The sequence below is a fragment of the Sapajus apella genome, unplaced genomic scaffold (genome assembly GCF_009761245.1).
Source record: "Sapajus apella isolate SASKATOON/1434 unplaced genomic scaffold, GSC_monkey_1.0 scaffold53, whole genome shotgun sequence".
NCBI classification, from domain to species: Eukaryota; Metazoa; Chordata; class Mammalia; order Primates; family Cebidae; genus Sapajus; species Sapajus apella.
Genome location: NW_022436993.1, coordinates 5,010,236 through 5,071,339, shown reverse-complemented (window position 1 = coordinate 5,071,339; position 61,104 = coordinate 5,010,236). Strand labels below are relative to the sequence as shown.

The 61,104-nt window shown below is 40.3% G+C and overlaps 2 long non-coding RNA genes across 2 annotated transcripts; both read left to right on the top strand.

Moving 5' to 3' along the window:
- The first annotated feature begins 839 nt into the window (after positions 1 to 839).
- LOC116527094 lies at positions 840 to 21,026 on the top strand. Its single transcript, XR_004258384.1, has 3 exons — positions 840 to 850; positions 1,015 to 1,019; positions 20,899 to 21,026. It is a non-coding gene; the product is annotated as an uncharacterized LOC116527094 (long non-coding RNA).
- A 7,009-nt stretch (positions 21,027 to 28,035) lies between these two features.
- Positions 28,036 to 53,885, top strand: LOC116527093. The gene is made up of 5 exons (XR_004258383.1): positions 28,036 to 28,293; positions 42,945 to 43,123; positions 46,650 to 46,723; positions 47,182 to 47,740; positions 52,982 to 53,885. It is a non-coding gene; the product is annotated as an uncharacterized LOC116527093 (long non-coding RNA).
- The last annotated feature ends 7,219 nt before the right edge of the window (positions 53,886 to 61,104 follow it).

Below are 61,104 nucleotides of genomic sequence, written 5' to 3'. Positions count from 1 at the left end.
GTGAAAGAGCTTGAACATTGAGTATTACAATATGATGGAAAGAGCATAGACTTTGAAGTCAGACATAGCTTCACATTTTTTTTCCCCCAACCAAATGAATGACTTTAGGCAAATTGCTAACCTCACTGAATCTTGAGAAAAAACAAATGGAGATACTGGTACATTTTTTCCCCCAGGGTGTTAGTATCCAGCAGAAAAACCTGAACTATTATAGATACTTAATGTGTGTTTTAAGTTTCAATAGAGTGATTTTGAATTACAGAGTAAGGAAGAGCTTCCCTATGTTGAAGGATTTAGGATGACTGCTGATAAGAAAATAGCTAGCATGCCCATTTGTTCTGAGTGTCCATTGAGTGAAAATGAATGAAACAAAGCTTGGAAGTGTTAGCTTTTGTGTTATTGAATAGTCAGAGATGAGAAGAGTATAAAATGTGCAAATTGTAAAGTCCAGGCGAGCATAAAGGCATTAGAAAGGGAAAGATGAGTATGGGCTTTTAGTAAACTGGAAACTATTAGTCTCAGAAGGCTGATTAAAACGTGGATAAGCAAGTGTGATAGGAAACTGAAAATATCTATTACCTTTCTCTTGTGAACTGAAATCCTCTTCCCCAGCCAGGATCAGAGCCAGCCAAACCATATAATCTTTCTGTTTTCCTTTTCCTGGTTCAATTTCTGCTGGACTCTGACTCTCAGCCAACGTAATTCAAAAGGTCCCTGCATTCAGTAGCAGGTTTGGCCGCCAACTTCTATCTCCACATCTTCAAAATCAAGGTAGAATTTTACACTGCCAAGTGCACCAGGCAAAAAGCAGAATGACTCTTTGATTTCTTTCTTTTTTTTCTTTAAGACAGTATCTCATTCTGTTGCACAGGCTTGAATACAGTGGCATGATCATGGCTCACTGCAGCCTCAACCTCCTGGGCTCAAGCAATCCTCCCACCTCAGCCTCCCGAGTAGCTGGGACTACAGGCATATGCCACCATGCCTGGCTAAATTTTATTTATTTATTTGGAGATGAGGTCTTTCTATATTGCCCAGGCTTGTCTCAAACTCTTGAGCTCAAGCGATCCTCCCTTCTTAGCCTCCCAACCTGTTGGGATGACAGATGTGAGCCACCATGCCCAGCCCCTTTGATTTCTTAGAAGAAACAGTATGTATGTAGCTCCCCATGTGTGCAAAGAGGTTTGTGGTGTGCTTTATAAAATGCAGAGAACTCTAAGTCAGTGCTTAATCTCAAGGTAAAAAAGGCTCAGAATCTGTAATAATTTAAGGGACTATGGATATGTAAAAGGAGATGGCCCTGAGCATCACATGGCAACATTTATCCCTTAAGGATTGTTGAGGAAAAAGCAGTTACTCTGTGAGATGAAGCTGAGACAGTAGTGGGTGGGGTTGTTAAGAGTAAATGAATAAGTGTACACAAAAGCACTTAGAACACTGTCCTGCACACGGGGTGTGTTCAGTAAATGTGAGCAATTATTGGCTTCAAGCAGTGCTACCTAATCTGCCTAGCGATAAAAATCACCTGGGAGGGCTTGTTAAATTTGAAGGTTTCCAGACCTCTCTCTGAAGATTCTATTTGGGTTGGCCTAAAAAAGTGTGGGGGAGGTGAAATGTTTATGTTCAGCAAGTATCCTGGAATTCTTCACATTTCTCTAGCTTAGAAAATACCACCTGAAAACAATGGTTCTCAGATTTTCGGTATTTCAGAGACCTCTGGGTGCCCTGCTGATAGGGGTCTGGAAAATAGTGAATCATCTACATATTAACAAAAGTTCAAGATAGTTCTGAAGCTGGGAGAGTTGCAAAGGGGCTTTATCCCATTTCTTTAAAAGGTCCCTTAAAGAGATCCACTGGAGTCTTATTTTGTTTTGTTTTCAAGACAGAGTCTTGCTCTGTCACCAAGGCTGGAGCACAGTGGTGTGATCTTGGCTCATTGCAACCTCCACCTCCTGGGTTCAAGCAATTCTCCTGCCTCAGCCTCCCGAGTAGCTGGAATTACAGGAGTGTGCCACCAAGCCCAGCTAATTTTTGTATTGTTAGTGGAGAAACGGTTTCGACATGTTGCCCAAGCTGGTCTTGAACTCCTGACCTCATGATGCACCTGCCTCGGCCTCCCAAAGTGCTGGGATTACAGGCGTGAGCCACCACACCCAACCTCCACTGCCTTTTTATACACTATTTCCAAACTTTGGCTTTTGGTCCAAATATCAAAATTTTGGATGGAAAAGGAGACAGGTAGGTATCTTCAAATTCAGATTCCCAGGCTTGTCCTGCTGAGACCTTTAATCAGTAGATTTGGGGTGGGGCCTGAGCATCTGCATAGTTTAAATTTTTCAGGATATTATGTTAAGCATCCTGCTTTGGGAACCCTTTGACTGTACCACGAGGAAGACAGCTGGGTTGTATTAAGATACCTTGGGAAAGAATGTGTCCATTCAGAACAGGATTGGTCCCTGGAGAAATACAGAGGGATAGTTGAGAGTGGCAGGAGGCAGCCAAATGCCTAAGCAGAGAGGAGTGGGTCCCGGCAAAAACCCACTTCCAAGCCGAAGACAGTTTGAAGCCCAAAAGCCAAGCTATAAGTTAAACTGGGATAGACAACTTTTCTTCCTGTTTGATGTGCTTTCCTCTGATTGACCCTACCCTTCACCTATTTTACACATACCTACCCTTTCCTAGCTGGTTTTCTATACTGTTGTGTCCATCTTTTCATGGTGTCTTTGCTTTAACCTTTTTTGTATATGCACAAACCAATCAGCATGCACTTTCCATTCTGAGTGCATAAAAGACCCCCGACCCAGGCAGTCTTGGGTTACTGCATCCTCCACCTCCAGGTTTCAAGTGATTCTTTTGCCTCAGCCTCCCAAGTAGCTAGGGTTACAGGTGCCCACCACCACACCCGGCTAATTTTTGTATTTTTAGTAGAATGGGTTTTCACCATGTTGGTCAGGCTGGTCTCGAACTCCTGACCGCAGGTGATCCTCCTGCCTTGGCCTCCCAAAGTGCTAGGATTACAGGCATGAGCCACCATGCCCAGTTCCAACTAATTTTTTAATTTTTAATATTCTTGTAGAGATAGGGTCTTACAATGTTGCTAAGGCTGGTCTCAAACTCCTGGGTTCAAGTGATCCTCCCTGCTCAATTTCCCAAAGTGTTGGGATTACAGGTGAGAGCTACCATGCTTGGCCCCAAAACATTTCTTGGGGGTTATTTGTATCAAGAAATAAGCTGGCTGGGTGCTATGGCTCATGCCTGTAATCCCAGCACTTTGGGAGGCTGAGTTGGGAGGATTGCTTAAGGCAGGAGTTTGAGACCAGAGACCAGCCTGAGAAGCATAGTTGAGACCCTATCTCTAAAAAAAAAATGAAATTTTAGCCAGATGTGGTAGTTCATACCTATAGTTCCAGTTACTCGGGAGGCTGAGGCAGGAGGATATCCCTTGGTCCCAGGAGTTGGAGGCCGCAGTAAATTATAATCACATCACTGCACTCCAGTCTGGGCAACAAAGTGAGAATATGTTTCCAAAAAAAAAAAAAAAGCAAGCATTAATATCTCATATACAGCTTCTGACATGACATAAAATATACACATCATGTCATGAAAGAAGTTACATTTGTAGATGTAGAACAATTCTCAAAGTACCATCACAACAGGAAGGAGATGGTGGTAGGGATGGTTGGCCCTAGACATAAGCAGTAAGAAGATACACTGATATAGTGAATTTAAAAGCAGTAATCAAACTCACAACAAATTTGTGTGTTTAAAAATCATCATATGCTAGCAATCCTAAATAATCTTGATAAAATACGCCTCCCTAAAAACCCCAGTTCTTAACTGTTGCTGTGATAACTGGGTTTACTGTTGAATAAGCTTCAAATGAGCACATTTTAATTTCTTATTCTTTATTTTTATTTTTACTTATTTATTTTTAGAGACAAGGTCTTGCTCTCTGGTCCAGGCTGGGCTACAGCCTTAAACTCCTGGGTTCAAGTGATCCTCCCATGTCAACCTCCCGAGTAGCTGGGACTACAGGTCTGAGTCACCACACCTGGCTAATTAAATTTTTTTTTTTTTTTTGTAGAGATAGGGTTTTGATATGTTATCCAGGCTGGGTTGGAACTCCTTGCCTCAAGTGACATGTTGGGATTACAGGCATGAGGCACTGTGTTCAACCTAATTACTTATCCTTTAATAAACATTGCATCCTAGCTGGAAATTAACCTGGTACAGTTGCAGGTATACAGCCAGTCATACAGTGGACTCTTCTATGTGTATTCATTCACAGAAGATGCTCATGAAGGTGCAGCATTTTTGGAGGCTTTTTCCAAGTGCTGTGGCACTGCATATTCTTGCGTTTCACAGTAGTCTTGGAATTAATAATGGCAGTATGGGATTGCAAAGATAAGAAACAGTCTGAATTACTTTATTTATGTATTTATTGGCCTTTAATAGTCATAGAAAGAAAGAAAAAATAAATAAAAAGAATAAATAAATTATTTATTTATTTAGAGATGAAGTTTCACTCTTGTCACCCAGGCTGTAGTGCAGCAGTGCCACATCGGCTCACTGCAACCTCCACTTCCCTGGTTCAAGCGATTCTCCTGCCTCAGCCTCCAGAGTAGCTGGGATGACAGGCACTACCACTCCCGGCTAATTTTTTGTAGAGACGGGTTTGGCCAGGCTGGTCTTGAACTCCTGACCTCAGGTGATCAGTCTGTCTCGGCTTGCCAACGTGCTGGGATTACAGGCGTGAGTCATGGCTCCTCAACCCCCTGAATTACTTTAATCTGTCATTCTAAGTGGCCTCTTGGAGTTTCTATTTGTGTTTAAAATCCAAAAGAGTGAAAAAAAAGAGAGACATATAATATTTTTGTTTGGTAAATGCAGATTTTATTTCATACATGAAATATTTTATTGGATTTGAATAGTATATTTTAAATTGAAATTTATTCTTTAATTTTAATAAATTGCTTTGAAATAAAGAACAAATGAAATAATTATTATTGTGAATTATTTCATGACTATTGCTTTTTGGAGTATAGATGAATGAGGTGTTAAAAATGATGCACTCTGATTGTCAAATATGCTAGGAATATTAGGTGCACTGCTGATCCCTTAAAAGATCACCGTTGGCTTCAATTAAAAGAGAACACATTAATTAAGATAGAGAGAAAATAGATTTTATAACCAACTTTTCATCTCCCTCCACTCCCGTAATAATTCAGGAAAAATTGAGTAACTTATTAAAATCTCTGAATATGTTTTATTCCCTCTGAGGGAACTTCAAGGAACAGAGGAGTTTGTTCCTTGAATGTTTCACATTTCAAAATTTATATCTGTTCAATGGCAATTTGAGGAAAAGTTGTCTTTTATTTTTTATTAAAAAATTGTTTTTCGACACAGGGTCTCATTCTGTTGCCCAGGCTGGAGTGTAGTGGTACAATCACAGCTTGCTGCAGCTTTGACCTCCTGGTCTCAAGGGATCCTCCTGCCTCAGCCTCCTGAATAATTGGGACTACAGGTGTGCACCACCATGCCCAGTTAATGTTTTAAATTTATTTTTTAATTTTTTGTACAGATGGGAGAGGGTCTCACTTTGTGACCCAGGCTGGTCTCAAACTCCTGGCTTTCAAGCAATCCTCCCACCTTGGGCTCCCAGAGCGCTGGGATTATAGGCATGAGCTTGGCCTAGACAAATTGCCTTTTAAACATGGTAAACATGTTCATGGGTATTTAAAATTTATTGATTATCTATCATCTTGTGACAAAAAGTTCCTAATAATTTTTAAAATAAGGAAACAATGTTTTGCATTTAGTGTTATAACTTAGGAAGTAGCCTTAGATACTGTCATCAGGTTTAAACAGTCAAATGTTTTGGGGTTATGTATGCGTGGCAGCACTTAATGAAAATTGCCATAGTGAAAGTGCTTTTCGAAATTTGTTCAGTAAGTTACTTGTGAATTATTGGATCTTCCGGAGACCAAGGGTGTTGTCTCAGATTGGTCAAGTTCTCATTCCCTAGGTGCAGCTTGACCTCTGGGGCACATGCTCTTGCAGTCATTGGCAGGGATCACCTGCACGATTTAGTTTCCTCTTCTCCCCTTCCCTCTCCCTCTCCTCTTTCCCTTCCTCACCCCTCTGCATTTTTGTCCATCTCTTCCTGGTTTTACTTTCATGCCAAAAACTTACAGTTAAATTCCCTTGAGTTACATTTGCAAAATTAATTTGTGTATCATCCAACTCCACAGTATTTGGCAAGTCATGGTATTTTGGCTTCCATCTTCATTTCACTTGCATTAAAACAGATTAAAATAATCCAAGGAATACAGAATGTGGGATTAAGATAAATGCATGCTACACGGTTGGGAATTTGTTATGCGCATTTTTTTTTTTTTTGCAAATAAATCTGACCTTAAAAGGTAATTGCTTTAGGACCTTGAAAAAATCAGGGATAAAGGATTTCTCTTAGGCAGCATACTTTTGATTCTCTAGGGTTAACAAAGAGAAGCGCTTTCAGAACACCAAGGTCAATGATAAGTTAAAGAGTTTTGCTACATTCCCCTTTGTTTTCTACCCAAAACATATTAAGCAATATCTGGATATTACCCTCATTGGTTTTCAGGCATCTACAAATGAGATAGTTCTTTATAAAATCTCTGAATAGCCCTGGACTCATGTTTACTTGGTCAGAGGTATATACAAAGGAATTGGCCTGCAGCACACAGCTGAACTCGGTGGCCATGAGTATCTACTTTATAAGGTGGGGGTGTTCTGCCCTCTACTATCACCCCTGGAATAAAAAGTATAGGTGAGAAGACACTAATCATCACTTCATCCTTCCTGGAGGCATGCTCACTGGGCCGATTTTCTCTAATAACTTTCCTAACTGGAGAGGGTGCATGCACACGTTTTAAATTAAGAGAAGATTCCTACAGGCAAACAACACGTTCTCCCCTTGTTGCAATATTTGTCTTCTGGGAAAGGACATTCAGAGCCTTGTGGTAAGTTGCTTAATAGTGGTCATGGTCTGTCAATCTCATTTTTTCCCTCTAAGAGAGAGGGACAAAATAACTGACTGGTGAATCTCAGGGTCCCTAGGCTTATATGGGGAAATTAGATGGAAGGTCTCCCAGGACAACAATGTTTTATTCTGGAATCAAAAATTGGCTTTCCAGGGCAGGGATTTTGAGGGGAGTCCATGATTCTTAGGGAAGTCCTTGGCTGGGCTCCTTATTCCTTTAAAAGGGGCAACAGTCTTTTTTTTTTTTTTTTTTTTTTGACAGAGTGCCACTCTGTTGCCCAGGCTGGAGTGCAGTGACACAATGTAGGCTCACTGCAACCTCCGTCTCCAAGGTTCAAGTGAATCTCTTGCCTCAGCCTCCTTATTAGCTGGGACTACAGGCACGCACCACCATGTCCAACTATTTTTTTGTGTGTGTGTGTATTTTTAGTAGAGACAGGGTTTCACAATGTTGGCCAGGTTGGTCTCAAACTCCTGACTTCAAATGATCCTCCCAAAGTGCTGGGATTACAAGTATGAACCACTGTGCCTGACCTAGCACAGAGTTTTCTTGTTTGTACATTTTACCATTTTTTTAAAATGCTTCTCTGACTTCTAAAATCATTTTTAGAAATTCTTTTGCAGCATTCCAGAAGCTAAGGCTTGCTCTGCAAATTATATTAAAAGTAGTTCTTAATTCTTATGTGAAATTTATATGCCATTTTCCACTTTCATTTTTCAGAATTTTAAATAAAACAGATAAACACCAAGGACACAAGAGCAGTACAGATGGTCCCGACTTTCAGTGTTCAACTTACAACTTTCTGACTTTAGGATGGTGCAAAAGCAATATGCATTTGGTAGAAACCTTCCTTTTAAAAATTTTGGGCCAAGTGCAGTTTCTCATGCTTTTAATCCCAGTACTTTGGGAGGCTGAGGCTGTAGGAATGCTTGAGCTCAGGAGTTTGAGACCAGCCTGGGCAAACATAGTGAGACCCCATTTCCATAAAAAATTAAAAAATTAGTCAGGTGTGGTGATGCTCATCTGTGGTCCTAGCTACTCAGGAGGCTAAGGTGGGAGGATCGCTTGAAGCCCAGGTGATTGAGGCCGCAGTGAACTATGATTGTACCACTACACTTCAGCCTGAGCAACAGAGTGAGACTGGGTCTCAAAATTTTCTTTTAAAGGAATCTTTCCCTAGGTTAGTGTTACTAGCAATAAGTAATGTGGTATTCTCTTTCAATACTGGACAGCAGCATTGAACTGTAGCTCCCAATCAGCCAAGTAATGAGGGCAGTAAACAACTGATACTCTACAGTGTACTATGTGGCCTTTTTTAGATATTGTGTTTTGCGTTTTTACATCTCCTTATGTCTACAAAATACCCACCTTGTCCCCTGCTTCAGATGAAAAGAGGAAGGCAATTATCATTGAAAAAAAACTCATGATAAGGTGGGACACGGTGGCTCATGCTTGTAATCCCAGCTACTACGGAAGCCGAAATGGAAGGATCACTTGAAGCGTGGAGTTAGAAACCAGCCTGGGAGACACAGCAAGAGCCTGTCTCTAAAAACCCCCCAAAACAAAAACAAACAAAAAAACCTCAAGGTAATTGCCCATCATGAAGCACAGTGTTAGCAAGCTAGTAATGTCCATTGCATGTGAATTAGGACTGTTGCAATCAATAATCTCAATCATCTTTTTTTTTTAATAGAGACGGGGTTTCTCCATGTTGGTTAGGCTGGTCTCAAACTCCCGACCTCAGGTGATCTAATATCTTTTTTAGTCAGAGCCTTGCTCCGTTGCCCAGGCTGGAGTGGAACGGTTTCATCTCCACTTACCACAACCTCCGCCTCCTGGGTTCAAGCGATTCTCCTGCCTCAGCCTCCAGAGTAGCTGAGATTACAGGTGCGCATCACCATGCCCAGCTATTTTTTTTGCATTTTTAGTAGAGACAGGGTTTCATTATGTTGGCCAGGCTGCTCTTGAACTCTTGACCTTGTGATCCACCTGCCGTGGCCTCCCGAAGTGCTGGGATTACAGGCGTGAACCACCACACTCGGCCAATCTCCATCATCTTAAAGGATAAGAAGGGAATGAGTGATTGAAAATGTTTACAGCAAGTCATGGATAGTTCCAACGCTTCAAAAGACATCATAATTTTTATAATAATGTGAAGGTCATTAGTGAGGCAGCAAGTGCTGACTGAAGATGTCAAATTTTTAAAGGAAGAACTGCGTCTTAGTCCATTTTCTGTTGCTTATAAATGAATACATGAAACTTGGAAATTTATAAGAAATGAAATTTATTCTTACAGCCTGGAGTCTGCAAAGTCCAAGTTTGATGGGCTGCACGTTGTAAGGGCCTTCTTGCTGGTGGGGACTCTCTGTAGAGTTCCAAGGTGGTGCAAGGCATCCCGTAGTAAGGAGGCTGAACATGCTTAGATTTCTCTTCCTTTTCTTATAAAGCCACCAGTCCCACTCCCATGATAGCCCATTAATCCATTAACCTGTGAATGAATTAATCCACTTACGAGGGCAGAGCTCTCATGACCCAATCACCTCTTAAAGGTTGATGTGGTTTGGCTGTGTCCCCATCCAAATCTCATCTTGAATTCTCACACATTGTGGGAGAGACCCAGTAGGAGGTGATTAAATCATGGGGGCAGGTCTTTCCCATGCTGTTCTCATGATAGCAAATAAGCCTCATGAGATCCAACATCTTTAAAAAGGGGAGTTTCCCTGCATAAGCTATCTTCTCTTGTCTGCCGTCATGTGAGACATGCCTTCCACCTTCCACCATGATTGTGAGGCCTCCCCAGCATGTGGAATTGTAAATCCATGAAATCTCTTTCTTTCATAAATTGCCCAGTCACAGGTATGTCTGTATCAGCAGCATGAAAATGGACTAATACAAAGGCCCCGCCTTTCAGTATTGCTGCATTGAACATTAAGTTTTGACAAGAGTTTTAGAGGGAACAAACATTCAAACCATGGCAAGCCTCATAGGATGATTGCAAATGATAAATATTTGCCAGAACAAATATTTAACGTCAGTGAAATGAGCTTGTTTTGGAAGTGTGTGCTGAGCATACATACATTCATGAAGAGTTCAAGACAATGCTAGGATTCAAGGCGTTCAAAGATGATCTCACACCACTTTTGGTTAGAAATGTTGCAAGATTCAAATAAAGCTTTCCTGATCTACCATTTAAAGAACCCTAGAGCATTCAAGAATGTGAGCGAATATATGTTTCCCATTTATTATTTCCGTAACAAAGCCTGTATGACATCAAAATCGTGTGAGGACTGGTTTTTGAACTGGTTTTAGTCCACGGGCAAGAGAATATTGTAGGCAAAACAACATTGCATTCAGATTCTTCTGATACTAGCTAATGCTCTGGGGCCCGCACAGCATATGGGTAACATAACATCCTGATGTAAATGTTGTATATTTGCCACCAAACAAAACTGTGCTAATTCAACCAATGGACCAGAGCACAAGAGCTGAGTTCAAAGCATGCTGCTTACACCAGATGTTTGCACAGGCTGTTGAAGTGACTGAATCTAGTCAAATGTTCCTAGAGTTTTGGAAAGGTTCTAACATTCCAAGTGCTATCTAGAACATGGCTGCAGCATGCATAAATTGAATTTGGAAGAAAGCTTGGAAGATATACATGAACACATTCAAAGGCTTTAGCAAAGACTCTGCTCTTGACGGAATAGTAACAGTGTATTAGTGCTTGGGAAACAGCTAGAACTGGACGTTGACGGGAAGGTTGAGCTTGCAGGCCTTGAGGCTGAAGAAGGTGTCAATGAGGAGCTGATCAAACTGGAGTAAGAAAGAAGTAAAGAACTTGAGGCAGAGGAAGAAGTTTTACCCAAGGCATCAAGAAAGTGCACAGCAATGAAGCTGCAGAGGTGTTTGCTACGATTAGCAGTGGTGTACAGATGTTACAAGAAAACACCGCATGTTCTCACTCATAAGTGGGTGTTGAACAACGAGAACACATAGACACAGGGAGAGGAACATCACATTCTGGGGCCTGTTGGGGAGATGGTGGGGACTAGGGGAGGGATATCAGGGGGTGGGGGATTGGAGAGGGCTAACATTGGGAGAAATACCTAATGTAGATGACGGGGGATAGATGCAGCAAACCACCATGGCACGTGTATACTTATGTAACAAACCTGCATGTTCTACACATGTACCCCAGAACTTAAAGTATAATAAATAAATAAATAAAATAAAATAAATGAAAAGAAAGGAAGAGAAATGGGTTTATCGAAAAGACACATGCACTCATGTTCATTGCAGTGCTCTTCACAATAGCAAAGACATGGAATCAACCTTGGCACTCATCAATAGTGGTTTGGATAAAGAAAACGTGGTACATATGCACCATAGAATACCGTGCAGCCTTAAAAAGAATGAAATCTTGTCCTTTGCAGCAACGTGGATGGAGCTGGAGGCCATTATCCTGAGTGAACCAATTCAATAATAGAAAACCAAATAGCAGATGTTTTCACTGATAAGTGGGAACTAAACATTGAATACACATGAATGTAAAGGTGGGAACAATAGACACTGGGGACTGCTAGACAGGGGAGGGAGGGAGGGGAGAGGAGCAGAGGCTGAAAAACTCCCTGTTAGGTACTATCCTCACTGCCTTGGTGACAGAATTGTTGGAATCCCAAGCCTCAGCATCATGCAATATATCCATGTAACAAACCTGCATATGTACCCTTTAATATTTTTTTTTTTTTTGAGACAGGGTCTCACTCTGTCACCCAGGCTGGAGTGCATTGGCATGATCTTGGTTCACTGCAACCTCTGCCTCCCAGGTTCAAGCGATTCTCCTGCCTCAGCCTCTGAGTATCTGGGACTACAGGTGTGCACCACATGCCTAACTAATTTTTTGTATTTTTAATAGAGATGGGGTTTCACCATGTTGGCCAGGCTGGTCTCGAACTCTTGGCCTCAAGCGATCCACCCACCTTGGCCTCCCAAAGTGTTGGGATTACAGGCATGAGCCACTGTGCCTGGCCAGTACCCTTTAATCTGTAATAGAAGTTGAAATCGTAAAACAAACAAAAAAAGAGAAATGGATGCCAATTATGAGAGATTGGCAAGAGTTTCACAGGCAGATGCAGTATGCTCTTGCTTGCTCTAGGGAAATATATAATGAAAAGAAGAAACAAACTCTACAGTCAAAATTCAATATCTTCCTGAACATTATGACTGCGAAACCATCAAGTGTTGACGTCCCAGTGCCTTCTACAGGTCGAGCATTCCTAACCCGAAAGTCCAAAATGAAAACCTTTGAGTGCTGACATGATGCCACCGTGGAAAATCCCACACTTGACTTCCTTTAATAATTTCACAAAATCATAAAAATATGGTATATAATTACCTTCAGTTTATGTGTATTTTGTGCATATAAAACAAATAAATTTTGTGTCTGGACTTGGGTCCCATCTCCAAGATCTCTCATTATGTGTATGAAAATATTCCAAAAATCCAAAAAAAAAAAAATTCTAAAATACTTCTGGTCCCAAGCATTTCAGATAAGGGATACTCAGCATATACCAGCTATTCTCTCTGGAGCCTCATTAGAAGAGTTAGAAATTGACAACTCTGTGGCTGTGACATCCCTTCATTCAGCAATTAATTTCAGTTCAGTGCTTCACACATTCTTCAGGTCCAGTGTACTTTCAGTTGTCTACATGAATGGTGAGGACCTATACAACTGCTCTATTTTTCACAGTTTGGTATTCAGTAAATTACATGAGATATTCAATACTTTATTATAAAATAGGCATGGTGTTAGATGATTTTGTCCGACTGTAGGTTAATATAAGTATTCTGAGCACATTTAAGGTAGGCTAGGCTAAGCTATGATGTTCAAGAGGTTAGGTGCATTTAATGCATTTCTGACTTACGACATTTTTCATTTATGATGGGTTCATCAGGATGGAACCCCATCAGAAATGGAAGAGCATCTGTACTAGAATATGGCTGAGGCTTGCCCAGCTTTTTCTTGTTTTTAATTTAGTGGAATTATATTGATTTCAAAGGCTTTGCACTTGAGCATATTGAAATACCCTTAACTGAAAGAGAAAGATATCTACTTTATTTGAGTAAATGTATGGTAATGTACTGGCTGAAGTCTTCTGCTTGTCAAATACAATAAAAATTACTTACAATGTCTGGTTGTATGAAAGAAATACTTTAAGTGAAAGAGTTTTTACATTTGAAGAGGCTTTTTGTGTGGGCAGAGAAATTGAGCTCATTTTTACTTTTCCTTTTTTGCGATATAGTCTTGCTCTGTTGCCCAGGCAGAGGGCAGTGGTGTAATCGTAGTTCACCGCAGCCTCAACCTTCTAGGCTCCAGTGATCCTCCTTCCTCAGCCTCCTTGAATAGCTGAAACTACAAGTACACATCACCACACCTGGCTTATTTTTAACTTATTTTATAGAGATGGGATCTCACTATGTTGCCCAGGCTGATCTCAAACTCCTGGACTCCAGCTGTCCCCCTGCCTTAGGCTCCCAAATCATTGGGAGTAGTTACAGGACACCTTGCCTGGCCCATTTTTACTTTATTTTTAATTTGGGATTTTCTATAGTGCTTAGATTTTTTTTTTTTTTTCAAAAAAAGACTATATCATTATTCCTGTAAGGGAAGCCCTGCTTTAGATACTGTTAATAAATTATAACATCATTAATAGCAACAATTTGACCACAGGTAGTAAGGAGAATGATTCTAAAATACGAGGTAGTGGTAGACCTTTGAATAGTAATTTTATAAAACTTGAGAAAATTGAAACTAAACATGTCAGTTTAATGAAAGTTTGCGAGCTAATCTTTTTTGTTAGTTTACACATACCTCTTAAATACTTTTGTTTACGTTTTAAAAATTATTTTATTTATTTATTATTAGGTAGGTTCTCACTTTGTTATTCAGGCTAGAGTGTAGTGGTGCAATCATAGCTCACTGTAGCCTTTACTTCTGACCTCAAGCGACCCTCCTGCCTTGCCCCACAAAGTGCTGGGATTACAGGCGTGAGACACCACACCAGGCCTTATTTAGGTTTTAACTTGTTGTCATTTCATTTTAGTTAGAAGCATTTATTCACTTCAGCTTGATGGAATTTATTCCTATTGTTAAGCACGTTGGTTTATTTTTGTGTGGCTCCATAGTAATAATGGAACCACACAAAATCAAACACTTACTTGATTCCAGGCCTTGTGTTTGCTGCATGCTTTATGAGGATTTTCTCATTCAGTCCTTCAACAGCTTCATGCAATAGGAATTAAGACTATCATCTCTGTTTTGTAGATGAAAACACAGGGGTGGAATCCATATTCTGTAATTCAAGAACTTCCACTCTTATCCACTATGCTAAATTTATTTTAAGTAAAATTAAAGAGTCAATAAATAAAATAGGGAATAAAGGTTTTTTGTTATAGAAAATTTCAAGTTAAAGAATTATACTGAAAAAAATAATTATCCTGTGTACCCTCATGTACACATGTCCTATCTTGCATATGTAGATGAATCTCTGTATCCTCTGTCTTCTGCCCCATAACTATTGTAAAGCAAGCCCCAGACATCACATTATTTCATTAAAGTGATTTTGTTCTTTGAGTCAGGATCTTACTCTGTTGCCCAGGCTGGAGGGCACTGGCATTAACATGGCTCACTTGTAGCCTCAAGTGATCCTCCCACCTGAGCCTTCTGAGTCCACTGCTGGGACTACAGGCACCTGCCACCACCCCCAACTATTTTTCTTTCTTTTTAAATAGAAGCAAGTTCTTATTATGTTACCCAGGCTGATTGATCTCAAACTCCCGAACTTTAGTGATCCTGTCACGTTGGTTTCTCAAAGTGCTGGGATTACATTTGTGAGCCACTGGGCCCTGTCACTGATCCACTTTTTTTTGAAACAGAGTCCCACTCTGTCACCCAGGCTGGAGTGTGGTGGTATGATCTCAGCTCACTGCAACCTCTGCCTCTCGGTTCAAGTGGTTTTCCTGTCTCAGCCTCTCAACTAGCTGGGACTACAGACACCCATCATCATGCCTGGCTAATTTTTGTATTTTTAGTAAAGGCTGGGTTTCACCATACTGGCCAGGCTGGTCTTGAACTCCTGACCTCAAATGATTCGCCTGCCTTGGCCTCCCAAATTGTTGGGATTACAGGTGTGAGCCACCGTGCCAGACCTAATTCACTTCTATAGTGCTGCAGATAGAATTGATCCTGTGACTTATTTCCTGAATGCTGTATTTATACATTACTTTTGTGCTTAAATTTGCTGTGCTTTAAGTGGGAATCAAGATGCATGAAGCAAATTCTGTTCTCAGGAAACTTAAAATCTTACTTTGGGAGGCCAAGGTGGGAGGATCACTTGAGGCCAGGAGTTTGAGATTTGCTGGGGCAACATAGTAAGAACCTGTCCCTACAAAAAATATTTAAAAATAATAAATAAAATAAACTTAAAATCTAATGGTAGGGATGAAATATATACATAAATATTCCTAATAATACGATACATGTCAAGGTCATGTATAGATAAGTTTAGAAGAGAATTCAAGTATCTACATTTGTGAATGACTTCTCTCTTAAATGTTTTGAGCTCATAAATGTGTTATTTTAGTGCTTCAATATGCACCTTAAAAGACAGATATTAACCCCAGTTATCAATGATGAAGTTGAGGCTCAGGCAGGAGGTGGCATCTGAATAGGCCCGAGGGCTAGGGAGGATTTGCGGAGCTGGTGAGTTGGGCACCCCAAGTGAGGGGAATAGCTGTGGAATGGCACTGAAAACACCCAGGTCCAGGAAGCAGAGAAACATCCCAGTGCAGGGTCATGGAATAGTGAATGGAAAGGTCAGAGGAATACTTTAAGGCTTCTACTTTGTAAGGAAAGACACTGAGTGGCTGGGTATGTATTGTCATGTGTATGTTGAATGAGGAAAATACATTGGAGACAAACACAAAGGCAGTTGTGTGATTTCTACAAAGGATCTGCTTATCAGTGAAACATCAATAGATCCTGAGTGATGTGAGTGTCTTGGAGAGGTCATGACCTTAGAAAGCTAAATAAAAAATAAAATAAAAAGCATTAAATAAATAAATGCAAGCACAAATCACAAATCTCTGATTTTTGAGACCAGACTGAGCAAGACCTTGTCTCTGCAAAATATTTTTTAAATTAGCTGAGCGTGGTGGCATGTATCTGTAGTCCCAGCTACTCTGGAGGCTGAGATGAGAGAATCTCTTGAGCCCAGGAGTTTGAGGCTGCAGTGGGCTGTGATCACACCGTGGCACTCCAGCCTGGGCAACAGAGAGAGTCCCTGTTTCTTTAAAACAAAAACAAAAACAAAAACAAAAACAAAACAGAAAAGAAAAGAAATAATACATCTTCTTGTGGTCTGAGTCAGCCAATGAGAACACAACCGTGGAAAGATCTTGGAGTCAGAAAAAAGTCATAGAATTCTAGGAGTACAGCATTCATTGTCCTCTACTGTCCTGTGCTAATGCAGACCCAGCCATTCTTTGTATGCCTCAATTTCCAAAAAGTCTTTTAGTGCTATCTTCTCTTAAGAATGCATCTTGATTTTATAATGGAAGTTGGCTCTCAACAGCATTTTTCTTTTGTACTTTAAAGCTTAAGACACAAAGAAAAGCATGCATAAATAATCTGTCAAGTCTAGGGATACCTCTGTATATACTTCCAAGTCTCTTCCTCTCTGTAAATTTTTTGTTAGAAATTTATGGCAGTCAATTATATATCCTTGGCACCTACCGCATCCTTTGGTTTTCATAAGCATGTTTGACTTAAATACTCTCTGCCATCACTTATTCTTCCACCTCCAAACTCATTTGTTTTGAGTTTGCTATTGTATTTTCACTTTTTATTTATTTTCATTTTTGAGATGGCATCTTGCTCTGTCTTCCAGGGTGAAGTGCAGTGCAGTGATCACGTCTTACCGCAGCCTGGAACTCCTGGGCTCAAGTCATTCTCCTGCCTCAGCCTCCTGAGTAGCTGGGACTATAGGCACTCACCATCACACCTGGCTAATTAAAAAAAATTGTTTTGCAGAGACAGGATCTTGCTATGTTGCCCAGGCTGGTCTCAAATTCCTAGCTTCAAGTGATCTTCCTCCTTGGCCTCCAAAAGTGCTGGAATAGTAACAGGAGTGAGCCATGGTGCCTGGCCTCTATTTTCATTGAGAACTCTCTTTTAGGTCTAGTATTATCAGCTGCATCATAAAAAAAGGTCCAGAAAAACAAAAACAACATATTAAAACTTAGGTCAAGGTTTCTTTGATTTTCTTCCTTTTTTTTTTTTTTTTTTTTTTTTTAAGATAGAGTCTTGCTCTGTCACCCAGGCTGGAGTGCAACGGCACAATCTCGGCTCACTGCAACCTCCACCTCCAGGTTTCAAGCGATTCTCCCACCTCAGCCTCCTGAGTCGCTGGGATTACAGGCACCTGCATCATGCTGGACTAATTTTTGTATTTTTGTAGAGATGGGGTTTCACTATGTTGTTGGCCAGGCTGATCTTGAACTTCTGACCTCAGGTGATCTGCCCACCTCGGCATCCCAGATTGCTGGGATTACAGGCGTGAGCCACCATGCTCAGCCTCTTTGATATTTTTATGTGATTGATTTCTTGCTGACCTTCATTGGCCACAGACACATTTACATTTGTTAATGGTTCTGGGGCTAATAATCTCACTTTAAAGAACAACATAAGTTGTTTAGATGACATGTGATTATAGGAAAGGACTGATCAAGCCAGGAAATGAGGATCCCCAATCAATGATTCAGTCACTTACTGTGGCCTAAAGTGAAATCAATTAAGTCCTTCCTGAATAATTTTTTTTTTTTTTTTACATAGTGACAGGGCCTCTCTCTGTTTGTCACCCAGGCTGGAGTACAGTGGTGTGATCACGGTTCACTGTACCCTTGACTTCCCAGGCTCAAGAGATCCTCCTTTATTGATATGGTTTGGCCGTGTCCACACCTGTCTCAACTTAAATTTTTTCTCCGCAAATTCCCATGTTTTATAGGAGCGACCCAGGGGTAGGTAATTGAATTATGGGCGGGGGGGGGCTGGTTTTTCCCGTGCTAGTCTCATGACAGTGAATAAGTCTCAGGAGATCTGACGGGTTTTCTGCTTTAGTCTCTTCCTTATTTTCTCTTGCAACTACTGTGTAAGAAGTGCCTTTCACCTCCCACCATGATTCTGAGGCCTCCCCAGCCATGTGAAACCGTTAAGTCCAATTAAACTTCTTTTGTTCCCAGTTTCGGATATATCTAACAGTAGCATGAAAATGAATTAATACACATATCAACCTCCTTAGTAGTTAGGACTACAGGCATGTGCCGTCATGCCTGGCTAAATTAAAACTTTTTTTGTTGGGATGGGATCTTGCTATGTTGTACAGGCTGGTCTGGAACTCCTGAACTCAAGTAATTCTCCTGCCTCAGCCTCCCAAATGCTGGGATCACAGAGCGAGCCATTGTACCTAGTCTTCCTTGTGTAATTCTTAGTGTAAATCTGGAATAATCCATATCAATCTTATTGAAAAATAAGGAAGAAAATTGGTATGTATTTGAAAGAGACAAAATAATTAGATACCTTTGATTCAGCTGTTATACTTTTAGCAGAAATAATATTTACTTTTAGAATGCTTAATTTTCTTAAAAACCCAAACACAAAGACTTGAAAATCCTTTTCTACATAATCTTTTTATCTTGAAATTTACTGTCTCTTGAGAGAAGAGATGGTTTCCGAATTTTTTCTTGCATCACAATCTGCCAACCACAGAGAAATTAAGTGATGCTTAAGAAACTAAGTATGATCTATATTTATTTTCAGCATAATATTTTACTGATTTTTTTCACCGTCTATAAAATATCTATGCTGACTATGTCTAAAAATCTTTTTAAAGCTGCCTAATTGTGTGATTTCTGGTTGGTACTCTCAATCCATTTGCAAACATTCATCACCATTTAGTTCAAATGGAATGTCCTTGAATTACTTGACCCATCAAAAGGCTTCATCTTCTTTTGGCTGTTTAAGTGATGAATACTGATCTCTGAAATGACTGTTTAATTTTTTCATTAGTCTTTTTACGTAAGAAGGAAAAGCTGTATCTTCAAAATATATGATTTGATCAAGTATTAAGGAGATCACAAGTGTTTCCTACGAGTGCTTACTGTATATATTACGATGATGTAAAATGCATAACTGGCTCACTCAGTTATTTGTGGTGGTAATAGACGATATATTTAACAACCTGAAGGGCATGGGTGCCAACCAAACAGAACAAGGCATTGGTCTTAGTGCTAGAGAAGATTGCTGGATCATGAGGAGGGGGCTCCTGGGAAGGGGGGCAGCGTAGTTGGGGGGGATGGAAGTAAAATATTCAGAAAGCTGTGCTATGTTTCACTATTCTAACAATAGCATGGCTGTGCTAAAAAGACCCCACCACCCGTAAGTTCTGTTGTTTGAAGAACTGTGTCAAGGAAGCCAAGAGTATAAATTTCACCTGGATGCAGACCTGTTAACAGATACAGCAATTTCCAATACATTCTAATAAAGCCGCATGATGATGAAAGAAAAGAGCACAGACTTTGGGGTCAGCAAGGCTGAATTTGGATCCTTTCTTTATTCCTTAATATCTGTGTGATCCTGGGAAAATTTCTTGTGCTCTACTAATGTCAGTTTCCTCCTCTACAAGAGGAGATAGCAATGCCCTCCCTTTAGGGTTGCTGAATGGCTACAGGTGATATGGGTGAAGCTCCTGGAGTAGCACTGAGCCATAGGCAGGAGGGGCTAAGGGCAGCTGCCATCATTCCCTTTCTTTCTGTGAGTCCATTCTCTAAGCGTTGTTCTTTCCTTCTTGGAAAAACTTTTCTTGAGCTCTTTGTTTTCTGCTCCTGCCTTAAATGTTGATGATCCTTGGAATTCCTTTCTGTGAGTGTCTTGTTCTCTTTCTCTCTTTATTCTCTCCAGCAGCCTCATCCACAACCATGACTTCTGCTATAACTTTAGGCATGATTTCCTAATCTGAATCATTGTTCGGATATTTCTCCTGAGCTCCAAATCCGGGTTCTTACTAGTGTTCTCTGCTTGGCTATCGTTCAGCACCCCCAGACTCCACGTGTCTGGAATTGAATTCATGATTTTCCCTAGCACCACACTCTTCCTGCCTCTGCTACCTTAGTTGAAGGTAGCACCATTCATATATGTTCTTAAGCTGGGAAGCTGGGGGTTATCTTTGAACATTAACTATCCCTTTCCTCTTTCCTTTTTCCTCTTTCTCCTCTCCTTCCTTTTCCTTTTCCCTTCCCTCCTTTCTCTGTCTCTTTTTCCTCCCTCCTTCTCTTCCTTCCTCCCTTCCTTCCTTCCTTCCTTCCTTCCTTCCTTTTCTTTCCTTCCTGATCTTGCTGTGTTGCTCAGGCTGGAGTACAGTGGTTTCATCTCAGCTCACTGCAGCCTCAACTTCCTGCGCCCAAGCAATCCTCCCACCTCGGTTTTCTGAGTAGCTGGGACTACAGGTATGTACCACTGCACCCAGATAATTTTTGCATTTTTAATAGAGATGCTGTTGCCCACACTGGTCTTGAACTCCTGGGCTCAAGCAATCCACCTGCGTCAATTTCCCAGAGTGCTGGGATTATAGGCATGAGTCACTATGCCCTGCCAATTACCACTTTTACATCCAAATATGTCATCTCTTCCTGTTAATTTTGCCTGGTAAATATCTTTTTATTCATATGGTCTTACTTCAGGTCTCCAATCTTTCTCCACTATTAACTTGACTTCATTGCTTGTAGCATCAACCCCCTTCAGAATAGCCTATAAAAAGCCTAGAGAGGCTGGGCGCAGCGACTCAGGCCTGTAATCCCAGCACTTTGGGAGGTGGAGGCGGGGGGATCACTTGAGATCAGGAGTTGGAAACCAGTCTGGCCAACATGGCAAAACCCTTTCTCTAGTAAAAATACAAAAATTAGCCATGTGTGGTGGTGTATAGGGGTAGTCCCAGCTACTAGGGAGGCTGAGGAATGAGAATAGCCTGAACCCGGGAGGCAGAGGTTGCAGTGAGCTGAGATTGTGCCACTTCGCTGTAGCGTGCGTGACAGAACAAGACTGTCAAAAAATAACAAAAGGCCTAGAGAATAATTCTTTTCTTCCTCATATTATTTTCTTTTTTGGTGGCAGGGTCTCACTCTGCCACCAGGCTGGAGTGCAGTAGCAATTGTACCTCACTGTAGCCTCACACTCCTGGGCTCAAGTAACTTTTAAAAATTTGGCTAGCTAAAAATGGCTATTCATTGTAAAAAGGCGAAAAAAGTTACAGGTAAATAAAAATAAAAACTACCTATAATCCACCATACTAAAAATTTGGTACACATTTTTCAGATTATTTTAAACATATGCATAATATAATGCTGTGTAAGGTGAACTCTAGTAAATTTTGAATCCTTCTTGTGATGAGATTTAAAATAAGTTAAACTAGGATGTGAAGTTTTAACTCCACTGGGCAATTGATGGCATTTGTGCTAATGAATTGAAGTTAAATCGTTGGTTGCTGACTGATTTTTGGTTGATTGTATTTGAGAGACTGTCAGGCCAAATCACCTACCTTTGTTGGGGCTAAAAGGGTTCTCCTAAAGGAAATAGATGTACCTGCTGTCAGTCATCCTAGGGAGCATTTAATCCTTGGAGCATGAAAGTTGGAGAACAAGCCTTGATAAGGCTGAAGGCTATTCTCTCACACCAGAAGTACTTTTTAGTAAACTCTGAGGAAGGGATTGAAGGAGCATTTCCAGGGAAGGAACAGATAAGGGTTACATGAAGGAGGCTGGGTGCAAACCAGCTTTCCCTGCATCCTTTTTTTTTTTTTTTTTTTTCCAGAGATGGGTTCTCCCTTTGTCTCCCAGACTGGAGTGCAGTGGTGCAATCATATCTTATTAGTGGCCTGAACTCCTGGGCTCAAGTCATCCTCCTGCCTCTGCCTCCCAAGTAGCTAGAACCTCAGGCACGCACCACCACACCTGGATAATTTTTTCATTTTTTGGTTTTTGTAGAGACAAGTTCTCACTATGTTGCCCAGGCTGGTCTTAAACTCCTAGGCTCAAGTAACCCTCCCACCACAGCCTCCCAAACTACTGAGATTACAGGTGTGGGTCACCAAAGTCGACCTTGCAAACCAGACTTGTTAGGGACCAAGGATATACCCGGGCACGTGCGGTAGAAATTCTGAGTTACTCTGCGTGTAGTGCTCCCTTCTCATTATTCTCAAAACCATGGCAAGACTCAATGGAAGTGACAGTCTGCTTCCTGCTGAACCAAGGAAGTAAGGGAAGAAGTCTGGTTGATACTTGAGACAAAATTAAATGACTAAGAAATGTAACTAGCGCATTACAACACAGCTAAGATAACCAATGAGTAATCATAGTTGAAATGTATTAGGTGTCTTGTCAGTAACTTAAATTCAGTAGTAATTGACATTCTGCAGTAATAAAAATTAGTAGTGTCAATGTAGCAGACAATTGTCACCTTTTCAGCATCTATGGTACTTAATTTACTTGCATCTTAAAATTCTGTGTGCAGCAATAACTTATCCAAGTGACCTTTAAAAGGTGAAGTCTTCTTAAGGTATTTGTTTTTTACGTAGATAATAATCCTTTGAAAAAAGACAAGCCTTCCTAAAAAATAGGTGGCTGTGAATATCTGTCTTATTTCATTGCTCTGAAGCTCTTCATTGTTGATGGTCATTCATGGTTTTGCAGAGCTGTGGGTGTTTCTGTGGTTGGTGGTGCCCCACACAACATTCCCATGTTGCCTTCAGTGATGATGTTGCTTTACTCTTGTTATATGACCTATTATCTTGTGGAGAAATTTGCAGTTCTGCAATTTAAATCTATTTTCTTAGCCAGGCGCAGTGGCTCATGCCTGTAATCCCAGCACTTTGGGAGGCAGAGGTGGGTGGATCACTGGAGTGCAAGGGTTTGAGACCAGCCTGGCCAACATGGCAAAACCCTGGCTCTACTAAAAATAAAAAAATTAGCCGGGCATAGTGGTGTCCACCTGTAATTACAGCTACTTGTCAGGCTGAGGCCCTAGAATTTCTTGAACCCAGGTGGCAGAGGTTGCAGTGAACCGAGATCACATCACTGTACTCCAGCCTGAGTGGCAGAGCAAGACTCTTCTTCAAAACAAACAAACAAAAGCTATCTTGTTAATGTTTCCATGTTTTATTAGTGAAAATTAGATCTGAGATTTCCTGAGTCTCAAGAGACTTTCTGTGTACGAATTATTTTAACTTAGTATCTTTGAAGACAGTAATTAACGTAGTATATTTAAGTTGCTAAGTTTTTTCTCTGCATATCCTGGATTTTTAAATGACACTGATTATTTGTATCACATGCTGGTTAGACCAAAAGAAGATGTTTCAAATTAATGTAAAACAAGTTCAGCCTTCCCATTCTTAAAGTTAGTTTTTAAAAAATGTCATATAAGTAGGAATCTGTTATGTATGTTACCTTTGTTTCCTAAGAATAGTCTTTTCATAGCACTAAGACAAAAAGACTTTTCGATCTTTTCCTAAATATTTTGCATTCATTTATATGAAATGGGAATATTTTAGTTTTCATAGTATCAAGATTTGTAAGAACTTATAGCAAAATAATAATGTACACTAAGATAATTTCTGTTTCATAAATTGTTTTGTACTGATTGAAATTACTCCTGTTCATGTACACTAATATTTAAGTATTTGTCTTCTCCTAAGGTCCAAGATAACACGTTGTTTTTGCCAGTGGATCTCCAATTTTAGCGTGCATCCAAAATGCCTGGAAGATGCTGGGTCTCACCCTGATATTCTGACTCAGTAGGTCTTGGGAGGGGCTGAGAATATGCCTTTGTAAAAAGTTCTTAGGTTATGCTGATGCTTCTGGCAGGGGACCCCACTTTAGAGTGATTAGTTTATTTTATTTTTGGTTTTTGGAGACAGAGGTTTGCTCTATCACCCAGGCTGGAGTGCAGTGGTGCCGTCTCAGCTGACTGCAACCTCTGCCTCAGCTGGGTTCAGGTTATTCTCGTACCTCAGCCTCCCAAATAGCTGGGTTTACAGATGCCTGCCACTACACCTGGCTAATTTGTGTATTTTTAGTAGAAATGGGGTTTCACCATGTTGCCCAGGCTGGTCTCAAACTCCTGACCTCAAGTGATCTGCTCTCCTCAGCCTCCCAAAATGCTACGATTGCAGGTTTGAGCCACCGCGCCAGTTGAGAACCATTAGTTTAAACATTCAGGAGGATGCTCTGGATAGGCTTGCCTGAATGCTGGAAAGTTTCTGCGACTAATAGACACAGACAGAGGATCCCTCATAGATGTTCTGATCCTAAGTGCTTAGGTCATATATCCCCATTTAATTTCATAACGCGTGGAATGCTGGCTCAGGTGATGGGGAGAGGGCTAAAGCTATAAGCCCCACTTCAGCTATGGGAGAGTACAGGCAGGTGTGGAAGAGTGTGTTAGTTTAGCTTTGTACAAATGGAATTGGAAGTTCAGGTGGAGCCATAAGGAAGGCAAATAAAAACTAGGGACCAACACTCAGGAACAGGAACAGGACTGCAGAGAGAAAGGAAACTAACAACTTGTTGACTACATAATGACAGATGCCTTCATTGACTCATTTCATTTAATCCACACCAGTCTCCTGAGGGCAGGGAATAGTATTCTCATTTTTATAGTTGATGAAAGAGACTGAGATTCAGAAGGTTAAGTATCTTACTCAAGGACACTCCCAAATTGTAATTGTCTGTGCCTTAAATTAAACCCCAGCTGGTTTGTTTATAAACTTTCTATTGAATCTGTGGATGAGAGTTTGAGAAGGGAAGTTAGGCAGAGTGTAACATACTGCAAAGAGATCAAGTGGGATGAAAACTTGGAAAGGGACACTTAGATTTGCCATCTGAAATGAAAAGCTTTAGCATTTTGGTTATCAATGCAAGTCCCCCAACTGCAGAGGGCAAAGAAGGAGATATAGTAAGTGAAGACTTACTTTTGAAAAGGTTGACTTTGGCTGGGCATGGCTCATACCTGTAACCCCAGCACTTTGGGAGGCTGAGGTGGGAGGATCCCGTTGAGCTTAGGAGTTTGAGATCACCCTGGGCAATATAGTGAGACCTTGGCTCTACTAAAATTCCCCCCAAATTAGCCCGGTGGTATGGTACATGCCTGTGGTTCCAGCTACTTGGCAGGCTGAGGTGGAAGGATCACCTGAGCCTGGGAGGTCGAGGCTGTAGTGAGCTATGATCACACCACTGCACTCCATCCTGAACGACAGTCTCACTCTGTCTCAAAGAGAGAATGATACCTTGAGGATTAAGATCTTCCCTTACACAGGCACCCATGCAAATTGGTGGGTTGTTTATTCAGACACAGTCCATTAAAATGTTGCTTCAAGGTTTTGGATTACATCGAACTGATGTCTCTTGATAGATTTTTTTTCCCATACCTACATCTGTTGGAACACTTACAAACAAGCAGGGTATTCCGGTCTTGTCAGACTTCTCCTGCCAAATAGGTTTAATTATGTAACTGGGTGAGGTGTGCATTGCCTCTTACATAAGAACTGGTTTTTCTCTCATTTATCAAACTGGATTGGGCTACTTACTTCTCTCTTGCTTGTGTGCATGTGATCTGTGATGGAGAAGGTCCCAGTAAAGGCATTACTTAACAGACTTTCAGTTTTAGTTTAAGCTTTAGAGCCGATGAGCTCAGGTTCTTAAAATGCTTAACACGGAGAAAATAAACTCTATTATATTTAAGTGCTTGAAGTGTTTTGCTAGTGATCCAAAATAAATGAAATATTAAGTGATTGATTCATATGGGTTAATCCATTCACATAAAAGGTTGTGTAAAATATTATTCCATTCCTCCTATAAACTCATTATTTTATCTTTTTGTTTTGGAGTTACTATGGAGATAACTTATAAATGACTATAGATTTTTTTTTCTGCGGTATGACTACTAAGATTCTTAGTTGATTGATTACTGAACTCCCAAATATTTAACAGGTAGAGCTAAGACAGTGAATACTATATTAAACCTGAACCTAATGTAGCTCAAATTCTTTTTTAGAACCAGGCAGGTTATAAAGTAATTAACACATTACCAAGATGCTAATCAGTATCTAAGGGAAATGAAATTGTTTCTGTCACATGAGTTCTCATAATTAAAATAGATTTTAGAAATGATTTATGGATTTTTCTTTTGTCTGAAGAATATTCTAGCTACATTTTCAAAACTGCTAGAAATTCTCCCTGAGGATTAGTATAAAAGTGTATGTGAATCTATGCTTTTATTTAATTAAAAAAATATATATATATAAATTAGAGAGAGAGAGAGAGAGAGAGAGAGAGAGAGAGACAGGGTCTCGCTGTGACATCCAGGCTAGAGTGCAGTGATGTAATCACAGCTCACTGCAGCTTTGACCTCCTGGCCTCAGGCAATCCTCCCACCTCAGCCTCTCAGGTAGTTGGGACTGCTGGTGTGCACCATCACACTCAGCTTTTTTTTTTTATTATTCTTTTTTTTTCTTGAGCAAGTTGTTCCAATACTCGGCTACTTTTAAAAAATGTTTTGTAGCGATACGGGTCTCACTGTGTTGCCCAGGCTGGCCTCAAACTCCTGAGCTCAAGCAATCCTCCTTCTGCGGCCTCCCAAAGTGCTTGGATTACAGGTGTGTGAGACTGCACCCAGCTAAGCTGTGTTCTTTTTATTGTTTACCAACATAAGAACTCAAGAGCAGACAGACACTCAGACTTCCCCCAAAGTCAACCCTGCACATAGGCAAATTTTAACAGCTATCTGTACAAGATTATAGGACTATCAGCAGCTTCTAATGTTTTTCCCCTTTGGTCCATTTGTAAGCCAGTGGTGACACCATCCTTTTCCCTCTAAATCACCTGAAAGAACTCCAAAATATTAGACCATTGCTTTGGGTTACATATTAAACAGGTAAATGATCCCCTGGACCACTTGAACCTACTGCTAAAATATATGTTTGGTACCATGATCTCTCTGGTTTCAGTTTCCTCATCTGTAAAATGGGGATAATAGTATTCACCTAATAGAATTTTTAAAAGCCATTATTTGTAATATGAAATAGAGACAGGGTCTCCTTGTGTTGTCCAGGCTGGTCTCGAACTCCTGGGCTCAAGCAATCCTTCTACCTCGGCCTCCCAAAGTGCTGGGATTACTGGCATAATCATGCCCAGCCTAGAGCTGTCATGAAGAGTAATGTAATACATGTAAAGCCCTTAGAACAATGTGTACCATAGAGTAGTCTGCCAATTGAAGTGATACATTTATTCCCTAAGAGGGAAGAGAGAATAAGCCATCTTCTGAGAAGCTATCAGTGAAGAGTGACAGAAAAGTGGAGGGGATTGAAAGTGGGTGAATTTGGCAGTTCAGAGTCAGATTTGATGGCATTTGGGCAAAGGAAGCTGCCCAGGAGGGGTGCGCCATGACTGAAATCGATCCTGTCTGCATAGGAGGGCACTTCCCACGGACTTCGTGTCTTCCAGTGTGTGGTCAGAGGAACACAGGGTCAATCCATATTTGCCTTCAGCCCACTGTCATCTCTGAGCCCAAGCCCCAGCCTTTGAAAGATGCTGCTTTCTTCCACTCAAGATGCAGGGTCCATCTAACATTAAAAATGATGCTACTTTTTTTTTTTTTTTTTTTCAGTGAGACAGACTCTTGTGTTCTTGCCAAGGCTGGAGTGCAGTTGCATGATCTTAACTCACTGCAGTCTCCGCCTCCTGAGTGTAAATGATTCTCCTGCCTCAACCTCCTGAGTAGCTGGGATTACAGACATGCACCACTATGCCTGGCTAATTTTTGTACTTTTAGTAGAGATGGGGTTTCACCATGTTGGCCAAGCTGGTTTTGAACTCTTGCCCTCAAATGATCCACCTGCCTTGGCCTCCCAAAGTGCTGGGATTACAGGCATAAACCACCATGCCTGGCCAAGGAATGCTATTTCTTTTCCAGGCTCTCATTTCATATCTCCAAATGGGAAAAAAAAAACCATGTTGTTTACCTCTCTAAGCCTGTGTAGACAGATACTTTTCTTAACCAACCTCTCTAAACAAAGAATTGCAATGCCTCCTCCAGGTGTATATTTAGAAACGTTTCCATGGTCACTCTTTCCAGTTTGGGCATCTGTCATTTGGCTGTTGCAGCATGCAGGTGAGATGCCTCTCATGGTCACACCACACCATGTCTGGGCCAGGGTGGGGGTGGGGAGTGAGAAGCCCAGAAGAGCCTGTTACTGCTATCAGCACCTGTGCTGATTGCTTTATGATTTTACTTTAATTGGGCAGGTCATATGGCCTCCCTGGAATGACATTCTGTCCTTTGTGAAATGAGAGTGCTGGCTAAGCCTCTAGAGCACCTTCAAGCACTGGTCATATTTGATTGATGTGACCCAAGTCACCAAGAAGTTGACTGACTCTAGGGCTGCTAACTTATTTCTTACATACCTGTTACAAAAGCAAAACCGGAAAGCTCTTCTACTCAATAATGATCTCAAATAGATTGTATCTAGTGACCCTGAAGCCACCATGACAGTTGACTTCTTCCTGGGCTCTGTTCCCTCTGGTATGACCCCTACTGTTCCACTTGACTTGAAACAGGCTTTGCTGTTATTTGCTTTCTGAAGACTCCCAAACTTCAAGCCAGTTCATCAGAAAACTTCCTGAGCTCCTAAGACTTTGTGAGACTAAAATGTTTTAATTCTAGTCTATGTAGGATCGGTCTGACCACAGTGAGACTGTTCAAAATAGGTAGCATCTAAAACTTTTGTTATTAACAATAGCTGATTTAATAAGTGGCCAATTATACTTTGAATAGAGTCATTTCCAGACATGATCCTGATAACATTTGCTAGGCATTTGGCAACATTTCTTCATGAAGCTCATAAGCAAATTGCTTAAAAACTATGGAGAGAGGGCATGCAAAGAAAATTGCTAATATGGGACTATGAGGTTGCTGTGAAATTGCACAATCGTGGTTTTTTAAATGTATTTTAGGAATGACAAAATGACCATCAAGAAAGATTAATGCTGACTCTGTTAGTGACTGGAGAATGCTAGGACAAATGTAAATGAGCTCATGGATATGATTCAGATGCTGATGTGATTTGCTACCCATATATTTCTAGCAGTGAGCTGTTTAAATATCTTGATATTCTGTATTTGGAAAACATGCACCTGTCATCTTTGGATGAAAGGTTTTGTAAGTTATTTTGTAAAGTTCTTGTGGGTGATGATTTTCTAAATTCTTCGTCTTACCCCAAGAAACTTAATTCATTATATTCACTATATAGATTCAGCTATTTGAAATGCCTTTTAAGATGGAAAGAGAAAATATTTACATACATAAATATATTGCATAGTGTGCTTAATAACTATTTTAAGTGGAAATGTGTTCCCCTTGTCTGTGGGAGAAGCCTGCATAGTTCTTGAGTAAATTTATTTAAAATGTTCAGTCTGTATTTTACCATTGCAGGGTGGGGACTGGGAAGATTTAAGTAATCTAAATGCATAAACCCAGATATTTTCTTCATATAAGTAATGTATTTTATTTTAGTCTCAGGGTGTTAGAAACAAGGGCTCTGAGTTGCAAAGGAAATGAGCAAAGGATTTCTCAGCAAGACAAATGTGCTTCTGCAGAAGGGTGCTGTTTGCACCTCTGGCTGCTGTGAGAGCACACCAAACGAAGGAGACAAGGGTTTTTTATTCCTAATGCAATTCTTGTTTCTGTGTCCTTCCACTATTGGCTGGAGTTGGGCTGCACACTCTAAGCTGATCCTGATTGGCTAAAACTTAAACTTTTCTAAATAAGGTAGTAAAATGAAAGCTTTGAAGGCTGAAGTGGAGAAAAGGATGAGTAGTGTAGGGGTTGGGTAGATTTATAATCTTACAACTTATGGCCAGGAAGTTGAGTTTGAAGAGAAACCTAGTGGTACAAGACATATTTGGGCATGTCAGGGCATGACAAAGGCAGAGAGGTTTGTCACGGAAAACCTGTTTTGGCTCAAGAGGGACAGTTCACAGCAGAGCAGATAGCTTAAGAGAAGGGACAAGGAAGTTTATCTTGAGAACAAAGAATAAGGAAGTTAAAAGGTAAACCTTTGAAGAGGAACTCACTGCATCACTGTATCTGACAAGGGTACATGTGCAAGTTTGTTATATAGGTAAACTCATGTCATAGAGGTTTGTTGTACAGATTATTTTGTTGCACAGGTATTAGGCCTAGTACCCAATACTTACTTTTTCTGATCCCTTCTCTCCTCCCATCCTCCACCCTCACATAGGGCTCTGTGTCTGTTGTTACTCTCTTTGTGTGCATGAGTTCTCATATTTAGCTCGCACTTATAAGTGAAAAGATGCGGTATTTGGTTTTTTGCTCCTGCATTAGTTTGCTAAGGATAATGGCCTCCAGGTCCATCCACGTGCTTGCAAAAGACATGATCTCATTTTTTTATAACATGTATTTCTTCAATATGATTTAAAGTTAGAAATGGTTCATTTACCAATAGCCCAAGAAGTTACAGATGTATATTCTGTGTTCCTAAGATCTTCACCAGGCCCAGACATGTATACCAGCCTGTTCTTCAGCACAATTTAGAAACTGTTTTAAAGTTTCATGTTAAAGAACATGGGTATTGGGGTGTGTTCATGGTTCACCATAGCATGTATCTCATTAAAACAAAAAAGAATGTAGGTATTTAAAGATATTTGCATATTTTTGAGTTTTCAACATTATGACATAGATACATTAAAAAGTATAGGTGATAGTATTATAAATACCTACTGCGCTGATATCTGATATAAGATTATTACAACCATAATTGAAGTCCCTTGTGAAACCTATTTCCCACCCTCCTTCCCTCTCCAGTTTTTATACTTTTACTCTCTCTGTGTTTATATACATATAATGTATATATTATATATATATATATACATAAATATATGGCCTTAAAATTATGCTATCTTTGGCATTTTAATTTTTATATAAATTGTATCATACTATACATATCCCTACTTTTGAAAAGTTCAAAAGACTTTTTTTGCTGTTTAGCAATATGTTTTTTAGATACCCATGTTGGCAGATCTGGTTCTATTTTATTCACTTTCACTGATGGTTGTGATTTATTAGGTGAATAAATCCAAACAATTTTCAGCCGTTCCTTTTTTTGTTTTGTGTTTTAGATAGAGTCTTGCGCTTTCGCCCAGGCTGAAGTGTAATGGCATGATCTTGGCTCACTGCAACCTCTGCCTCCTGAGTTCAAGTGATTCTCCTGCCTCAGCCTTTGAGTAGCTGGGATTACAAGCATGCTCCACCATGCCTGGCTAATTTTTTTATTTTTAGTGGAGGCAAAGTTTCACCACGTTGGCCAGGCTAGTGTCAAACTCCGGATCTCAAGTGATTTGCCCTCTTTGGCCTCTCAAAGTCTGGGATTATAGGCGTGTGCCGCTGTGCCAAGCCTCTCTCCAGCTTTAATTTTTATATAAGTTGTATCATAATATACGTATCCCTTCTTAAAACGTTCAAAAACACTTTTATTGTTGTTTAGCAGTATGTTTTTTAGATTTATCCATGTTGACAGATGCAGCTGTAATCACTTTCACCAATGGGTGTTATTCATTGGGTGAGTAAATCAGAATATCTTTCAGCCATTCTTATATTGATTGATTATTTCAAATTTTTTTAGTTTTAAAAATATCATATTAAATATTATTTTACAATTATCCATATCTTCTTAGACAATACTTTCTTTAGGAATATATATGTAGCAATAAAATTGCTGGGTTATAGGGTACACCCGTCTTCATTAGATGTGGCCAAATTGTTCTCTAAAGTGATTGTATTAATACCAATTTATAGGCTCCACTAGCAGTGTTCCCTTGCTGCTTCTCTCACTAAAATTTATCATCAGAATTTTTTTTTTTTTACAATCTGCTGAGTGTAACTAGAATATCTTATTGTTTTATTATTAATTTCCCTTGTCGTAACTGAGGTTGAACATCTTTTTATATACTTACTGGCCATTTAGGTTTTGTGTTCTGAGAATTTTATCTTTTTTACTTATTTCTTAGGTTGCTTATGTTATTAAGGATTTATAGAAGTTCTTTATAATATTTGGTCATGAATCTTTTTTCTCCCAATCTGTGGCTTATCTTTTGATTTTTAAATGCTATCTTTTAGGCTGGCCATGGTGGCTCACACTTGTAATCCCAGAGCTCTGGGAGGCCAAGGTGGGTGGATTGCTTGAGCCCAATAGTTCAAGACCAGCCTGGGAAACATAGCAAGACCTCATCTTTACAAAAAATACAAAAAAATTAACCAGGCATGGCGGTACCCACTTGTAGCCCAGTTACTGGGGAGGCTATGGTGGGAAGATCCCTTGACCCTGGGAGTGCTGCTGCACTCCAACCTGTCTTTAAAAAAAAAAAAAAAAAAAGCTATTTTTTAATTAACAAAACATTCATTAATTTTTTGAACATTTTTCTGTTTTATAAAGTTTTTCATACCATGAGATTATAAAGCTATTTTCTAATATTTTTCTAAGTGTTTTGTTTTCTTCATTTAGCTTTTAACCTACCTGCAGTTGATTTTTGAAAACTGTGTGGGATAGGGATCTCGTTTTACTTTTCCAAAAGAACAACCAATTATTGTAGCACACCTTATTGAATGCAACTTTCCTATGCTGGGAATGGGAAAATGTTTGCTAATCCTGTTTGGGCTTTTCTTCTTGAAACTAAGAGAGTTCAGTTATTACCATTTCTGAAAAAACTTAAGATATTTTCTCTTTGAATTGTTTTCCTGTTTTTTTCTCCTTTCTTTCCAAAACTCATATTAGAACTACTTTAGACCGTCTCCTTCTCTTTTCCACTTTTCTTAGCTTCTTTTTCATGTTGTTTTTTACTTTGATTCTCTATCTCGCCTTCTATGCAATTTCCTTAGATTTAAGTTACCTCTTATTATTTCTTCAGCTGTGTCTAATATTCTCTTTAACAGTTCTCTTTAACGCTTTAAAGCGTTAGTTTCAGTGACTACATTTTTCACTTACATAAATTCTATTTTTCCTTTTCAAATCTCTTTAGTCTTTTTAGTCTTTATTAGTCTTTAATCAAATAGTTTTATCCTTTTTTATAGTGTCATTAGTTTCACAGGTATCCAATTTTTCTTTTATCTTAAACATACTTTTTAAAAAATCTCTGATAATTCCGTTACCTGAGTTCTTCCCATCATGTGTTGTGTAGATCGATTTCATTACAGCTTCCTTGTTTATCTGTAGATTTTGAAAGGTGAACTTAAGTGAGTTTTTGGGTGGGAATCTTGTACAATCTCCAGAACAGATTTTAATTTCCTTCTACCAAAACTATTACCAGCTTGGCAACACTTTTTGTTGTTATTAGGTTTTTGGCTTAGGCATCTCCAGACAGTTGAATATAGTAGTTTATACCTCTTTTCTTTGTTTATTTATTTTTGAGACTGGATTATGAGACTGGCTAATTTTGTATTTTTGCTAGAGACGGGGTTTAGTCATGTTGCCCAGGCTGGTCTCAAACTCCTGGCCTCAAGCGATCCACCCACCTCGGCCTCCCAAAGTTCTGGGATTACAGGCATGAGTCATTGAGTCTGGCCTTTTTCCCTCTTTTGGATAGCAGTGTTCAGTGTGCCCTTTGCAGAGAGGAAAACCTTTGGGGTACCTTTCTTGATTCAGGAGCCTCAGCTGCTTCTCCTATTTCTCAGAAACACTCCAGGCCTTAATTGTTACTCATGTGGTCTCTAAGATTGTAGACTTTTGTTTGCAAAGATGAATAAAACCCTGTAGAGCTGTCTAGCATTATCATCTCATTCTTTCTGGTTGAAGTTTCTTCATTATCAGCCTTTCTGGTTGAAGTTCCTTCATCATTTTTGGCCACTGTAGACCTGTTAACTTACTACATTTTGTTTTATTTTTAGTAGAGACAGGGTTTCACTATGTTGGCCACGCTGGTCTCAAACTCCTGACTTTGTGGTCCGCCTGCCTCGGCCTCCCAAGTGCTGGGATTACAGGCGTGAGCCACTGCACCTGGCCTTTACTACATTTTGTTGTATAGCAGCCACGATTTCAGGTTTTCCCTGTAACTCCTCCACTGGCAGAAAGAGAAGTCCATTTACTTGACTCTGCAAGCTTGGCTATCCAATAAGAGTCTTGGCTTAGAAATGACTTAAACAATGGCCGGGCGCGGTGGCTCACACCTGTAATCCCAGCACTTTGGGAGGCCGAGGCGGGTGGATCACGAGGTCAAGAGATCGAGACCATCCTGGTCAACATGGTGAAACCCCGTCTCTACTAAAATAAAAAAAAAAAAAATTAGCCGGGCATGGTGGCGCGTGCCTGTAATCCCAGCTGCTCAGGAGGCTGAGGCAGGAGAATTGCCTGAACCCAGGGGGCGGAGGTTGCGGTGAGCCGAGATCGCGCCATTGCACTCCAGCCTGGGTAACAAGAGCGAAACTCCGTCTCATAAAAAAAAAAAAAAAAAGAAATGACTTAAACAGTAATAGAACCAAACAATCACAGAGTAGAATATAAATGTTTACTTTATAAACATATAATGTGTTCACTTGAAAATGGATATTGTGCTTTTGACTGCATTAAACTGTAATCTGAGGAGAGCAACTCAATCTTGACTGAAAATGTTTTTACTCTTTCAACAGGTAATTAGTCTTTACTGTTTGCACAACAGCATGTGATACACTTCAGATTTCGGCATATTAACTACTGACCTCAGCCAAAAGATAAACTGATGATTGAATTAGAAAAATGATAATCAATGCTGTGTGTGTCTTCCCTGTGAAAAATACGTCCTTAAAGAGCGTAAATGGTGCTGGAATTTTGATAATGTTGTCATGAACATTCTACTCATTGAAAGTAATTAACCCATTGAAAGTAATGCCTCTTGTTCTTTCTAAGTGGACATGTAGCTTAATGGAGTACCAAGGGCTTGCAACCTGAATCTGATTTTATCTTTTTTTTTTTTTTAATAATTATGACTCAAGTGAATACTCAATGGCTGTATCTATACTTATACACGTGTATGTTCATTTTGCTCCCTTTGAAATAATATCCTGTTATTTGTACCAATGTTCTAGAAATCTGAAAACCTGGTTAACTCTTAAGTAAGAGAATGCACATGGATGCCAGTTCACATCTATTGATTTGGTAGAGAGAGAAAGCAAGAATACAGTAGTCCTGACATATTTATGTTTTTGCTTTCTGTGGTTTCAGTCACCTTGGTCAACTACAGTCTGAAAATATTAAATGGAAAAACTTCAGAACTAAGCAATTCATCTTTTTTTTTTTTTTTTTTTTTTTTTTGATGGTGTCTTGCTCTATTGCCAGGCTGGAGTGCAGTGGCTCAGTCTTGGCTCACTGTAACCTTCACTTCCTGGGTTCAAGTGATTCTTCTGCCTCAGCCTCCTGAGCAGCTGAGATTGCAGGCACATGCCACCACACCCAGCTAATTTTTGTATTTTTAATAGAGATGGAGTTTCACCATGTTGGCCAGGATAGTTTTGATCTCTTGACCTTATGATCTGCTCACCTTGTCCTCCCAAAGTGCTGGGATTATAGGCGTGAGCCACTGTGCCCAGCCTCATCATTTTTAAATGCCACACTGTTCTGAGTAGCATGATGAAATCTTATGTCATCCCACTTTATGCTGCTCATGGTGTGACTCATCTCTCAGTCCAGTGGATCCCTTTGGTCACTTAGTAGCTTTCTCGGTTATCATGTCGACTGTCCTGTTGTCACATTGCTTGTGTTTGTCACTCTTATTTTACTTAATAATGACCCCAAAGCATGAATACTGTACTGGCTATGTTGCTAATCCCTTAATGTGCCTAGTTTATAAGTTAAACTATCAGAGGGATGTATGTATTTTAAAAACATAGTATATATAGGATTCCGTTCTATCTAGGGTTTGAGGCATCCACAGGGGTTCTTGGGACATACCCCCTGTGGATAAGAGGGGACTAATGTGCTGTGAGTAATGCCCGTATGCTGAGACCCTTCTGAAAGGTTACCGCAATTGGGGTTTGAAGGAAGTGTTGTGTTGAGAAAAAATAATCAGAATTGACCAAATAATTAACATCATATGGCTATACCAGAATGTTTCTGTGCCTTTATATGGCCAAAGGATTTCTAGGTATATGGATCATACAATAACTATTCTTTAACAGTAAATAATTTCTGGAAGTCTGTTTCCAGCTCACTGTGACCTTGAAGCAAGCTAGCATACCAGCAATCTCCAAATGGCTCTTCCTGTGGTCCCAAGCTATTGTGAGGTGGCTCAGGAATTCCAAGGGACACCCCAGGAGTATGAAGACAGAAGGTCGATCAGTGTCCATGGCTGCATTGTTGTGGCCTTTCTGACTTTCTTTCCTCAATGCCTGAGATGTGCATACGACCTCCGCAGCCCACAACAATGGAAAAGCCTGTGGGGGGCTATTTTGCTTTTTCCCATGGTTGAGTTGGCTAGCAGGGCTGAGATGGTGCCATCTTTCTTAGAATTGAATTTGTGATTTATCTGACTCACAAACAATCAATGGATGACTAATTCATTTACAAACACTTGATGAGAATCTAGTAGGGACTTCAGTTGAAGTGACAGAGGCAACTAAGAAATGGTTCCTGCCCTGAAGGAATTCACAGGATGGCGCAGGAGTCGGGGGGGTCAATAAATCTGTTTAATACAATATGATGAGGTCACTGTGGACAGACAGGGAGCATGTGGCCAACTTTGGGAGTGTGAGCGAGAGGGTCAGAAAGGTGGTCCTTGCTCTGTCACCCAGGCTGGAGTGCAGTGGCACCATCATGGCTCACTGCAGCCTCAACCTCCCTGGCTCAAGCAATCCTCCCTTCTCAGCTTCCCAAGTAGTTGTGATTACAGGCACATTATCACTCTGCCTGGCTAATTTTTTGATCCTTTGTAGTGATGGGGTCTCCCTATGTTGCCCAGGATGGTCCCAAACTCCTGGGCTCAAGTGATCCTCACACCCCCCGGCCTCCCAAAGTGCTGGGATTACAGCCATGAGCCACCATGCCTGGCCTGGTGTAGCTGTTTCTTGAACCAAACTGTTCCACTTGATTTTCTCAGTTTTTGTTTTCTTTCTATTACCTTGACAACTCAGTCCTTACTAATATGTACAGTCTTATTTTCAGAAGCAAAAGGATTTCATCTTCTGAATGGCTTAGATGTTGTATGGCATAATTGACATCTAGAGAGCGCATGTTCTATCTTCCACTGCTGGACCAGGGCTGATTTGCCCAGAAAAGATGTCACAGAAGGGTAACAGTAAATATTGCCTATTCAGTCTGTCTCCTCTCAGGCAACACATCAACTGGAAAAGACTTATAGTGGCTGCAGTCTGAATCTCAGCCCGAGGTTCCTGTCAAACTCTACGCACCTCATAACTGCAGTGATTAGAGCAAAGCCTTGACCATTTGCTTTCAACTCTATTGATGAGTACAGGAATTTAGACAATGAATGGAGATAAAGGATAGCTTTAGAGTGGAGGCATGGAAAATAGATGGCAAGCTCTGAGAGTTTCCAGGGTTCTTGATTTTCACTCCAGTGAATTGACATTTTCCCACATTTTGAAAGTTTTTATTTTTACCATTGAAAAGAAACAATGTAACCTGAATTCACTGAGTGTTCACTCTTAGAAAGCTACTTTAATGAGTACTGAGTTTAGAAGGATGAAAAAGACTTATTTTTGCTGTAAATTGCTTTCAATGTAGGTGGACTCTTGAACATATAACCATAACACAGTGATAGAGTGGATTTCACTAATAGGTGAAAAAATTATATTTCTGTGATCTTATTACCCCTGGTTCCAAGACAAAGTGTGATAAAATGCAGGAGTCCACAGCCAGGCCCAGGTCTCCCAGAGCTGTTTGTTCTGTAATTTTGCTTGCATCGTACACCTCCAGATCCCAGTCATAATTAATATCTATTGATTGACTTTACTGCTTTTGTGAAATTGTACAACTACATGCAAACTCAACTTCATAGCTGACACAAACAGATGGTCTCCAAACTCCTTGTTCCCGGAATCCCCACTTCTGCTCTGTGTCTCCTCACTCCCAACACTAACCTTGGCCCCAGTTAATTCTTAATCTTTAATTTGTCCTCTCCCTCCACCATTCGAAATCATTTATTCAAGTCCTATCATTCTTGAACCTCCATGGATTTCAGCAAGTTGTAGGTAAAATAAAAAATGGCAAAAGTACTCCTTGGAGTTGCAACCTGGGTCATTTAAACCATCAGTGCAAATTGCCAACAATAGAGCCAGGATCCTGAGAGAACTGAGGGTGGCAGTAGAGGAACAAGCATGCTATCTGGCCTTGGTGCTGATAACAGCCAGATACAGGAATTCCAGCTTCATTCAATTTTCTCTCACAGATGGATTATTTCTCTTCACGTTTCCATTTCTCTTCTTTTTACCCCTTTCTAATTGAGCCTTTTGTCTTTTCTCCCTGATTCTCTTCCCCCATGTCTTCTCAATTGATTTTGAAGAGTGTGCAACTGGAGATATCATTTCTAGTTTTTTTTCTTCTTTCCATCAAGAAATATAAAATCTGCCATCCTGTGCTTTTTTTGTCCATTTAAGCCTTACTTAAATAAATAGGCTCTACAAACTTATATAACGCAGTTCATTCTCTGTCATCTTTAATACAAAACTTAGAGAAATAATACTAGGTGGGTAATATTAGTAAAGATATGGATTTAGGGATTTGCCTGCAGAGTTTTTAGCAAGCAGCCAGTATCCGCATCAGGGACTGGCTAACTACAGCCTGCGGTTCGAAACTAGTCTGCTGCTTGTTGTTGCAAATAAAGTTTTATTGAAACACAGCCATGCCTACTCCTCTACATATTATCTCCCAGTGCTTTTGCACTTCAGTGGCAGAGTCGAGTAGTTGTGACAGACCCGTATGGCCTGCAGATCTTTAAATGTTTACTGTCTGGCCCTTTCCAGAATTTGCTGACCTCTGCTCTAGGTGACTGTATCATATGCTGAGGCTAAAGTATACTGATGCAGCCAATAATTGCAAAACTCAGTGGCTTAGAATAAAGGGTTATTTCTCATTCACATGACATGGTCTTTGAGAATCAGTTTCAATATGTCACTCCAGAATGCAGGCTAAAGGAGCAGCCCCTATCTGGAATATTACCAATTTAGTAAAGTGTTTAAAAGAGAACCACAGTAGCCCTTAAAACTTTTCTTAAGTGACACATGTCACTTTCACTCATGTTTCATTGGGCAAGAAAGTCACAAGGCCAAACCTGGGAAAAGAAGTGTATTTCTCCTGCAGGGACTTCTGGTTTAGCATGCTAGGTTCCCCACCAGGTTACTTAAAGACTTATATTGGCTGCTTGAATCTTGAAGGCCAAATGGTGAGCTAAGGCCATGCTGCCCAGCTGAGAAGCAGGTGTAGCTGAGACCCAAACTGAGGGTATCTGAGAACCCACCAAGAAAAACAGTCACATCACTGAAACACAGTGGGCATACAGCCAAAAAATTATCTTAAAAGCAGTTGAGGCTGGGTGTGGTGGCTCATGCCTGTAATCCAAGCACTTGGGAGTCTGAGGCGGGCAGATCACCAGGTTAAGAGATCAAGACCTTCCTGGCCAACATGGTGAAACCCCATCTCTACTAAAAAAATACAAAAATTAGCTGGGTATGGCTACTCAGGAGGCTGAGGCAGGAGAATTGCCTGAAGCCAGGAGGCAGAGATTGCAGTGAGCGGAGATCGCACCACTGCACTCCAGCCTGGAGATAGAGCGACATGCTCTCTCTCAAAAAAAAAAAAAAAAAAAGCAGTTGAGAGATGTGAGGCAGTGCACATCTCTAGAGCTATCCTGCTGTCATCTAGGAGTGCTCTGTATGTAAGTCCTAATAAACTCATCTACTCACCAAATTGGACTTGTTGAAGTCATTTTTTAAATCTCTCTGTTCCTTCCCAGTTTTGGGGAGGGGAATGGTATAGTCCCAGGTTTTTCTTGTAACATCTGGTAGGGAGGTCCTTGCTAGGAAAATCTGGAGAAGACTTTGACAATAATATACAGTTGATCTTTGAACAAATTGGGGTTTGGGATGCTAACTACCTGCACGGTGAAAAGTCCATGTATATCCTTTTTTTTCTTTGTCCATTTTTTATTTTCAATACGGGGTAGAAGTGCAAATTTGTTACCTGGGTATATTGTGTGATGCTGATGTTTGGAGTATGAATGATCCTGTCGCCCAGGACCTAAGAATAGTACTCAACAGTTTTTCCCTCCCTTTCTCCCTTCTTCCCTTGTCCTCCCTCCCTCCCTTTCTTTCTTCCTTCCTTTTTTTATTTATTTATGCTTTTTCATTTATTTTTTTCTTTTCCTTTTCTTTTCTTTTTTTTTGAGACAGGATCTCACTCTGTTGCCCAGGCTGGAGTACAGTGACATGATCTTGGCTCACTGCAGCCTCAACTGCAGGTTCAAGTAAGTCTCCTGTCTCAGCTCCTGGGCAGCTGGGACCACAGGTGTATACCACCACACGCGTAATTTTTGTATTTTTTTAGAGACAGGGTTTCGCTGTGTAACCTAGGCTGGTTTTGAACTCCTGAGCACAAGCAATCTGCCTGCCTTGGTCTCCCAAAGTGCTGGGATTACAAGCAGGAGCCACCATGCCTGACCAACCCACAGATTTTCAATCCTTGCCATCTTCCTTCCTTCCCATGTCTAGTGAGCTCCAGTGTCTATTGTTGCTGTCCTTATGTCCATAAGTACCCGATGCTTAGCTCTCACTTATAAGTGAGAACATGTGGTATTTGGTTTTCTGTCCCTGTGTTAATTTGTTTAGGATAATAGCCTCCAGCTGCATCTGTGTTGCTGCAATGGACATAATTTCATTCTTTTTTGTAGCTGCATAGAATTCTATGGTGTATATGTACTGTACTTTATCTAGTCCACTGTTGATGGACACCTGGGTTTATTCAGTTTTTTTGCTATTGTGAATAGTGCTGTGATGAATAAGCAAGTGTGTATCTTTTTGGTAGAATGATTTATTTTCTTTTGGATGTATACCCAGTAAGGGAATTACTGCATGAAATGGTAGTTCTAAGTTCTTTGAAAAATCTCTCAACTGCTTTCCAACTGACATTGTTGAGTTGCTGAACTAATGTTCATTCCCACCAATAGTCTATAAGCATTCCCTTTTCTTCACAGCCTCATCAAATATCTGTTGTATTTTGACTTTTAGTAATAGCCATTCTGGTATGAGATGGTATCTCACTGTGGTTTTAATTTGCATGGTTCTGATGATTAGGGATGATACACATTTTTTCATGTTTATTGGCCATTTGTATGCCTTATTTTGAGAAGTGTCTGTTCATGTCCTCTGCCCATTTTTTTAAAAAATAGAATTGTTTTTTGCTTGCTGAATTGCTTAAGTTCCTTATAGATTCCAGATATTAGATGTTTATCAGATGCATAGTTTATGAATATTTTCTCCCATTCTGTGAGTTGTCTGTTTACTCTGTTGATAGTTTCTTTTGTTGTGTAGAAGATCTTTAGTTTAATTAGGTCCCACTTGTCAATGATTGTTTTTGTTGCAATTGGTTTTGAGGCCTTTGTTATTAATTATTTCCCAAGGCCCATATCCAGAATGGTTTTTCCAAGACTTTATTCTAGGGTTCTTATAGTTTTTGGTCTTCATTATAACCTTTGTCTCCTCCAAAACTTAATTACTACTTGCCTACTGTTGTCTGGAAGCCTTGGCAATAACATCAAGAACCAATTAACACATATTTTGTATGTTACATGTATTATATACTATATTTTTACAATAAAGTAACTTAGATAAAAGATAATGTTATTCAGAAAATCATAAGAAAGAGAGAGTATATTTACTGTTTATTAAGTGGAAGTAGATCCTTGTGATAGCCTTCATCCTCCTTGTCGTCATGTTAAGCAGGCTGAGAGGAGGAAGGAAAGGGACGTGTTGGTCTTGCTGTCTTAGGAGTGGCAGAGGAGGAAGAAAATTCACGTGTAAGTGGACCTACTCAGTTCAAACCCAAGTTATTCAAGGGTCAACTATAATTACAGTGCCTGTTCAGCTTTTGTTAAGGATTCACCATAAAAAATGAAAACTTCTACAAGATCTTGGGGCAGAAAGGCTAACTTTTTTCCCTCTCTTTTCTTAAAACATATTAACAGTATTAGGTCTACAATGAGTACAACCTCAGAATTCTATGTGTTCTGGGGTGAAAAGGGAACCTCAGAGCATGTGATTCTTGGCAAGAACTTTGACCTTGCTCTTCTCCATCCTGCCACTCACAGTCACCCTCTCTCCCTGTTTATTTTCAAGATTGACCTCACCTTCCCCTCATCCCCATGTTGCAGATTAAGTTTTTTGAGAAGATTTGACTGTAGGTGGTTTAAAGGGATGTACTGAGTATCACCAGTAGTGGAGGGAATGGAATGCAGATGCAATAGGGGCCTTCACAGATCCTGCAATACTAGGAGAAGCTCTGAAGCTTGGTCATCCATCAAAGTGGTTGCCAAGGGGCCAGGCATTGATGTTTTCATATTGACCAGTCACTGGGTTAAGCTAAGACACTGGGCAAGGTGGCTCTTTTTAGTTACAGGCAATTCCTGCAGAGGGACTCAGCTAAAAGCTGTCAGCACTAACACTCCCAGCAGCTCATAAATTCTCAGTTGGAATGGATCCTTGCAACAAGAGGTGGATTAACAAGAGAAATACAAACAGAAATTTATTAACATGTTTAATTCATATATTCACAGGAGATACCCAAGGAATGAGTAATTCTCAAAAAGGTGGCTTTGAATTTGAGCTTCATATAGACTCTTGAACAAAGAACAGTGCATTTTTAGGGATGTGACAAGAGGCAAAGGAAAAGGACTTTTTAACTCTCGATGGGTGGCAATTTATAAGAAGGCAAATGACCATCAGATAAATGCTGGTGAATAAAACTTGTTAATGTAGATGTCGCTTGTACTATCTCCAGGCCCAGAAGGGTCTAAAGTTGTCTCCACTGGTCAGCATTTGTTCTCTCTGGTAGAAAGGGATGTGGGGACTGGGTGTCTTTAGTATTTATAAATCCATGTCTTGCTTTTAGGCAAATTGAAGGAGGGCAGAGCACTTTACTGCAACTGCTTCTCTTTAATTGCCTTCAGTTCAACAGTCCTTTGAGAGGCATATTTTGGCTGGGCGCGGTGGCTCAAATCTGTAATCCCAGCACTGTGGGAGGCCGAGGTGGGTGGATCACAAGGTCAAGAGATCGAGACTATCCTGGTCAACATGGTGAAACCCCATCTCTACTAAAAATACAAAACATTAGCTGGGCATGGTGGCGCGTGCCTGTAATCCCAGCTACTTAGGAGGTTGAGGCAGGAGAATTTCCTGAACCCAGGAGGCGGACGTTGCAGTGAGCCGAGATCGTGCCATTGCACTCTATCCTGGGTAACAAGAGTGAAACTCTGTCTCAAAAAAAAAAAAAAAGAAAAAAAAAAAGAGGCATATTTTGGGATGGCATGTTCTAGTCTCCCAAAAAGCCAATAGGCCAAGATTATCAAAGGAATGGTAGGTAGAGAAGAGGCCTGAGACCCAAACCCTAGGAATTATATTTAAAAATTGGCAAGAAGAACAGCATCCATCAGAGATGCTGAGGCAGAGTAGCCAGAGATGAAGAGCAGGAGTGTGTTGTCCAGAAACTAAGAGAATAAATATTTCAAGAAGCAAAGGACAGTCAAGCAAAGGACAAGAAAAAAGGATGGTCAAATCCTGCTGATATATAAAAGGAGATATGAAAATCGTTCATTGGATTGGGCAGCGGGGAAGTCATAGGTGACTTTGACAAGAACACAGAAATGGGGCCTTACTGGGAGGGAGTGTGGGGTCAATAGTAATATTTTAAGATGTGTAAATGCTCATGGAAATGACTCAGTGGAGAGAGAAAGCTGATGCAGGAGAAAGAGGTTATATTACAGAACTGACATTGTTGAGTAGGCAAGAAGAAGTGGGTTCTAATGCACAAGGACAAGGTTTATTGTCATAAAAAGGAAAACAAGGTATATGGCTATAGGTACGAAAAGTTAGTAAATTTATTGATAGGGATTTTCTCGTTTCTCATTGAAATAAGAAGCAATTAGCAAATCTTAAAGAGAGGAAACGATTTGGGAGGTTTGAGAAGAAAGAAGATGTGAAATAGTTCTTTAGGAGAATGGACTTGGTGAATGTTCTCAAAGAATGGCGGGTGACACTACTTAGGGTCAGCCTGTTGTTTGTGGTCATAATTCTTTTCTTTTTTTTTTGAGATGGAGACTTGTTCTGTCATCAGGGTGGAGTGCAGTGGCATGATCTCAGCTCCCTGCAATCTCTGCCCCCCAAGCTCAAGTGCTTCTCCTGCCTCAGCCACCTAAGTATCTGGGACCACAGGCATACATCACCATGCCCAGCTAATTTTTGTATTTTTAGTAGAGATGTTTTTCACCATGTTGGCCAGGATGGTCTTGATCTCTTGACATTGTGATCTGCCTGCCTTGGCTTCCCAAAATGCTAGGATTACAGTTGTGAGCCACCGTGCCCCGCTGTGGTCATGATTTTAAAGAGATACCTGCCAGCATCATTGTGCTCTTCTGTAACCATATTCAGATACACAGGTGTAGGAAACGAGTGAGTACAGAAAGCAGATTTGACTCAGGCTGGAGTTATTCATTTATTTATTTAGAGACAGAGTCTTGCTCTTGCCCACGCTAGAGTCAGTGGTGGAATTATAGCTCACCGAAGCCTCAAATTCCTGGGCTCAAGCGAGCCTCCTGCCTCAGCCTTTTGAGTCACTGGGACCACAGTTGTGCACTGCCATGTCCAGCTAAGTTTTGTTTTTGTTTTTGTAGAGACAGGGTCTTGCTATATTGCCCAGGCTGATTTTGAGCTCTTGGTCTTAAGCAATCCTCCCACCTCAGCCTCTTAAAGTTGCTGGAATTTTAAGTCTGAGCCACTGCACCTGACCCCAAGGCTGGATTTTTGTCAGGTAGCTCTGACTAAAGGAGTGTGAAGTTGAAATTGAGGGTGTCTGCTTATGATGTTACTCGTAAGCATTACTTTGAGCTGATTACACCAAGTGGTCAGAATGTTAGCAGGGGGAATGGAAATTAAAAATAAGAAGCCAGTAGGGTCAAACACTGTTATAGTTAGGGTGGAAGAGGGTGTGAGCTGATGGTAGGAGAGTGGGATGCTGGAAACTGGGGATTTGAATGGGATGCATTTGTTGGTAATGACAGAGACCAGGGTATGACCATGGAGGTGGGTGGCTGTGGGGAGATGGAGTACAAGATTCTTGTTGGTGAAAAGTAAAACATTGGCAAACTAATGCATCGAACATACCACCTATGTTCATATCACCTATGTTTTGATACCTTTGGTATCAAAATGCCCAAGAATTATGGCAGGAATAGTATTGAAGAGAGACAGTGAGTTGGGTCTAAAATCTTCAGTGACTAAGAGACAGTAACTGTGATTTCTGTCAGTGATTACAATAATTTGGGTAGTAATTATCTTCTAGTACTATTTTTATGAGCTTGGTTATTGCATTCAGTTAGTATAGGATTCAGTTTCTTTGTCTAAAAACAGAGAAGTTGGTCCAAGATACCTCTAAGCTCCCCCTTTGTTCTAAAATTCCCTAACTTGAAAAAATGAAAAAATATATAGACTACATTTTTTTTTTTTTTTTTTTTTTTTGTGATGGAGTCTCACTCTGTTGCCAAGGCTGGAGTGCAGTGGTGCGATCTTGGCTCACTGCAGCCTCCACCTCCTGGGTTCAGATAATCCTTCTGCCTCAGCCTCCTGAGTAGCTGGTACTAAAGGTGTATGCCACCAAACCTTGCTAATTTTTTTTTTTTTTAGTAGAGACAGGGTTTCACCATCTTGGCCAGGCTGGTCTCGAACTCTTGACCTCGTGATCCACTTGCCTCGGACTCCCAAAGTGCTGGGATTACAGACGTGAGCCACTGCGCCCAGCCAGATTACAATTTTTAAAAGCTCCTCTTGTTAATTATAGAAGAGTTGAACTTTAAGTATTTCAAATCTATTTAGTTCAGACTGTAATGTGCAATCTTGCCAATTTGCAAGGACATTTTCTTATAGCTAACAAGATAAACCTAAGGGCCTTGATAGGTTAAAGGGGAGAATGATGAGGGAGGGGAAGGCAAGATTTTATTCTACAAGTGTGCTAAGTACCAACTGGGGAAATTTGGAGTTAATGTTGTCGGAGGTTTTTGCCATTGAAGAGAGAAAATTGTGTGGCTGTAAGTTTATGAAATGAGCCACTAGTGAGTCTTTGGCATGAGAACTCTAATTGAATGAACATCCACACATCAGAGAGGATTCCCTCACTCCTCTGTTCTCCCTAGATCCAGCAGCCATGCCCATCCACTAGAGCACTTTCCTCATTGCATCCTAGTAATTTCTCTTCTCTATTACCCTGCCAGGAATTGGAACTCCATGAGGGAAGAATTGTTTCTTATTCATTTTTGCACCCATCTTCAAGCCCAGTGCTTGTAATGTGAGTCACTTAATAAATATCTTTTTTCTTTTTAAGAGCCACGGTCTTGCTATGTCACCCAGACTGGAATGCAGTGGTGCAAGCATAGCTCACTGCAGCCTCGCACTCCACAGCTCAGGCAATCCTCCTGCTTCAGCTTCCTGAGTAGCTAGGACTACAGGTGCACACCACCGTGCCCAGTTAATTTTTAAGTATTTTCTGTAGAGTTGAAGTCCGTGTTGCCCAGGCTCATCTCAAACTCCTGACCTCAAGCGATTCTCCTGCCTCAGCCTCCCAAAGCACTGGGATTACAGTCATGAGCCACTGTGCCCAGCTGATAAAGATCTAATTAATGCAGGGTTGAATAGGTGATTGAATACATGAATGGAAACAGTAGGCACTTATTTATTTGCTTTAGCATCTATTAAACAATAACCATCTTGTGGGTTGAAGTTACTGTACAACTTACGTGTTTGTAGGTATGTGACATGCACATTTCAAGGGGCACATGAGAAAGCCACCTGACTAGGCAGTGTGATAGGATTGCTGATTTCTCCTGATGGCCATGCCTACCTTACTCTGGGATTCTGGGATTTTACATTTGCATGAAACATCTCTCCTTGTGCTAACTCCTGATTTGACTTGCATGACATCACCGAAGTGTTTCTAGTCATCTAGATCTCTTGGAAACTGGGGCCATGAATCATCAAAAGACCTATTGGATGCATTTTGAGGAACTGGGTGCCTGTATGGCCTGTCCTTGGCAGGGGCTCTGGGCTGGGATGGAAGTCTCCCATATCCATGTGTCTGGGCAAAATGCAAATGGCAGTAACCACAACCAGCTCCTTATTTCTCACTGATGCTGCTCACAGACCCAGCAACCTTCACCCTGGAAGTAATCCAGTGGTTTTGACATGAACTCTGAGGTGGCACTTGGTTTTTCAAGAAAACTTCTCTGCTGCCAAGCCAAGTCTATTCCGGATGCTGGGACCCATGAAGTGACCACCACCACATGGAGCAGTTGAGACCCACAGTGAGGTGAGGATAAAAGAATTCGTTGTCTTGCTTTCGTCTCTCATTGGCTAGGAGAACATAGGCATGTTACTTCCAGCTATGAAATTCTATTTCCAGCTGTAAAATAAGAGGGTTGACTCAAGAGGATCTGAACAGCCTTGTCCAGCCCTGTCATTCCTGCAGTACTGTGGATTTTTCTTTTAGGGATGAAAATGGGTTCCAGTACAAGTTGTTCTTCTCACTCTAAGGAAGCCCTGACCAGCCACTTTCTTCCTCTTGAGATAACATTTTAGTTATCACCTTTCTCAGTCCCCACCTCTGTCTTACAGTTTTTATTTTTCATGTCATTGTTTTCTTATTTACGTCAAATATGAGTTAGTTTACAAACTGGAAATTTTGGAAATAGTTTACAAATTCTGGAAAACATCAAATCGACTCAGCATAGATTTATGTGGGTAATAACCTGCAGCACACACTGAAGCAAGGACATGGTATTAGGTCTTTCTTGCATTGCTATAAGGAAATACCTGAGACTGGGTAATCGATAAAGAAGTTTAATTTGCGCACAATTTTGCAGGCTATCCAGGAAGCATAATTCTGGCATCTGCTCGGCACCTGGGGGGATCCTCAGGAAACTTACAATCATGACAGAAGTTTGGGGGAGCAAGACCTCTCATATGGTAGGAGCAGAAGTAGGGAGTGGGGGACGAGGTGTTACACACTTTAAACAAGGAGATCTCATGAGAAGTCTCGCACAAGAACAGCACCAACGGGATGGTGCTAAACTATTTATGAAAGATCCACCCCCAGGATCCAATCACCTCCCACCGGGCCCCACCTCCAGCACTGGGAATGACAATTTGACATGAGATTTGGGTGTGGACACAGATCCATACTATATCAGACATGAACAAGAAAAGACAGGTTCTGTCCCCCAGGATCACACAGCCTGACAGAAAAGTCTCTTAGCTCCATTGCTACAATTTCATTCTAAAGACTTCGGGTGCTCAATAGCATTTCCTCTCCCTCCCAACCTGGGAATTTTATTTATGCTATAGGAGGGGAAAACTGTCTTTTTCTTACCCATCTTACGTTCATGGCTGAGGCCCCTGTAACGAAAGTCAGATTAGCAAAAGAAAAGCATACAAATGTATTTAATATAAGTTTTATGTGACACAGGAACCTCCATAGGGAAATCAACATCCAAAGACACAGTTAAACTCAAATGTTTTTAAAAAAATATTTAAAGGCCGGGCGCGGTGGCTCACGCCTGTAATCCCAGCACTTTGGGAGGCCGAGGCGGGTGGATCACGAGGTCAAGAGATCGAGACCATCCTGGTCAACATGGTGAAACCCCGTCTCTACTAAAACTACAAAAAATTAGCTGGGCATGGTGGCGCGTGCCTGTAATCCCAGCTACTCTACTCAGGAGGCTGAGGCAGGAGAATTGCCTGAACCCAGGAGGCGGAGGTTGCGGTGAGCTGAGATCGCGCCATTGCACTCCAGCCTGGATCACGAGTGAAACTCTGTCTCAAAAAAAAAATATATATATATATATTTTAAAATTTTTATTTGCGATGGGGCCTTGCAGTATTGCCCAGGCTAGTCTTGGAATCCTGGCCTCAAGTGATCCTCCTGCCTTGGCCTTCCAAAGAGCTGAGATTATAGATAGGCGTGCACCACTGGACCCAGGCAACCTTGAGTGGTTTTTTATAGCTGGTTTGATCAAGAATGGACAATCGTAAAGAGATATGAGTGGGAAAAAAGGGTATGATCTAATGGTAATAAACTTGGGGGAACCTAGTAAATCTATTTGTTCAAATTCTTCTGCATCCCTGTGTCTTCAGAGATGAGGTTATTCCTTTTTTTCTGGGTCTACGGTGAGTACCTTTCACAAGAGATTCTTACACCCTGCTTCAGGGGAGTACAGGTGAAGGTCAGAGAGAACATCCTGTTTCTACTGTTCTCTCAAATTCCTTCAGCTTGAAATATTCAGTATGTCAAGGTGCCATACTTTGGGGTAGTGTGTTTGGAATCCACCATTGCATTTGAAAGGAATATGAAGGTGTTACCAGTAGCTATAAATACATATAGTGATGGTCATTTTTTTTTTTTTTTTTTTTGAAGCAAAGACAATGCATACCTTCTATCTAGTATCAGTTTGGTTAGGTTCTTTTGGTTTTATAGAATTGTTATCTTGCTGTGATTATGTTCTTTTAACAGTAAGGAAAACCATGTAAAAAGCAGGGTGTTCAAAATTCTGGGGACTGAGACTTGGAAAGAAAGCTGACCCAGCAAGCTATGTGGTTCTGCCCTGCTGTGATGAGGGAGAAGTTGATTTGGGTGGCACAGAAGGCACCATAGCGCCCTCTAAGGGTGGTAGTTATTGAGTTATTATACTTTGTTGACATACAGTTTACTCATTGAAAGTCCTGGAAAACATAATTCTCAGCAAACTGACACAAGAGCAGAAAATCAAACACCGCATGTTCTCATAGGCAGGTGTTGAACAATGAGAACACGTGGACACAGGGAGGGGAGCACTACACACTGGGGTCTGTTGGGGGGAAATAGGGAAGGGATGGGGGGATGGGGAGGTGGGGAGACAGCATGGGGAGAAATGCCAGATATAGGTGAAGGGGAAGAAAGCAGCAAATCACAGTGCCATGTGTGTACCTATGCAACAATCTTGCATGTTCTTCACATGTACCCCAAAACCTAAAATGCAATAAAAAAAAAAGTAAGTCTTGGAAAAGCAAAATTTTAGCTACTTTTACTCCAAGAGAATGAACTCTATTTTGAACAAGGGAAAGCTTTCTACTTCTACCCGAGAAAGAGCTAATGCAGGGTGTGGGCTGGGAAATGACAACTTCCTAGATTTTCACAGTGAGGTTCATTTTGTGATCTGGTAACAGGTCATAGAATACCAAGTTCTCATACTCTACACTGTAAGCACAAAAGACTTCCAAGGAAAATTGCAATGATTTTTGGATAGCACTCACCTCTGCTTCTCTATGTTATTTCAAATATTAGAGAGTTGATAGCATCTCTCTCTCTCGCTCTCTCACTTTTGCTGTCTCTCTCTCCCTCACACACGCACACATTTTAGAAATTTTTTTTAACAGTAGTTTGAGGTTCACAGCACAGTTGAATGGAAGAAATGGAGATATCCCATATATTTCTGCCACCCATCACGTGCATGGCTACCCACTATCAACACCTCCCACCAGAGCGCCATATTTGTTACTTGATGAACCAACAGTGACATGTCATTATCATTTAAAGTCCATAGTTTACATTAGGGTTCACTCTTGTTGTACAGTCTATGGACTTAGACAAATGCATAATGATGTATATCCACCATTGTACTATCATACAGAGTAATTTCACTGCCCTAAAAATTTTCTGTGTTCCACTTAATCATCCCCTGCCCCCAACCTCTGGCATTCACTGTTTTTTGTTTTTTTTTTTTTCACTGTATCCACAGTTTTGCCTTTTCCAGAATGTCATATAGTTGGAATCATGCAGTATGTATATTCAACTAAACATACTCTTATAAAACTAAACATTTTTTGTTTTTTAGGCTTTTCAGATTGGCTTCTTTCACTTAGTACTGTGCATTTAAAATTTCTTCATGTATTTGCATGGCTTGATAGCTCATTTCTTTTTGGCACTGAATAATATCCCAGTGTCTAAATGTATCACAGTTCATTTATTCATTTACCTACTGAAGGATCTATCGGTTGCTTCCAAGTTTTTTTTTAGCAATTATGAATAAAGTTGCTATAAACATCCATGTGGGCCAGGTGCAGTGGCTCACGCCTGTAATCCCAACACTTTGGGAAGCCAAGGCGAGGGGATCACTTGAGTCCAGAAGTTTTATACCAGTCTAGGCCACTTGGCCAAATCCTGTCTCTACAAACAATTATTTTTTTAATTGACTGGGTGTGGTGGTGCGTGCCTCTAGTTCCAGCCACTCAGGAGGCTGAGTGGGAGAATCACCTGAACCAGGGAGATCAAGGCTGCAGTGAGCCATGGTGGCACCACTGCACTCCAGCCTGGCTGATGGAGTGACAGTGTAAAACCCTGTCTCAAAAACAAACAAAAATCCATGTGTAGGTTTCATGGAGTCATGTTTTCAACTCCTTTGGGTAAATTTCAAAGAGTGAGATTGCATGGTAAGAGTATGTTTGATTTTATAAGAAACTGCCAAACTGCCTCCCAAGTGGCTGTACTGTTTTGCACTTCACCAGTAATGGATGTAGTTTCCTGTTGATCTACATCTGGAATTTGGCCATTCTAATAGATATGTAGGAGGACATTATATTTTACACACTTTATAGTTGAAATATAATTGGTTACCATTCCTGTGTTATTTATTTTTTGGTGGTTTTGTTCTTCTGATTATTAATTATTAATGTCAGTCTGGCACAGTGGTTCATGCCTGTAATCCCAGCACTTTGGGAGGTCGAGGCAGGTGGATCACAAGGTCAGGAGTTCAAGACCAGCCTGGCCAATGTGGTGAAACCCCATCTCTACCAAAAAATACAAAAATTAGCTGGATGTGGTGGCATATGCCTGTAATCTCAGCTACTTGGGAGACTAAGTCAGAAGAATTGCTTGAACCCAGGAGGTGGAGGTTGCAATAAGCTGAGATGGCGCCACCAGCGATGGGTGACAGAATAAGACTCCATCTTAGAAAAAAAAAATAATTATTGTCATTTATCATTAATGAATGACTATCCAGAAGTTTCTGTCAACTTCATTTGGATGTAAAAAATACTACATGATGTGCTTGCTATTAAAGAATAGTTAATTAGGAAAAAATGTCATTTTAGCAAACATTTTTTTACGTTACTTATCCCATCTGTCTGTCACCACTGTCTCTGGGCTCTAATTTCCTCTCCTGAATTGCTTGCTCTTTCAAAGTAGAACATCATTTTGCTCACTTTTGTGTTCTCTCCAATTCTTTTCACGTGCCTCACACAAAGAAAGTATAATAAATGCATGACTAAATATCGTGGATTTTAGAGGAAAAAAACCCAACCCTATGATATAAGCAATTAAGCAAATCAGTGGTCCACTTGTTACTTGACAAGAGAGGTCAAGTACCTTGCTCCTGATCATATAACTAATAAGTGGTAGAACTTGGGTTCAAAATCAGGGAGTTTGATTTTAGTGTTTCCCATCCATAGTCATGTGTATGTATGTATTAGTAGCCACCCCCACCCCCTAACTGATATCTTCTCCCCTTCCCTCCTATAGGAGCAACTCTCCTTCTTACAGGGGTACCCAAACCTCCTTTATACAACCCATTTGCTGGGGGCAGCTGATTCTGTTTCTGGCTACTGAGATGGGGCATGTACCCAGGTGGAGCATATACCAATGATGGACAACCATTCCCTGATCAGAGTTATTGCATCCAGGGTGGGTAGTGAGCCTGCAGGTCATGTCTGCTGAGAAATTTCTGGGAAAGAAGTGTCCTCTGTTTTAGAAAAACTGGGAAACCCGCTTCTTTCTCTATCCTTAAATATGAATGGAGGCAGAGACCAGGCAGTTGTGAACAGCCAAAATAGGATTCCTGGGATTGAAGATGACATTGCCAAGGGCAGACAGATGTGGAAGTAAACCTGGTCTCTGATGACACTGTTGAGCAATTGAACTGAACCATTCCTGAAACCAACCTTACTTCTAGCATTCAGTCATGTGAGCTATTAATTCTCTTTTATCGTTTGAGTTTTTTTTTTTTTTTTTTCTCACTCAGTGGAAACTATTCATGGCCACAGTAAGGGAAGATAATATTTCTTTCTCAAAAGCTAACTAGAACTTTGATAGAGTATAGTTATTATGCTTGGAAAGAACTAATTAGATCTCAGTATTCAAGAGCTATGTGATAACTGGTTCATGTTATATTTACAGCTCTATATTCAAATAAAACCCAAATGTCAGATGCTTGAATATGAATATAACAATATCAGGACCTGCTGTTACTGCAGCTGAAACTGAAATATAGCTCCCTGAGGGAGAATCAATAATTTTCTCTTAAGCCAGACTCAAGATTCCTAAATGTACTTCCAAATAACAAATAATAAATGGCCAAGGAAAATATTTTTTAAATACCTCTACAGAGGATGAAAATTAGGGGGAGAATGCCACTTGTCTGTCATAAGAGTTGGAAAAAATCCTCCCTGAAGCTTTTTCTATATATTTTTCTTCTCCCCCAGGATATAGGCAATTAACTTTTATGGTGAAAAATTCAGTTGTTTGGGATTACAAAGACAAATAACCAAAGATAAAATCTTTACCCTGAGGGCCAGGTATGGTGGCTTATATCTGTAACCCCAGAGCTTTGGGAGGCTGAAGCAGAATGATGGCTTGAGCCTAGGAGTTCCAGGCTGCAGTGAGCTGTGATGGTGTCACTGCACTCCAGTGTGAGTGACAAGGTGAGATCATGTCTCTTAAAAAAAATTATCACTTTGAAAGAAATTTTCTTTAATATTTTATTTCATTGGTTCCCAACTTTAAGAAGGGCAGAGCTTGTGTTGGTACATAACTAAGGAAGCATAGAGAACAACAGCAACAAAAATACCTTCAGAATAAGGGGAATGTGTATCGATTCTCCTTGGTTAGAAAACATACAAGCCTCTCTTAGTCCAAGGTCGCCATTGTGTTTTCCTTTTTTGACAGAATCTGCAGGCTTAATACTTTCCTTTCCAGCTTGAAAGGATGTCTCCTTCTTTCCGCTCCTTGGTGCTCTATCTTGAATAGTCAAACAGAATTATAAGATGCTTGTGGGAAGAAAACAGTCATTTTCTGCTTTATTTGTATAGAGCCTCCAGCCAGCTAGTGTGATGGACACAGTATCTGGAGAGTCCCGCATTTCAAACCTTACTCTAAGGAAGATTACTTTGATTTTCAAAGTCTCTGGACCACAGAGAGATGGAGCTCTGTCTGTGAGACACTTACTATAGAGCCACATGGCGAGATTGCCATAGAGAAGACACATAAATAACCACAACTGCCAGAAAATAAAGCTGGTAATCTCTAGAAATGCCTGAATACATTAAAATGAAATATAACCCAAGACTCTGGTTCTTTAGACCCCATTGAATACTTTGTTCTCAATCAGCTGATAAAATTTTAATTTATCATTGCATGTTTATGATAAAATGTAACATAACTCAGTAATTACGTCCATTAATCCTCTCTCATTCATAAAATGGCATATGTGTTGATAATCTACATAATTGTTTACCATGTGTAGTATTATAGTGATAATCTATGAATAATATAAAAGTTTGCAGAAAATTAAAGTATATGGAACTGTAGACAGAGATAAATTTTTAAATATTTAAGGTTTTGATCTGCTCATATAGTGAACTGGTGTTTTAGCCATTTGAGCCACCTAGTGGTAATAGACGTGAGATATGATTTCTTATTCTGAAAAACAACGTTAAACAGTTTCCAATTTAAAAGGATTGAACTGAGTAAAGCGAATCATCACCATTATATATTATACATTTAGCTTTTGAATTAATTTTTCTTTATTGGTAGATTAAATATTAGAAAAATTATAAAAAGTTTTTTACTTATTTTATTTCTTCTAATAGAGGCCAGATAACCAAGCAAATTAAAATGATAAAAAATTATAATTGAAGCAGATTCTTTCAAAAGGTATAAGAAAAGGTGATCAAATATTTAGTGGACTAAAATGAATAATGCATTTTCCAACTTAATTATATTCAAACGTAACCTTAGGTAAGTGGTCTCAGGTATAGTCATATTCTCTAAATCTGTCTTCTAGCCAGTCATTAGTCTGTCTTCTTATATTTAAAGAACAAAACTGAATCACTAATCTGTTCAGTGGTCCATTAGAAATGCTCTGTAACCAGATTACACTGTGTTTAATTTTAGATTTCTTTAACTGGGAACTGTAGATCAAAGCAAGTTTCCATTTTGGCTCTGTTCTAGTATAATAATTTCCAGCAGAGCCAAATCATGAAATACTGCTAACTTCACGTGTTAGAATCCACATTCATCTTTGCCTTGTTAACTTTTAAGGAGTTTTTTATTTGTTATTCCAAGAATGCCAGGTTCTTTGGTTTCCTGCTTTCTTAAATTGCCATATGTCTCTAAATAGGTTTTTGGTTTTTTTTTTCTATAATCAGAATTAGCACAAAGATAGATAGTTTTGTCTTCTTTGAATTTGCCGGCCTCTCTGCTTGGTAGGATTGCAAAACTATCTTATGAACCCAGCAGAGAAAATATCCTCTCTTCTTGATGATCCTGCTTGTTTGGAACTCTGACCTTCTCCATTTCTTCTGTGGTTTCGCTGGATAAGCTGAAGACAAATCTTCACGTGTGGTTCCTGGAAGCAATGGCATGTAAAGCTGATCTAAAGTCTAGAGGACTGAAGAGTGTCAGCTCAGAGCAGACAAAACCTTTAAGGAGTAATTGAGCAGGGTAAAAAGGCAATAGAGTCTAAAAGAGGAAGAGCTTCCCTAATATATAAGATACCCAGGAAGATCAGTGGGGGAACAAGATAATGGAGGGAGATTTCTGCTACAACAGAATGGTGTCTGCTATTTTGCATCCCCCACCTTTTTTTTTTTTTTTTTAAAGAAATACCATTTTTTCTGGACAGAATGTGTGAATTGAGGGGTAGAGGTGTTTCCTAGGCTGGGCCAATCAGAGAATTCCATGAGTCGTTTTGAACTTAGCTCTGGTGAGAAGTCTGAGATAGTCTCTGGTGTCAAACTTAGGAGATGTGAATTGTGGTGCTGCTTCCTGCTTTATGGAGAAAATCCATCCAGAAAATGAGATGACAGCCGAGAGCAGAAACAGGCAGAGACACAGAGGAGGGAACATGTCTGAGCCATGCGTTTTGGAACCAGCACATTTCCCCTTTTACTTCAGCTAGTTGGAGTTGAGTTTCTGTCACTTGTAACCCAAAGAGTCCTGAACAGAACAGATACTGCCTGCATAGTCAAGTAACTTGTTCAGTGAACAGAACATTCTGGAAGGTGAGAGAAAAGAGCAGTTTCCAGAGTCCTGAGAATCAGGAAGATAATGATCAGCAGTCCCCACCAAGACCTGATATTAATCAAAACAGGGTAAGTGACTGCATTTAATATTCATAAGACACTGAGAGAAGGTGTGATGACATGGGTGTCTGAAGAATTGCAGGAGATGAACTTTTCGTTTACCTTAAAATGCTCATTCCAGACCATACATGTTTCCTTCATTTCTTAATATTAAAATATTTTACTAATATATTGTGATGACTAACTTTTGGAAGTAGGAAGTACCAAGATGCCTAATAATAGCTTCTGGGTTGGGGCTGAGGCTGTGTCAATATTGCATCTGTTATGCCCATGGCCCTATTTCAGTAAAACCACTCCATTGAGCAAATGAGGCTTTTCTAAAACCTTCAGTCCCCAGCCATGTTTGGTATCAGTGACCTGCCTGTCCCCTTCCTGTCCCCATCTCACTCATAGCTCATTAGGATAATTCAAAATTTGAAAAATTGAGTCTTCCATTTTTCAAATTTTGAATTTTCAAATTTGAAATTTCAAAATTTGAAAAATGAAGACTAAGCACACAAAATTCCAAAATGAACTTCAAAAATGCACAGAGACTGCAGAACAGTAGTAAACTCACTTAGAGAATATGGGGGAGCAGGGCTTTCCTTTTTTCTGGGTGCATTTTTAATGCACAGTCGTAGAGATTAGCTAATGCTAGGGCCTGGCTCATATACCTGGACTTGGTTTCCCACCTTCATCTCATTAGCCACAGGCTTGTTGAATGAACTGATTAAGAGTCATGGCTTTAGCTTCTACCAAGGTGCTAATGGCTCCCAAATTTACATCTCTGGTACTAAACTCTTCCTTTTTTTTCTTTTTTGAGACAGACTCTTTGTCAGGCTGGAGTTCAGTGTCGTGCACTTCAGCCTCAACCTCTGAGGCCCAAGTGATCCTCCCATCTCAGCTCTCCAAGTAGCTGGGACCATAGGTAGGTGCCACCATGCCCAGCTAATTTTGTTTCTTTTTTGTAGATACAGGGTCTCCCTATGTTATCCAGGCTGGTCTCAAAATCCTGGGCTCAAATGATCCTCCTCAATAATAACTTAATCGTATATTTAAAAATAAAGAATGTAATTGGATTGTGACCCAAAGGACAAATGCTTGAAGGGTTAGAGTTATTCTTCATGGTGTGCTTATTTCACATTGCATGCCTATATCAAATATTTCACGTACCCTGTAAATATATATACCTACTATGCACCCAGAAAAAATGAAAATAATATTAATAATAATAAAGATTCTCTTGCCTTGGACAAGGTACTGGGATTACAGGCATGAGCCACTGTGGCAGGCCCTAAATTCCTTCTTGAACTCAAGACCTGTGTATATAATTAGGTACTGGACATTTTTTCTCAGTAATCCCAGGGAAGCCTCAAAGTCAATGCATCTAACAACTAAACTCTTCCTGAGTTCGTCATAGTCCCTGTGTCAGGGAGTAGTATCACTATCTATCTGAGTGCTTAAGCCAGAAACTTATGAATCATCAATGATGTCCTCATTTATTGAGCCCTACATCTTCTCAGTCATTATGGTACTTCAGCACAATTTCTATTGTTTCTCAAAAGCCACCTCTTTCTATCCCCAGTACTATATCCTTAGTCAAGATTCTTGTCATTTTTTTATGTCTTATTACAATAGCCTTTTAATTTCTTTTCCCAGCCTTGAGTTATTCAGTTCTCAATATCATTCTCTTTTCTGGAGTTAACTTTCTAAATTGAAGATCTCGTAAGGTCAGTTTAAAAATCTTTCATGAGGCTGGGTGTCATGGCTCATTCCTGTAATATCAGAACTTTGAGAGGCAGAGGCAGAGGCAGAGGGATTACTTGAGGCCAGGAATTTGAGACCAGTCTGGGCCACATAGTGAGACCCTTGTCTCTATTTAAAAAAAAAAAAAAAGAAAACAAAAACATTAGCCAGGTGTGGTAGTGCAAGTCTGTAGTCCTAGCTGCCTCAGGGGCTGAGGCGGAGGATCACTCAAACTTAAAGTTAAGGCTGCAGTGAGCACTGAGGTACAATTGATTGTACCACTGCATTCCAGCCTGGGTGACAGAGCGACACTCTGGGTCGAAAAGCAAAGAAAGAAAAAAAGAAAAAGAAAATCTTGCATGAGATCCTTTGCCAAGGAGCTGTGAATTCTTTTGCATGACCTTTTTCATCCTTGCCAACATGGTGGTTAGCCAGTCCCTCCCTTTGACTCCACCACATTCCAGCCAGGCTAGTTGCTTCTCAGATGTGCTGTGCTCCTTCCTGCTTTGGTGTGCTGGCTGCTCCCTCTGTGAACATCCTCCTCGCTGCTTCTGCTTGCATGGCTTCACAATTCAGCTCAGATGCTCCATTTTTCCGAAAGCCTTAACATTTTTTTCTCTGCGAACACATCTGCTATAGCATTGCTGTGCTGTCATCTAGTTACTTCTAAGTTTCCCCAAGTATGTTGTAAACTCCTTGAAACTAAAACCAGCACCTGGATGTTCAATGAATAATCAAATAGAGTATTTTATTCAACGAGTAAGTTCAAAGGTGATTAAAACCATGAACTCTTTACTAATTATCCTGTTTGGTGTTTACATTCTGGGCAGAATCTTTTCTGAAACAAGTAAGAAAAATGAAGACAGCATATGTGTTATATTAGTATTGGTAAAAGATACTGCAAAGGAAGAATCTCCTGCCATTATCCACCCACTTCTAGCAGAGGAGATTGGTGGGTGAGAGAAATGAAATATGGTAACCTAAGGTGACATAAGCTAGGGTGGGTGGAAGGCAGTCACTGCATTCTGATGGAGTAATACCTGGGTAGAGGTTCTGCTCCACTGTTGGCGGTTAAGCAGCTGTAACAAACATTGGCGGCTGTCTGAACTTTAAAAGCCTTTGATTGTCCAAGAAAGACTGGGAAATACCTTTCCAGAAGAAAGAAGGAAAGAGGAGTCGTGTAGCATCCTATGAGGACTCAAACAGAAGAGTGGATGTGATTTGGATTTTTATGCTCCCAGCTCAAAGGAGTTGGCCAGGTAGCTGTTTTCAATTTTATCTATTTAGAATATTATTCAATAACACTTAGCAGATAGCTAACAAGATAGCATTTAATTCTTGTTTTTTTTTTGTATTTTTAAAAAAAAATAGAGGCAGGGTCTCACTGTGTTATCCAGACTGGTCTCAAACATCTGGGCTTAATGATCCTACCACCTTGGCCTCCCGCAGTGTTGGAATTACAGCGTGAGCCACCGTGTCCCAGCAGCATTTAACTCTCTGCAGTTCAACTATATTAGTCCTTAAGATCTCTGCCCCTTTCTTTCTGGGACCCTTACCCATCTGAATTATCCACAGAAGATACCTTAACCTTTACGCTCCATAGAGGGGAGCTAGAGATACATTCACGGGACATAACATAGAGGATCTATCATATTGGCTAAATAGGAAATTTTCGGCAATTTTTATTCAGCACCAACTCAGAAGTTGCTCCAGAATTCCTATAAAAAGGAGGATTAAGTGCATAATTTGTTTGAGTGGGGAGGGGCTGATGGAGATTATGTAGTAGTAGATAAAGCTACTACTGTATTCTTGAATCCCCTTCTTGTATTGCCATGGTATGTATTTTCTTACTGTATTATGCTGTATATTGTGGGAGATTTTTTCAAAAACAACTTGATAAAGATGAACCCTGCTCTCAAGAAAATTAGAGTTCAGCTGGGGGAGACAGAAATTAATAACAAGTTTAAGAGGCTATTTACCAAGAACAATTTTCTGAAGATAACTGAAGTATAGGAAAATCCTAATATAACTTGATAGATGAGAGTCTAATAATTTTAATAGAGTAAATATGGGGTCCACATTATTTAAAGATAAATGAAATAATGAGGTGAGCCTTCATGGCTGGTTAACCAGGAGTTCTGGGTCTAACTATACTATTTAATACTTTCAGATATGAGTTGGTACTCCTTGGTGGCCATTGTGTTTAGTAACTGGTTAAATGTCAATGAGGATGATTCTGGCTCTTGTGTTTGGATGGATTTTCAAGGAAGTGGTAGGGATTTTAGAAATCCCTTGGTAACTTGGTGCCCATTTTTTCAGCCTAAGGTCGGGAGATTGGGCTGAGAGATTACAGGGGATGTGAACATACTTCCTTCATTTTCCAACTTCCTAAAACAGGGTTGCCTGCATTCTTTCCACTCCATCTTGCCCTCTTCTGTATCTCATGTGTCTCCTCTCCAGAAAGTTAGAACTTGCTTGCTCTGCCTCATTTGAAAAATGGGGTCAAGCACAGAAAAAGAGAGTTTCAGTGTCCAATTGCATTATATCCGAATTTACATT